Source organism: Marmota monax, unplaced genomic scaffold, assembly GCF_021218885.2.
Source record: "Marmota monax isolate L192 unplaced genomic scaffold, Marmota_monax_Labrador192_F-V1.1 WCK01_AAM20220418_F8-fsc00025, whole genome shotgun sequence".
Classification (NCBI taxonomy): domain Eukaryota; kingdom Metazoa; phylum Chordata; class Mammalia; order Rodentia; family Sciuridae; genus Marmota; species Marmota monax.
In genome coordinates this window covers 9,241,689-9,294,641 of record NW_026691950.1, presented here as the reverse complement: position 1 = coordinate 9,294,641, position 52,953 = coordinate 9,241,689, and the positions used below count along the sequence as shown (strand labels likewise).

At 41.4% G+C, this 52,953-nt stretch overlaps 2 protein-coding genes across 2 annotated transcripts; both read right to left on the bottom strand.

Annotated features, from left to right (window-relative positions):
* Positions 1–2,208: 2,208 nt before the first annotated feature.
* Positions 2,209–6,383, bottom strand: Zar1 (zygote arrest 1). The gene is made up of 4 exons (XM_046443433.2): positions 5,424–6,383; positions 3,267–3,359; positions 3,108–3,182; positions 2,209–2,518 (listed from the first exon to the last, which is right to left on the bottom strand). The coding sequence occupies exons 1-4, from the start codon at positions 6,381–6,383 to the stop codon at positions 2,375–2,377; spliced, it is 1,272 nt and encodes a 423-aa protein (XP_046299389.1). The 3' UTR covers positions 2,209–2,374.
* A 1,123-nt stretch (positions 6,384–7,506) lies between these two features.
* On the bottom strand, positions 7,507–13,159 carry Slc10a4 (solute carrier family 10 member 4). Its single transcript, XM_046443321.2, has 3 exons — positions 12,308–13,159; positions 11,284–11,494; positions 7,507–8,213 (listed from the first exon to the last, which is right to left on the bottom strand). The coding sequence occupies exons 1-3, from the start codon at positions 12,913–12,915 to the stop codon at positions 7,701–7,703; spliced, it is 1,332 nt and encodes a 443-aa protein (XP_046299277.1). The 5' UTR covers positions 12,916–13,159; the 3' UTR covers positions 7,507–7,700.
* Between the last annotated feature and the right edge of the window lie 39,794 nt (positions 13,160–52,953).

The window sequence follows — 52,953 nt, the reverse complement described above, 5'->3', positions numbered from 1 at the left end:
GAGGCTGTGGTTACTACCCACAACCTACCCTGAACTGAGGAAATCATTGCATGATTTCTTGGAAAAGACAGAGCCAGGTAAGATCCCCTCGAGGTCTATGAATGATGATTGCTCCTATACCACACCAGCAGAACCTAAATGAAAGAAAATAAAGTATTGGAATCAAAATAGCTACTTTTACTTTTTTATAATTTTCAAAGTAATCCATGGTTACCCCAGAAAAATGTAGGAAAAACAAAAACTGCAATCACTTTTCTCAATACCCAGAGATAAACATTCCTGGAGTATTTCCCTCTAACCTGTTGATCTGGATTAAAACCTATTCACATCTGGTAAGTTGGGGATGGTGTGCATAAGCTATTGGTGTGCAATGCCTTGTCATTGCTAAGTGTTGTCATCACAATGGAAGTTTGTCATTTTATTCCGCAAGCAAACGCCAGTTAACCCTAAGTAAAACAGACCAACCTTGCTTTTGACTATAAAATAAGGTTGTTACCCTGTTAGGAAAATTAGTGACAGAATTAAACAAAGAATGACTTGACTACCCCTCTAATTAGCCAGCAAATTTGTGTCTTAGGACTTGTTGCAGGTAGATTACTCCTTCATTCAGCAAAGGGTTTTTGAGCACCTATTATATATATACCTCTTGTATGCATAGGAGTCAAAGTGAATTTCCTGTCCCTGTACCTATCCCCAACCAGATCAATAGTAACAGAACAAATAAAAGCATACCACCTAACCCACACCTAGAGGGTTCTTATTCACATCTCAACCCCACCATCACTGTCTGGTTTCTTCAAGTCTCCTTGTTGACATGTATCTTCTGTGCATCTGGCATGATTTAAGTATCAGGTCCCACTATTCCTATTATATCTTAAAAACTTTATACTCGATTACTCCTAATAATTAGACAAGGACAGTCCTCTTGAACAGAGCCTGAAAAGCCCTCCTAGTCTGGTCCTGATAATTGTATTTACTATCACATCCCCTAGAATATTCTGCCACTATGGCCTCTTTTTGGTTTTCTTTGCACATGCTGCCCTAGCATGAAAGGCATCTTCTCTTCTGACCAACTCTGCTTCAGTTCAGCAGAAGCATTGATCCTTTATACAAGCCTTCCCTCACCTACATCAGATCCCTATTACAGGCACTTAACTGAAGCTTTATCATATGTCAGAACCTTCTTTTTGCATTTGTTAAAAATGGACATTTACCCCCATAGGGTAAACTCCATGAGGATGTATGCTCCATCTGGCTTGCTTTCAGTACTCAGCATAGGGCTGGCTGAAGCAGTGATACATGCTTAAATTCCATCAACACCAACCAGGAGGCTCAATGGAAACTTCATCAAGTAGTACTTTAGTAGGAACAGGCCTAGAGCTCAACTCAAGCATCTATATGGATGGATGCAGGTGGGCCTTTCCCCTTGATAAAAGGGTTCTAGGGTGACCTCAAACTAACCTTAGGCTTTTAATTCCTTTGGTTATATACCAGTGTCCAAGATAATAGATTGACTTTGACTTCCACAACCCTTCTCAGGTAATAAGGGTTAATGTAAATAGGATGTTTAGCACATTGGAAGGAGACATAATGAAGCACCTAGTTCCAATTGTGAAGTTTCTGTAATCACTAGGCCAACAGCTCCAGCTTCAGTTTCATTAGAGGAACCTCTAGCTCTAAGCTCAGTGCCATGCACAACTAGGAGAGATCTGCCAGTGGGCCTCCATGTTCTTGTACAGATCCTTTAAGAAAGCTATCAGGTGCAGTTAAGTGTTTAGATCCCCATTCTAACTAGGGGAAATTCAAAAACAACTAATGCTTGAGTCAGTCTTTAGGAAGACTGCTTTCTTAAAAAGCTTGTTACCACCTGAAGGCCACCTGCTGAATTCATTACTTAGCTCCCACCCCGCCACACACACACCATTGTTCTCACTTTGAGCTACCTCCCAGTCTCCTCAACCTCCTCTTGCCCTAAAGAATGCTTATTTTAATGGTTAGAAGGCATTGCTTTTGAAGTTCAATTAACTTTCTTAAAAGCTTCAGTCCCACACACCAAAGCAGATCTCATGTCTACAAAGCCCTCCACAGTAAGTGCCTGGGACCTAACTGCCTGCCCCACTATATGCCATCCACACGTTTTACAAAGTTAAGGTGACAAGCCCAAACTGGTAGCAAGAGACAAGCTTGCCAACTTTATTGAGACAGATTTTTATGCAATTGTTGAACTGTTTTTGCAATACCTTTATTTTGAAGGCTGCATCAAAATACACTGCCTTTCATCAAGTATTTTGAGGAGGGAGAGGTAGAAAGGAGCCTGAGAAAAGCTCACATGCCAACTCCATTAGCACACATTCAGAAGAACTTTTTTCATTCACTAAATGATATATTTGAAGCTGAAAGTGCTGTCGCAGGACAGGCGTTTGCCTTTGCATCTCCCGCACAAGTCTTGACGATGGGGGCGTTTGGGGTCCACGTGGCGAAGTCTTATTGGGCAGGAACATCTAGTTTTCTTACAACTCTGAAAAACCAGAGAGAAGCACATATAGGTAAGTCCTGAAAACTCGCCAAGGGCTTGAGTTTTCTAGTCCATTCAAATACTTCCTGACCATGCTAAGCAAGGTCCCTGATAATTCTCTAGTTTTGTCCCAGTCTATACCCCTCAGCAAATGATGGGGTTAGGACACCATAGTGGTGCCATGGTACAGTGAATTTGGTTATCATGAAGTTTCTCCCTGTTTAAACTCTCAGGCAAGACAAACTGAACTCCTCTGCTTACACTAAATACCTTGGCTTGAATATGCTTACTAAGAATTAGCATCTGGGTAGAACAGTAATTTACTACCTCTAGTAGAAAGTTGTTCTGTTTTCCAGTTTGCCTTCTCTTACCGAGTAGAACTTAAGGCAAGTATTCTTCCATACTGCAAGTAAGGTAACAGGTTCAAAAGAGTCTACCATTACTGTTTTGCAAGGACAGAAGAAAGCTAAAGCCCAGGCCCTGCAAAACCTAAAATCACTGGGAGCCTAGTTTCACTAGGAAACACATTCAAGAAGGTATATTAACAAGCCTCTAACACTACCTAGTTCAGACACAAAGTGCAAACACTTACTTGGCAGGTGATATCTTCCACTCGGTAAGGGTTGTAAGACTTCTGACAAGTTCTGCAAAACTGTTTGAAGTAAACCTGTGATAAGATGGAGGATAAATTTGAAGGAAAAGCCTTTCAACACTTCCGGGAGAAGGTGCCACTTACAATGATGTCCCTTACCTTGTTGGTGCCCTGTACACACCACACATACGCACTCTCCCATCGGATGTTGCAGTCCTTGCAATGATAATAGCCATATTTCTGTTCTAAGAACTAAACAGAATATCAGAGTTTAACCAACATGACATCTGAATTACCTTATTTCTGAAACTGAGAAAGATCTATTTGGTACTAAAAACTGGCAATTTTATTCCAGATCACAGAGGAAAGTAGAATGGGGTTTGGCTAAGCCTCCACAATACAGTAAGTGAGCTAACAGCTTAGTCAAACGAATAATGAATGGGCCCCAAACAGCTTATACACCAGATTAGTTTGGCTCACAAGGTTGTTTAACAAATAAGGTATCTTTCTTCCAACAGGCAAGGGAAAAGTCAATTGTCTGAAGCTTGTAATTTTATATATATATTATATATAATATATATTATATATAAATTTTATATATATTATGTAATTTGTATATTATATATAATATATACATTTTTATTGTTGTTTTAGGTGGACACAATATCTTTATTTTTACGTAGTGCTGAGGATCGAACCCAGTGCCTCGAGCATGCCAGGCCAGCGCGCTACTACTTGAGCCACATCCCCAGCCCCTGCAATTAAGTAGGCTTTTTCCTCTATAAAGTCTGATCTTGGAACACACACAGTTGAGTCAGGCATAATGGCACACGCCTGTAGTCCCTACAGACTCAAGGAGGCCGAGGAAGGACTGCAATTTTAAAAATTTGAGCCCAGCCTTAGCAACTTAGGCCTTAAACAAACTTAATGAGACTGTCTCAGGGTATGTAGTTCAGTGTTAAAATGACCCTTGGTTCAATCCTCAATACAAAAAAAAATTTTTTTTGAAAGTTAAAGATTGAAAATAAGAAAGCGTTCACCCCAGATGAAGTTGTTTCCTTCATAGAGCAGTGCTATTCCTCTGTAAGCACACAGTTCACTTTGTATTGTCCTATTCTTAAGCTTTCCTTCTCCCCTCCCAATGAGAAACCAGTTATGACCAAGTTTTAAAGGCCTTTAAACCTAGTAGGCACTTTGGAGTGTTTAATGCAGTTTCACCTACAACCCACTTGATTCCCTCCTCCAGGTAGCTCACCCCCTAAAATCTACAGTCCTGAGATGACTGTGGACAAGGCTAAAGAACTCCTTAGGGCCCCTTGCCCTCTCCTGCTTTTATACTTACCCTGGGTTATAAATGCCTTCCAGGCGCCCAGCCCTTTAGGGCTCAGGTTAAGGATCTCTCAGGCATTAACAAGGGACAGCAAGAGGTCTCAGCAAAGCTAGATTTCATAATGGGGTGGAGTTTGGTTTTGTTTTTTTTGTGTGTGTGTGTTTGGGGGGGGGGGGTACTGCAGTACTGGGATTTGAACCCATGACCTTAAGCATGCTAGGCAAGCAAGAGCCAGACTTGGTGCAGCCTGTAATTCCAGTGATTCGGGAGGCTGAGGTGTGAGGATGGAAAGTTCAAGGCCAGTCTCAGTAATTTAGCAAAGATTTGTTTCAATAAAAATTTGAAAGGGCTGGGGACCCTAGTTCTGTGGCAAAGTGCCCCTGGGTTCCATTCCCAGTACCAAACAAAAATGAAAGCAAGGCAAGTTCCTACAAGAGGCACTTTAGAAATTCCAGTTTCCAGCAGACTGTTAGTTTGGGAAATGGAGGTAAGAATCAGGGGATAGGAGATTAGGACCCCAGTCGTGGCCTGTTAAGGGTTTTGCCACGTGTAGTGGATAAATAGAAGGATGCTAGGGAATCTTGCCAGCAAGTTTGCCTTCGGATTTCTGCAGTTTATGTGCCTATTTTCAGTCATCCGGAAACATGGTGCAGAGTGCACAACGTGCCCACCATCAGATGTTTATAATGCAAATGTGATCAGAGTTAAGAATGTCAAGAAGGCGTCTCCCTGGCCAACTTGGTGGAGCCGGTGTCTTTCAGTCACCGCGGAATAAATCGGGCTCCACTCTGTTTGATCCTACTGTTGAGAGAACACATCTCAGAGGCTACGAAATGCACAATGATGTGGCCTGGTACTTAAGAAAGTGTGGCATCTCCACGTGTCCCGAGCAGCCCCGGCCAGGTACCAGGAAAAGACGCCCCACGCCGCCCACCAGGCTCCCCTTGGCTCTAGCCCGCTTTCCCGCCCCCACCCCCAGGCCTTACCTGGAAGCGTAGGCGCACCTTGCCAGGCTCAGCGCTCTGCAGCGACGACCTCTCGCGCGCGGCGGTGGTCTCCCCGCCATCCTGAGCCTTCCCCGCCGCCGGGGTCAGCTCCGGACTCTTTGGCGAGGGCTGCGGGGCCGCCTTGCGGTCACCAGCTTCCCGCGGCGGCAGCCTGGGCCGGTTGATCAGCTGCTCCCAGGACGCCCCCGCCGTGGCCTGGGCCTCGTCGTCGTCGTCGTCCTCGGATCGCCGGCGTTGGGACGCCTTCCTCGCCGACACCTCTCCCTCCTCCCGGCCTTGGGGCTTCGCGGATGATGGCTCTCGCTCTTCCTCGGTTGCCTCGGGGCTCTGCTCGCCCACCGCGGCTTCAGCCCCCTCCAGGAAAGCGGTGAGGCGGCGGGAGACCACCGGCGAGTACACCGCGACGGTGCGCGGAAAGCGCACGGGCCGCAAGGCGCCGCTCTGGGGGCTGCCCTGCTCCGGGACCCGGCGGGTAGGCTGAGGGGAAGATGGGTCGCCGCCCGCCGGGCCCTCGGAGCCGGGGCTGGCCGCAGGGCCGGGGTCCCGGGGCCTGCGCAGCAGCGTGCGCCGCCCCAGCGAGCACTGCACCGAGGCGTCGCAGCGCGGATTCACCTGCACCGCCACGTCGCGGCTGGTGGTTCTGCGCGGGCGCATGCTCTGGCTCACCTGCGACAGGAGGGCCATGAGCTGCGCCCGCTGGTAGCTGTCGAAATACTCGGCGGCCGTCAGCTGCCCGTAGCCGGGAAAGGACGACGAGGCCGCCCCTGCCGCGAAAGAGGTTGAGGCGGCGGCGACGGGAGGGCAGCCTCCGCCGCGGAGCCGCCAGCCATCCCCGCCCGCCGCGCCCTTGCCCTTGGAAGCCGCCGGGTAAGGGTACGAGTAGGGGGCGCACGCCGGGTACATGTAAGCATCCAGCACCTCATCCCCCAAGGCAGCCATAAACGCGGCCCAGCTGCTCCCGCCTGCAGCCGCGCCCTAAATAGGCGGCTCGCCGGGGCGGCCGGGCGGAGGTGGGAGAGGCCCCCAGCCTCTCGCGGCGTTGCGCCGCCCTCCCTGCCCTTCCAGCCGCAGCGTCCAGTCCCCACGTTCCCGCGGGATGGGGCCCCTCCCCGACTTGCTCCACACGCCGAGGTCTACACCTTTGGATGATCCCGAAAGAGGGCTTTCTTTGCGATCAAAGTGCTGATTTGTAAGTGAACACGCCAAGGCGAGAATTCCAACAAGAGAAAACTATCACTGGGATTAGCTGAACCAGGTGGTCCTCATACCCTGATGATTTCAGGTGACGGTGCCGCCCAGGGAGACGAGGCCAAGCGGTGCCTCTATGATAGCAAAATGCCCAGGTTTGAAAACTGCTTTGGGTCTATTATCTCGGATTACAGTTTAATTTTCATAGAGCTTCCCGGAGACATCTACCCACTGAGCCCTTTGGGTGCACGTACGAGGAAGTACTCTAGGACATCTGTATCTAGTTTAATTGTCTTCTCCCCTGGAGCACGTGCCCTCACCCCCATCCATGGTCACCAGGAGGTACCAGTTTGCTCTTCTCCAGGGTAGATAGGAAACTTGTTAGGTTTTGCAGAACTACTAACAAAACCATCCCTCCAAAGGTAAATTGATCTGGAATATGTTTACATAAATGCAGAAGACCAATTGGAAAGAAAAAGCCTTATTGGCATAAAAATGTTGGTGCTTCATTACCAATAGATATCAGATCAAGTAATCAAATACATGAATGTAGTTTTCTCTGAGTTGATACTGGTTTGACATTAAAATACTATATTTCACTGTTTCATTAACCTGGTTTGCACTTTTCTGAGTACAGGTCAAAATTCAACATTGTCAGGTATTTATAAGTTGAGCAAAACACTTTTTTGTCTTAGTTACATTAAACTTAATTATACTTTACAGATAGCTTGTTTTTTACTCATGTAAAATAGTGCACCAAAATTCTACATTTACAAACCTTGTTTTCTGTGAAGCAGTATAGAAATTGGTAACGGTGAAACCCAAAAAACACGTTTAACCAAATAAGATGTCACTTTAGCTGACCAGGTGCAAGTTATATTACAACACTGATTTGTAATTTACTAAAACACTTGGTTAATACACCAATGCAGCTTTACAATGTTTTAAAACTGTTACATGTAGTGTGAACCAATTGTTATCCTTTATATAAACCATATGTACTACACCACAGGCCATAAATATGAAGTAATATTTCAGCAAAACTGAAGCTCCTGTGTATCTTCACATTTAGAGAGAAGTCTGGGTAGGTTCCATCATTATTATATTATCAGCTTTCACTGTGCCATAGGAGGTGTCTGCCATTTCCTCTTCTTTCAGTTTCTTATAAGAAATATCTGTGTCCTCATCTTCATCTAGAGGATCTCGCTTGTGCAATATTTCACTTCCATACATTTTATATATTAAAACAAAAATCCCTGCTTCTGCAGACTGGAAGAGGGCATAAAGCAAGGGAAACATGTACATGCTTCCTATGAAGCGTGGTGGAAAGGCCAGCTTTAGAATGGCAGTACAGAGCTGCACATTCTGACTGCCTGTTTCCAGACACACAGTCCTTTTGCAGTTGGGTGGAAGATGGAAGAGAGTAGCTAAGCCATAGCCTGAGGCGTACCCGGCCAAAGGCATAAAAATGGCTATGACGTAAACAGCTGCAGGGATACTTGCCAGCAGTTCGGGTCCTAACATAGTGCCAGTCATTATGAAAAGGACCACCAGAGTCACTAGCAGAGACCACAGGGAAACCTAGTAATAGAAAACGGATACACAATCAGCAATAAGATTTTTGAAGAGGAATTCAGGCCAGAAGTTCTTAGAAAAAGACATGCAACTAGTCCCACCTCCCCCACAAAATAAGATCTGAAGATGGATACCTCACCTCTTCCGGAGGCCTCAGATCCATGTTGGATAGCTCTAATTATTTGGAGGCCTGTCATGTTGAGTGACAATTTGACTTCTGTATCCTCTGGTCATTGCTTTGGACAGGCTTGCAGGAGCAACCTAACACCAGTCTACTCTGTCTCAAAAATAGTGCTTCCGAAGTTTTTAAACCAGTTTTCAGGGAAGGCTAACTCTTCTCCCAGCGGAATGTCCCTGCTCCCCAGCCTCTATCACATAACTTTGTTTTGTTGTCCTTTCTAACTGCTCTGAATGTGCATTTATGTATGTGGCTCTTGAAGACATTTGTTAACATTGAGGCTTATACCCCACCACTGACGAGGGGTATATAGTGGACAAGTGATGTTTACTCCATGTTTCCCATATGAAATTAATTCTCATTCACACATGAGATAAAAGGCTATTAATATTCACAACAAAAATTCACTTTGTGATATTTTAAATCTTTAAAATATATCACAGAGGATTATTAACAATATTGAAACTGCGATCAACTCTTAGATCATGTAAGACAAAATGTAAATATAAGATGCCAGGAATCCTTTGCAATTTTGTAACTCCCTTCTCATTTGTTCATGAGAAACATCCCATCTGTAAGTCTAATGATCTTTATAATTATTATAGATGCCTATAATTATTGTAATAGATATGTTTTAGATATAGTACTACTGACTGTATAAAACATGCCATCTGAATGTTCTGACTGTACATTTCACTCATTCAAGTGAAACAGGCTGTGTAAATAGTATGGTAAAAACCTAAAATTCCTCCTTTAGTTACCCTTCAGACTCTAGTTAATTTGTTTTCTCTTATGGAGGCAGAAATAACCATCTAGGGAGAGAAGCTAACTGTTAACCTCTGCTCTCTGGATATCTAGAAGGAAGCCCTTTTGATATTTTGGGATTGCCATATACTTTATGTTCTTTAAATTTTTATTTAAAATCTATCTAGGTTGTTTAAAAATTCTACCTTAAAATTCTACAGAAGGCTGAAATAACTAGTGTACAAGGTGTGCATATTACACATGTACAATTAGCAGAAACCAAACTTCACAAATCAAAACTTGTATTAGTTTTCAAAGTGTGTCACAGTAAGAGCATTGACAGGAGATCTGATTCTTCGTTTTGAAAATATTGGCCCCCAAATTCCCTTAAACTATTTTAAATCATTGGGTAAGCATTGAGATTGAGATCCCATGCTCATTTTAAAATGTTTGCAAACATGTAACAAGTATATAAACCATGTCTTAATAGTATGCTAATTAAATAGGGAAGTCAGCCAATCTTACTGGATTATTTAAATATATTTTTCCTGTTTTTAATGTATAAATGGTTCGCTTGTACTTTCTCTTAGAACTCCTAAAGTTTTGTTGTTGTTTTGTTCTTTATTTGCAGGAGTGCTTTTCCCCTGTCTACATCTCCAGCCCTTTTTTTGTCCCTTATTTTGAGACAGGGCTTCTCTAAACTTGCCCAGGCTGGCCTTGACTGTGTGATCCTCCTGCTTCAGCCTCCTGAATAGCCAAGATTTCAGGAATGCACCACACTGCACAGGGCAGAATTCCTAAAGTTTATACTAAATGCCACTGTATTGATAACATTAGCGTACTGATTAAGCCTAATAAGTTCTTAATGCATCTCTAGATCACCTATGAATATGTAATATCAAATATGTATAAATATATATACACAAATTCACACATATGTATTATATTCACATATGCATGTTTATTATGGAGAAGGATTTCTTTTACTTAAGGATAGATTTATATACAGAAAAGAACCATCTATTTTTCATATTAATAAAACGTTGGACTGTATAATCAGATTAGAAAACAATGAGTAAAATAAAAAAGGTTACATCTTCTTAAATGTACATAATTGAAACACTGAAATGGCTCTTTTCATTTGAAGGAATTTGTCTCCGTATTTTATAGTAATAATACATTTTGTCTTACTAACTTCCAACAATGAACATCCTATTCATGGTTTACTTGTTTTTTTACTACTTTTGAGTATTCAAAAAAAGTTTAATTTACAAATATTTAATTTTTCTCCAATGATCAGAAATGCTGTGAATAAAACCATGTTTTTAAAAAATAAAGCATCATTGGCAATATTGCACAAAATACTAGCAATCCCCCAATCATTTCGCTAGCTTTAGAAACCATATAAAATAATGCAATGGGGACAAAAAACACCCAAATTTAGTAACGGCAACATAGTCTATATTTTCCAGGACCCAAATTCATTTTGTTCTTTAAGGCCAATATTTTTACGTATTGTATTATATTGCCACAATATAATTTTTCAATTTTAGTCTTGTGTCAACTTTTTAAAAATTTTAAGTTGTACATGGAAACAATACCTTTATTTTATTGATTTTTATGTGGTACTGAGGATTGAACCCAGTGCCTCATGTGTGCTAGGCAAGCACTCTACCACTGAGCCACAACCTCAGCCCACATCAACTTATTTTTAACTTAATATTTTAAAGCAGCCTACAACAGGGTTTCTCAGAATTAAAGTTCCACTTTGAAAATATAGCAATTTTAAAAAATACTGCACAAATTATATTAAAGTAATTTCATTTAACCTGTTTTGAAGTTTAGTAGTGTATGATTAGTGGAAAATGTTGCTATTTAATTACACTGTCATCTCCCACCCCTGACTCCCCCCACCATGAGTACTGCTAGATCTCGTATACTATTTTTTATGTCTTAATTTGAGCTATATCATTCCAAGAACTCCAAAAGGTGGAGATAATCTTTGGGCATAAACTTTTCTTTAAAAGTTTATCCATGCAAATCCCACCAAGTCCTTTTCTTCCTTTCCCTTCTTTCCCAAGCTTCCTATCATTTCAGTCACCCATCAAGACCAAGAACTCTCCAGGTGAGTACAGCAGGGAAGAGGGATCTTACCTTCACAATATAGTCAGCCACACGGTTATATTTGTAGCGAATGAAGACTCCCAGCCCAATAGGAATGAGTGTGCTGCAAAGAGTGAGGGTCACCGCCCCTAGGGGTAGTAACTGCACCAGAGGAGTGTTGATCCAAGCCCTGCTATAGATCCACAGGCAGAGGGGCATCAAGACCAGGGCCAGAAGTGTAGAGGAGATGGTCATGATGATGCTGCAGAAAAGGGAATGAACAGAAGTCAAAATTGGCTTAGACACACACACACACACACACACACACACACACACACACAGAGAGCAGAGCAGTTTCTTACATGTTGGGTAGAGGGGAAAGAGTAGGACAGCAAGTTCTCTAGGTTGAGGTCTGGATAGAACCCACTGCATGGGAGAATAGTGCCAAAAGAATGTAGCATGTCTAAGCCCAAAGGAATCATGAACAAGAGGTAGAAACCACAACAAAAAGTCAGGACTGTTGCTCTGGGCTTTATAAGCCAGTTGAATATGGATGCTTTTGAGGACAAAGAGCATTTTTTTTCCTTTTAACCCTCCCAAGTACCCTGCACTATTAGCCATGGTAAAGCAGCTGGATGCTACTTGTTGGATTAAACTCAATTAGGTTGCACTGTATATGAGATTACTTTCTTTATTGGGCCAATAGCCCTAATTTGCTTTTACATTTCCGGCGAGTCCTAGCTTCAGACTTCCCCCTTCTCTTTGTCTTCCAGTGGCTAAAGACCTGTGCTGGCAGCCCCACATTTAGGGAGGGTGGTCAGAGTGCTGAAGGGCCTGCGCTGTAGGTGGAAGGTGAAATCCCAGGTCTAGACCCTAAAACGTCCCCATTGCCACATAACAGCTTCGCGTCCACCCCGACTGCTAAACCCCGGGGGTCCACATCTTCTTCCCTTTTTGCCTTCCTTCTCCAAGCCTGTTTCCAGCCGCCTCCACTTCCTCTCTCCATCGTTTTGAACCCTTGGCTGTGAACGCGGCCGCCTGGGATGAGAAAGATGCCTAAGGAGCAGAACCCTACCTGAGGTTCATGTCGCCGTCAACCAGCAGGGACATGAGATTGGAGAGATTTCCGCCGGGACAGCATCCACACAGAAGCACCGCCACGGCAGCCACCTCGTCCAGCTTGAAGACGAGGGCCAGCAGAAAGGCCAGCAACGGCAAGAAGCCGAACTGGCAGAGCGCGGCCAGCAGCGCGCCCACGGGCCGGCGGACGTGCGCCCCGAAGTGGTTCACGTCCACGGTGCAGCCCAGGCCCAGCATGGTGATGCACAGGGCGGCGCCCACGAACACATTCAGCCCGTGGTTCAGCGGCGTGTCCCAGAACGGGGGCTCGTGGGGGACCCAAGGCCGGGGAAACGGGGAAGGGCCCTGGCTCTCCGCGCCGCCCGCGAAGCTGCCGGTCGTGGGCTCCGGGCTTGGGGTAGGGCCGGGGCTGAAGCTAACGCTCGGACCTGGCCCCAGACTGAGCCCGGGGCTGGGGCTGGGGCTGGGGCCGGGGCTTGAGGCGGGAGCGAAGGGGAAGTCCGTGCCGGGGCTCGGGCTGCTGGCATTAGGCGACAGAGTGTAGTTGTCCGGCAGCAGAGAGGACGGGGCGAAGAGCAGGGTTGCGTTGTCGGAGCCGTCCATGGCGCTGTCGGCGGGAGGCCGCAGGTCTGCGGAGGTCTGTCCCCTCCCGTCGCGCGCGCCTCCCTCTGTCCTTCGGTCGCCGACGCCGTCCGTGGGTCTGTCGGTGGTCCGCAGCTGCCCAGCTAGGCTCGGTGCCAAGCCTCAGCCGCGCGCCGCTGACGTCCTGGGCGGCGTCGGTGCGGCTGTCCGGCTCTCCGCTCCCGGGCGTGCCGCCGCCCCCGGCTGCCACTTAAGACAGCGTAGCCCGCGAGGTGGACCCGAGAGAGCGCGGCGCGCGGCTGCCAGCGCCCAGCGCCCCGAGGCCCCGCCCCGCCGCCCAGTCCCCTCCTTTTAATCACCACTAAGTGGTTCTGTGAGAGTGTAGCCAGGGGCGGAACAAAGACCTGACAAAGGACAAGAAGAGAAAAAACCGGGCCTGGCAGGCGATCAAGTTCTCTGATGGGCTCTGCCTCTTTTCGTTTAAAAAAAAAATTTTAAATTGCTTTTTCTGATCTATAAAAACATGAAAGTTGTACATATTAATGTTTGATACATGTACACATCGAGGAAGGTTTAAATCATGTTAAACGTTCATCTCATTTATTAGTTCTTTATGATGAAAACATTCAGAATAATATCTTCTAGCGTTTTAAATACCCAGTACATAATTGCTATCTACAATCACCCTACTGTGCAATAACACATCCAAAACTGCCTCTTTGACAATGGAATCAGGAGAGCCAGACGCTTAAAGTGGAAATAAAAAGAAAGAGGGAAAGAAAGCTTTTCTATGCACACGCATAAACCGAGCTCGTAAACTATTTAAACAGCCTACAGCCTTAAGCATCAAGAGAGGCGCCTGACTTAGTTTAGAGTGATTCTCTGGCAGCATAACAAGAGATCCAACTTGATTTTACAAACAATTTTTAAAATGATTTTTATGTTCAGTCTTAAAGTAGGAAGTAAGAAGAATGCTAGTGTTTTTTTGTTTTTGGGTTTTTTGGTTTTTTGTTTTGTTTTGTTTTGTTTTTGAGCCAGGCACTGTGAAAGCACGTTTGCATTATTTTATCTGATTCTCACAGCAAACCATGAGATAGATACCTTTTCTACAAGCTTGATTTGTTAAAAACATTTTTTAATTCTCAATTGACACATAAGTTGTACATATTTATGGGGTACAGTGTGACATTTGAATACATGTGTAAAATGGTAATGATCACATCAGGGCAGGAGGATCACCTCAGGCATTTATCATTTTTTTGTACTGGAAGCCTTCAAAGTCCTCTCTACTAGTATTTTGAGATACTCAATCATGGGTTGTCAACCATAGTTATTCTGCTGTGACAAGCTTAACTTTTCCAATGGAGAAATCTCAGGGTCAGAGACATCTCAGCCTCATCAACCACACCTGTAAGTTACCTGGGCAAATCTGTATTGTGATGTATCCTTTAAAAAAAAAAAAGGCAAAAGAGTTCAGCTTAAAAAAAAAAGTCCCCATGAAAAATGTGTGTTTAGGGAGTTATTGGCAGGTGGGGAGAAGATATTCCAGTGACTACAGATTTATGAAGTATTAGGAGTAAAGTCCTGGCATTGGGATTAAAGGACTGAGAAGAAATGAAGTGCTGAGATTTCCTGCTTCAGGCAGGTTTATCCCAAAACAAATCAAATTCAGAGTTCTTAGGAATGGAGACTCAAACAGCCCTTGGTCAGTTACCCCATGCATATAGAAGGAAAAGAACGTCTCTGCATGCTATGGAGGTGGTGTCTCTTGAGGAGGCATTGAGCTCTCTGGAGTGACCATAACCATTGCAGCCAGTTGAGTTGTGAAAACCAACAGAAGAATGTCTAGGCTGAACTCACCCCTCAGGCTTAGACCTGAATGGAGCCAAGAGAGAGTGAATTCTTCTTCCTAAAGACTGTTCTCTTCCTTAGTGCAGAAGTCACTGGGTGACTTTCATTTCCCAATGATGGAGAGAGCCCAGGTGCTTGCATTTCCTCTCAAATCTCATGAAATGGCAGAGAATATAAAAAATTAGATTAAATTCACACCATATGGCACTCTTAATCACACATAATTCATTTCTTCCTCATTAGACTATAAATTCCATGAGGGCAGGACTTATACAAGCATGTAGAAAAACAATGTATCCTTACACTTTTACAAAATACTAAATCCCAGGAAATAATGCAGTAACATCTTAGAGTTTTGAAGGAAATGGATCATGACAAAAAAAAAAATCCTAAGTTTTCATTTAGGCTTTTGTAGGTAAAGGAGAGATATTCAGATATACAAGAAACATGCTACCCACATGTTGGGACAGCAGAGAACCCACCTGGAGAAAGACAAGGAGGAGGTACTTCAGGGCTTTGCTATAGTTTGGATCTTGAATGTTCCCCAAAGGCACATATGTTAAAGGCTTGATCCTCAAGGTAGCACCATCTTTTTTTTTTTTCAGTACTGAGAATAAAACCCCAGGGTGCTCTTGAACTTAGTTTCACCCCCAGATCTTTTTTTATATGATTTTGAGACAGGGTCTCATAATTCATCTGCTCAGGCTGGCCCTGAATTTGCAATTGTCCTGTTTCACACACCAGAGTAGCTGGGATTTTAGGTACGAACCATTGAGCCTGGTCAGGGTAGCGCTACCGGGAGGTTGTGGAATATTTAAGAGGTGGGGTTCAGTGGGAAGTCTTAGGTCATTTGGGTTGTGCCCTCAAAAGGGATTGTGGGACCCCCAGTTTCCTCTTCACTCCCTTTTGTTTCCTGGCCACGAGGTACAATTTTTGCTCTTCTAAGTGCTCTTTTCATGATGTGCTGCCACACCACAGTCCCAAAAGCAATGGTGCCAATCAGTCATGGGCTGCAACCTCCAAAACTATGAAACAAAATAACATTTTCTCTTTGTAAGTTGATTATCTCAGGTACTTTGCTATAGTGTTAGAAAGCTGACTAACACGAGTTTCTCTCTCTCTCTCTTTCTTTCTTTCTTTCTTTCTTTCTTTCTTTCTTTCTTTCTTTCTACCAGGGATTGAACTCAAGGATACTCAACCACTGAGCCACATCCCCAGCCCTATTTTGTATTTTATTAGAGACAGGGTCTCATTGAGTTACTTAGCTCTTCACAGTTGCTGAGGCTGGCTTTGAAATCACAATTCTCCCGTCTCAACCTCCCAAGCCTCTGGGATTACAGGCTTGAAATCACAGAATGAGATACACCAAAAAAACACAAATGGCAGAGTATCTATCTGAAGCCCAGTTGTACAGGCACAAAACCTATTTGCCTCAGAATGCCTCCTTGTGTTAAGAATATTAAATCCATGATGAAATTAAATAAGCAGTAATTACAGGCAGACCAACTCATCCAATCATCTTCTCTCAGGGTTTGGGAAGGGAGTAGGGAGGCAATTTGTGCCATGGGTGAAAATTGAAAACAGAAGGGGATGGGCTGGCAGTATAAATCTTCAGATAATAACCAAATAACTAAACCTGTTCTTTGGGGGCTTCTTGGGACCTGTTGTCACTTCTATAGACATGGCTATGGTCATTGTAAACAAAACAGAGGTGCTCTTACCTCCTTTTTTCCTCTCCTCACTATAGAGAAAATCCGAGGAGCATATGATGACATTGGTGGTCTAACTTGGGTCATTTTGCTTCCAGCTACTGCCTTCATTTACATTTGCTGCCACCAGGGATGATCTGGGCCACCCAGAGAGGAAAGAGCCCTTAGAAAGTGGAGACAATGACATGGTACTTGGAAAATATGCTGGGTATTTGGGGGAAATACGTTTAGAGTTTTATCTCACAGCACATAGCAAAATTCCAGACAGATTAAAGAGTTAACTCTAATGATATTATCAATGCAACAAAATACTGGAAAAAAATATTGGCAAGTATTCATCTCATGTTTGGGTAGAGTTCAGAAAGCAAAGTAGTAATAGAAAAAATCACTGTAGGAGACTTGGTAGATTTAGCTACATAAAGATTTTAAACTTTGCTACAGTAAAAACATGCTTTTAAATATTAAAAACAAAATACAAAATGAGAAAACTACTTACAGCGTATACAAATCTAAGAATGACTATCATAAATTTATACAATGGTCTTACATATTAACAAGCGCAAGCAGCACAATAGTCAAAAAGGCAAATGATTACAAATAAACATAAGATCACAAGAAGGAATGCCAATAGCCCAAACTTACAAAATAAAAATATTGGCATTCACTAGTAACCAAATAAGTTAAGTTGGAGTCATTCTTTCAGGACTAGAGAAGATCTGAATAATCAGTGTTGTGTTGTGGTGGCAAAGATGGGCTGTAATCAGCTCCACACTCTCTCATCCTGCCAATTTCACCTTCTAGAAGAAAACTTGGTGGCGGATGACAACAGCCCCAAGAATGTGCAAATGAGCACCACTTTGACTCTATAATACATTGTTTTTCTACATACTTGTATAAGTCCTGCCCTCATGGAATTTATAATCTAATGAAGAAGAAACAAATTATGTGTGACTATATTTCCAGGTGTTCCAGGTGTTTATCCTAAGAGAATTAAATAAAAATTACATGGGCATGGTGCATGCATATATAATCACAAATACTTGGGAAGCTGAGCAGGAGGAGTGCCAGTTCAAGGACAGTCTGGGTATTTAGAAAGACCCTGTCTCAAAAAAAAAAAAGCATGTGTGGGGCTAGCAGTGGTGGTGGAAGGATGAAGCTGGTGATGTAGTTCAATGAGAGAGCATTTCTAGTATGTATGAAGCCCTGCGTTCAATCCCCAGTACTGGAGGAAAAAAAAAAAAAAAAAAGGTGCTACGTTGAGCACTTACTATGCCCTGGACAAATTTCTAAGCCTTTGCATGGGTCATTTTGCTTACTTCTTGTATTAGGTTTAACAAGATTAGAAGTTTGCCAGGTTCCCTCATGTAGGGCTGAAGACATGTGAACATAAGGTTTTTGAATTTGGAAGTATGTCCTCCAAAAGCTAATGTTACATAGTTATTTAACTATGTAACTATTTAAAGTGATTTCTATTTTCTTCTTTTACTTTTTACTACATTTTCCAAATATCTCCCACAAACATAATAATCATAATTATAAACAATACAATTTAATTGTAAAATCTAGATGCAAAATTAGAACGTATTAACATAGGAGACTGCCACACAGACATTAAATATCTTGTTTTACAGTAGGAGTTCTTAATCTGGAGCCCACTGATGAACTGAAGAATCTTCCGAAATGATGTATCAACTTTTCTATATATGTGTTTCCCAACACCCAAGAGGGTCCAAGACACTTTTAGGAAAATATTTAATGAGAAGGAGGAAATTCCTGTGATATAATCTCAAGTGATAAAATAAGTTTAAAATCTGTAAAATCACATACACTTATATTCTAGTAAACAAAAATATATAAATATAGAGGAAATATCCCCAATGAACCAGTGATAATATTTAAAGTGATTTCTTTTTTCTTCTTTTATTGTTTACTAGATTTTCCAAATATCTCCCACAAACATAATAATTATAATTATAAACAATACATTTTAATTGTAAAATCTAGATGCAAAATATACTTCACCAGTGTCAAAGGGTGAATCTCTATACTCAATCCATAAGGCCAAGGGCTGATAGAGAAAAGGTATGCCAAAGACACAGATGATTTCTAGTAGGCAGAGTATTTTTTATTATTTAATCGAAAAAGTTCTAATTCATTAGGGGCTAAATAAACACAAAATATGAAATAAAAAAAATCAAATTGACTAGATTCTCAAAACAGTAACCCTTAGTCCTGGGAACACAATGGAAGAAACACTTGAACATCTTTGATGGTAGGATACTCAGTACCACTTCTGGGGGAAGCAATTTGATAATACATTTCTGTTTCTGGACATTTGTTGAAACTTAGGATTATTTCCAGTGAAGTGCCAGAAACTCTGACTCAAACTGATTAAAGCCCAAACAGGAACATATTGAATTGTAGAAATGAGAAATCTGCGTCCCTGGCTGGATTCCAAGGTTAAAATGAGGATCCTGTCGCTCTCCCTCCCTCATTATCACTGTCTTTCTGCAGCCTTCCTTCTCAAGTTCACTTTCTCCACAGGGGGTCCCCGCAATTCCAGATGTACCCTTCCAGTGTAGAAAGAGACCCTACTCTCCACTAGTTCCCACAGAGTTCCTGAGATTAAAGTGGGCAGGGCGCGGCAGTTGTGTCCACACTTGGTGGCCAGGGAGAGATGCCCTCACTCAGACTTGGGGGTGGCCTCAGCTCCACTTGAGACACATGGGCTCAGATTTGGTCAAAGGATTCCCCAAAGGAATATGTTGGAATATTGTGTGCCATCGTCACAAGGAGGACAAAGGGATGTTTGTCAGAGAGACACTCCCAGTGTTCACAGAAGTATCCTAAGTCAGACACTCCTCCCAAAGTATCCAATGTTTCTCCATTGCATTTCCACCATCAAGAGTTGCTACCCTGAGAATCTTTCTCAATTTGATTTTTAAGTTTTATATTTTGAGTTTGTTTAACTACTAGTGAAGTTAAATCTCTATTCTATTTAATAATAGAAAATACTATCATAAATTATCTGTCTTTTGCCTATTTACAGATATGATCTTTCGGACAATTTATGCACAAAGATAAAGACCATGATAACAGAAAAAAAATACAAGCAACCTAAATATTCAATAATATGCAATTAATTGAGTAAATTTTACCTTATTCATATAATGGAACACTAAGCATCTATTAAAAAGTTTCATAATATACTAAGGGAAAATAGCAAATCATGTTCAGTTTGACCCCAATTTCTTTAAAAGTACTTACATATTTAAATTTAAAAAAAAGATTGATCCAAATATATCAAAATACATTGGATGATAGATGATTTATATGTTTCTCTCTCTCTCTCTCTCTGTCTCTCATTGAACCCAGGGCCTTGTGCATTCGACACAAGCACTCTACCAATTGAGCTATACCCCCAGCCCACATTTCTATATTCTTTTTATCTCTCTCCATACCACAATGTACTTCAGGAAATAAGTTAGTACATTGAGTATATACAGGGTTTTAAATAGTGAAACAAGTAAGTTTTATTTTGTATGTTCACTGAAATGGCATGAATCACTGTTTGACCACTTTTGTTGAGAGGAAGCTAGAAGGCTGTCTTTTACTTTGTGTGTGTGTGTGTGTGTATGTGTGTGTGTGGTGCTGGGGATTGAACCCAAGGCCTCACACAAGCTAGGCAAGCACTATACCACCGAGCTACACCCCTAGCATCTGGGAGACTTTTGAAAATAGAGATCTATCAACTGGGAGAATTGACTGGAATGTTACTCTTATCTGGTTTGGATCTGAAAGCATTATGGTCTGGTAATTACACTTGATGTCTGTAATTTAAGATGATTTTACAGAATAATTGTCAGTTTCTAATACATTAATTATACTTTAATAATTAGCTAATGATAGAAGCTTGTGCACCTCTTTCTTGCACTTCTAGTAAATTTCCTGCTATTTATACTTTGAGTTTGTTTAACTGTTGAGAGCCACAGCCAAAGGGGCCCCAGCAAACTTCCAGCTGCCAGGAAACTTCCAGCTGCTGGCTGATGATTGGCTCACAGCGGCCCCAGCAACATCTAGCTGATTGGCTCCTCTGCGGTGATGCTCATTGGGCTGTTTCCCTGCCCTTTCAGACCACGGAGCTGCTCATTGGGGGACTTTTTTGGCTCCGCCCACGTGACCCAGCCAATCGGCCTCAAGAGCAGGAGGATTGTGGGAGGTGGGGAGAAGCTTGTGGGGGAGAGAGAGGCTTGTGGAAAGCCGGTGGTGGCAGTTGAGGCTCTGAGGGTTTTTCCTGAGAGGCTGTTTTGTTTGGCGTGTGTGGTTCTAAAAATAAAGTTAGTTTCTTTTGACAAGTGGCTCCTGATTGTGCCCAGCCAGACTGCGGCATTTGGTGGCCCGTACGGGGGGCGACTGAGGGTAAGTGAAACTGCTCGCCCCTGAGGGCAGGGCGAGAGGATGGGTAGCCATTTTAAGATTCCTCTTTTATTTTGCTTCACTTTTGTTTTAAGTTGCCTGTCCCTGGAGATGAGTGAGACGGAAGAAAAACCGCTCACATCTGAGGAAAAACTATTTACGTCTGAGGAACAGATAGGGAGAAAGGACGGATGCCCATGTCAGGAGGATAGAAAGGCTATAATGACTTTTTGTTCCCTTTTTATTTCATTCTGTCTCGGTTTTGTTTGGCGTCATCTTGTTGGGTTGTATTATAGTAGAAATATGGGATCAGAAATTAGTAAAAAACAAACTGAAAGAGTGTTAAGTAAATTGTTAGAGGAAGGAGGCATCCCAGTAAAATCAAGAGCAGTCAGGGCATACGTTGATACAATACAGAAATGTAGCCCATGGCTTTTTAAGGAGGAGTTGTTAAATATATCACAATGGAACCATCATGGTGAAGATTTAAAAAGAATAGAAAAGAAAAGCCCAGGGACTCTGCCAGTTGGCACATTGCCATTGTGGACGTTCATATCTTGTTTGCTTAGTCCAAAGCCTTCAGTTCAGACAATGGTAGAGGAAGGAGAAGACATAATGATTCAAGTAAAAGAGAAGGTCTCTCAAGTTAGTCAGACAGAGGAAAAGATTCAAGTAAAAGAGAAGGCCTCTCAAGCTAGTCAGACAGAGAAAGAAAGTGTAAAACAGAAAAAGCCATCAGGGGGAAAGTTACAACAGGAGACTGCTACTAACACCTTTCTATCACCAGAGGGTGTAAGTGTCCAACCAACAGCACCACCTCTACAGGAGACTGCTACTAACACCTTTCTATCACCAGAGGGCGTAAGTGTCCAACCAACAGCGCCACCTCCATATGCTGGGAGGCCCCCAACCCCCGCAGTTGATAGTTGGGATCCTGAGACAAGATCTCAAATATTAACATGCCCTGTATTTGAGGCAGGAGGGCAGCGATTTTACCAAGTTTTAAATTTCAAAACAGTGAAGCAGCTAAAAGAGGCTGTAACAACCTATGGTCCTCAAGCACCCTTCACTGTAAGCATGGTCGAATCCATTAACAACTTGAACATGACGCCAGCAGATTGGGCTAATATGTGTAAAGCTGTGCTAAATGGAGGACAATACCTGTTATGGAAGGTTGCCAATGAGGAATTTTGCAAGGAGACAGCTAGGCGAAATGCAGCAGCTGGTTATCCTCAGAGAAATCTAGATATGTTGTTAGGAAAGGGACCTTATGAGGATCAGCAGCAACAAATTGCATATGATCCTGGCGTATACGCACAAATTGCTGCAGATGCAATTAAGGCATGGAAGACTTTACAAGGACATGGAGGTTTACAAGGTCAATTATCTAAGGTAATACAAGGAGCTAATGAACCTTATGCTGAATTTGTAGATAGGCTTATTCAAACAGCTACCAGAGTTTTTGGGAATACAGAACAAGCAATGCCATTACTAAAACACCTGGCTTATGAGCAAGCGAATCGTTGGTGCAGAGATATCATTAGACCATGGAAACATGAAGATTTAAACACATATATTAAATTATGTAGAGACATTAATGAACAAGAGCAAGTCGTGGCAGCTGCAGTAAAACAGGCTTTAGATGCCAGAGACATTAATGAACAAGGGCAAATTGTGGCAGCTGCAGTAAAACAGGCTTTAGATGCCAGGCCAAGAACATGCTACAATTGTGAACAAACAGGACATTTTAAAAGGAATTGTCCCATTGGAGGAGGGTTTAACAAAACTAGGTATCAAAGGAGTAGAATACCAGGTATTTGCCCACGATGCCGTAGAGGGAGACATTGGGCTAATGAATGCCGTTCTCAAACCACCATAGAGGGTACTCCATTATCAAAAAACAAACAAGGACCAGGTGTTTATCCACGATATCGTGGAGAAAGGCATCGGGCTCCATTGCCAAAAAATGGACAGGGGGGCCCAATGCTCCGGGGCCCAAAACCACAAATATACGGAGCACTGGAGGAACCCAGCAACCCCATCAGGGTAGTGCCCAGGACACATTGTCCATCAGATCCCTCATCAGACAAACCAGAGGGAGCGCAGGGTTGGACATCTGCACCTCCGCCAGAGCAGTACTAACTCCAGAGATGGGAGTTCAAATCATTCCCACAGGGGTGAAAGGACCTCTTCCCAAAGGAACAGTAGGCTTATTATTGGGACGCAGCTCTTCTACTCTAAAAGGACTTATGATAAGTCCTGGGGTAATTGATCCCGATTATGAAGGTGAAATAAAAATTATAGCCAGTTCTCCAAAGGGTATATCAGTAATTTCACCAGGAGATAGAATAGCACAGTTACTAATAATACCCAGCCTACATGATAAATTTTCCAGTCGTACTGTAGAAAGAGGTTCCAAGGGATTAGGCTCCACAGGTGTAGATTGGGCTATGCTTTCTTTAAATTTAGATTCTTGCCCCATGCTAAAACTAAATATTCAAGGACATGAATTTAATGGGCTACTGGATACAGGTGCAGACCTTAGCATCATCTCTCGTCAAGAATGGCCAAAACATTGGCCATTACAACAAGCCACTCAAACGCTTCGAGGCCTAGGAGTGGCAACTAATCCCCATAGAAGTGCAATGGTATTAGATTGGAAGGATCCTGAAGGATGTGAAGGAACTATACAGCCATATGTATTGGATCATCTTCCTATAAATTTATGGGGACGAGATGTCCTAGATCAATTAGGTTTGACATTAACAAATAACATCAACCAAAATGCACCCACTATTATGACTAGACAAGGTTTTAGGAAAGGAAAAAGATTAGAAAAACAAGAACAAGGTATAGCAGCACCAATACAAATAGATCAAGGAACAGACAGACATGGGTTGGATTTTCAGAAAGGGCCACTGAGACAATAAAAATTACTTGGAAATCAGAAAGACCAGTATGGGTTCCTCAGTGGCCCCTGACTAAAGAAAAGATACAAGCAGCCCATGACCTGGTCAAACAACAATTAGCAGAAGGACATATACAACCTTCTGTATCTCCCCATAATACTCCCATTTTTGTCATCAAAAAGATATCTGGTAAATGGAGATTATTGCAAGATTTAAGAGCCATTAATAATGAGATGGTTATTATGGGACCTGCTCAATCAGGGATTCCTCAGTTGTCTGCTTTGCCAAAAACCTGGTATGTTTTCGTTATAGATATTAAAGATTGTTTTATTTCAATTCCAATTCATCCTGAGGATAATCCACGTTTTGCATTTACTATCCCTGCACTGAATCATGAAGGTCCTGATCAGAGATATGAATGGAAAATACTCCCTCAAGGGATGGCTAACAGCCCAACTATGTGTCAAATTTATGTTAACAAAGTAATCCAGCCACTTAGAAATCAAAATCCTGAAGTACAAATATTTCACTATATGGATGATGTATTATTAGCACACAAAGATAAAAACACATTGCTAGAATGTTATGCCACACTTACAAACTTATTAAAAAATTATAATCTAGAGATAGCAATAAAGTACAATTAAATTTTCCAATTAATTATTTAGGAGTTCTATTATCCTCAACCACGGTCCGTCCACCAAAAATTCAAATACGAGTAGATCAACTCAAATCACTTAATGACTTTCAAAAGTTATTAGGAGACATAAATTGGATAAGGCCTTATTTAGGTATACCAACAGGAGAGTTGGGACCTTTATTTGATATCCTAAAAGGTCCATCAGATCCAAATTCACCCCGAATGTTAACGCCTGAAGCAAGAAAGGCATTAAAAATCATTGAAACATATATGGAAAATATGCATTTGGATAGAATTGATATAAGTTTGCCTTTATTATTTATTGTACTACCAACAAAAAATATTCCTACAGGAGTATTTTGGCAAGAAGGTCCATTATTATGGATACATTTATCTTATTCTCCTAACACTATTCTTACTAGGTATCCTGAGGCTGTAGGACAATTAATACTCAAAGGAATAAAAGCAGAAAAGGGAGTTTTTGGAATTTCTCCCAATAAAATTATTACTCCATATACTATGAATCAAATTGATGAGTTAGCTAATGAGTTAAATACTTGGGCAATAATCATGTGCAAATCTAATGTTTCATTTGATAACCACTTACCATCTAATCCTTTATTGTCTTTTTGGTCATTGCATCCTGTAATTTTTCCAAAAATGACAAGAAAAACACCTATCATGAATGCTCCAAATATATTCACTGATGGGTCAAATAATGGTACAGCAGCAGTAGTTACCCCTGATCAAACTTTTACATTTTTAGTACCCAAACAATCAGCTCAAAAGGTAGAGCTTAATGCAGTTTTACAAGCTTTTGTGATGTTTAAAGATTCTGTATTTAATTTATTTTCTGATAGTCAGTATGTAGTTAATGCTATAGTAACTCTTGAAGATGCTGGTAGGATTTCCCCTTCTTCTACTGTTTTCTCTTTGCTTTCCACTATACAAAGTCTAATCTGGGACAGAAAAGATCCATTCTTTATAGGACATATCAGGGCACATACAGGATTGCCTGGAGCCCTTAGTTTGGGCAATGATTTAGCAGATAAAACTACACATGACATACATATTTTCTCTACACTAGAAGAAGCTATAAATTTTCATAAAAAGTTCCATGTCAATGCTAATACTTTACAAAAGCGTTTTAAAATAACTAAGGAACAAGCTAGACAAATAATAAAACAATGTCAAAATTGTGTGACCTTTTTACCACAAGTTAATCTTGGAGTCAATCCTAGAGGATTGATACCTAACCATATTTGGCAGATGGACGTCACACAATTGCCAGAATTTGGAAAATTAAAATATTTGTATGTTATGGTTGATACTTCTTCTGGATTTTTGATGGGCTCCCTTCATGCCGGAGAAAAAACTAAAGATGTTATAGCTCATTGCTTACAAAATTTTGCCACTGTGGGTGTTCCAAAACAGTTAAAAACAGATAATGCCCCTGGTTATACTTCTACCTCTTTTAAACAATTTTGCTCAACATTTGGCATTACTCATATAACAGGAATCCCATACAATCCACAGGGACAAGGCATAGTTGAAAGAGCTCATCAAACTATTAAAATGTACTTATTAAAGCAAAAAGAAGGAATTGGGAAGGGGTATATATTCCCCAAAGATAAACTTAAAATAACCCTTTTTACTCTAAACTTTTTAAATTTGGATTCATCAGGACTTAGTGCTGCGGAAAGGCATATGTGTCCAAAAAATGTGCATAAGCCCAAGGTACTTTGGAAGGATCTTCTAACATGACAATGGAAAGGTCCTGACCCAGTAATTGTCTGGAGTCGGGGGTCTGTTTGTGTGTTTCCACAGGGAGAACAGCAGCCGATTTGGATTCCAGAGAGATTAACCAAGGTCCTGACCCAGTGATTGTCTGGAGTCGGGGGTCTGTTTATGTGTTTCCACAGGGAGAACAGCAGCCGATTTGGATTCCAGAAAGATTAACTAAAGCGATTTCTACAGACCAAAAAGAAGATGATTTGGCTCAAATCCATAACAACTGATATCCAAAACTCCAGTTTGGCTATTCTTACATCTGCAACAGAACCAGGATGCTTTTTTCAATATCTATTTTATTATTGCCCTTTGCCATATCATGAAGTTCTATTTTGTTTTTTGAGCTCATACAGACCTAGGTTAATGTTTTGCTGATCAGTTCTATTTTTTGACTATAGAGTTTTTAAACATTGCAATGGAGATTTCACCTGTAAAAAGTTATAAGGCCTTTACTATAATGTTATGTGTTGTATGTATTATATTATGTGTGCACACTTGTGTTTTGTGTTATATGTTTGAATGTATGTATGTCCATATATCATATATGATGAGCGCTCATGATAAAATGGATCCAAATATTTTTTTTTCACATGATTTATATGGTTTAATTTAAATTGGGTAAACAACTGTTGAGGATTGTTTTAATATGTAAACAAAAAAGAAGGTTAACAGATCTGTTTGTTTACTTTCACCTTTCCTTTTCATTATATTTAATAATTCTCTTAAAGATAATGTAAATTGTTAAGAAAATTGTTTTCTTTTAGTGCCTTCTGTAATGTTACATAATTTTTTCTTTAGCCATTATTGCCAGAATTCCTATCTTCATCCCAGTGCCGGTGAAGACAATGTAAATTGTTAAGAAAATTGTTTTCTTTTAGTGCCTTCTGGAATGTTACATAATTTTTTTCTTTAGCCATTATTGCCAGAATTCCTATCTTCATCCCAGTGCTGGTGAAGTCAAAGATAAAACCAATCTACAGCTTCTACAATAGCCATCACTGAACTGCTTGCAGAACTTGCCTGGACACATTGTGAGCTCACCTGTATGCATTGTGAACTATCTGTTGGTACAGCGAATTGTGGTAGTGCTGGAGTATTTTTGCTGATGGTGTCACCGGTGGTACAATTTTTCAAAGGAGCCCTCAATTGGCTTAATGTCATGGCATTTTGCATCCTCCTCTACTAGTGATGGTCTAAAATTTGGGGGCCAACAGAGATGAGGCAAAGAACCTCACCCCCCCACAGGTGCAAAGGCCTATCCACAAGTATGGCTATATGCTGGACCGGTAGTCAGTGACGGGTATGATCCAATTGCAGTGGTACCAACCTAAGACAGGAGGCTGACGCCTAGAGGTCAGTTCATCCGATGACGGGTAAGGACCATATGTTGAATTGGACTGCCTAACAGGCACGGTCCCTAAGCCACATGCTTGTTGTTTAAACAGAGAGGGGGAGATGTTGAGAGCCACAGCCAAAGGGGCCCCAGCAAACTTCCAGCTGCCAGCAAACTTCCAGCTGCTGGCTGATGATTGGCTCACAGCGGCCCCAGCAACATCTAGCTGATTGGCTCCTCTGCGGTGATGCTCATTGGGCTGTTTCCCTGCCCTTTCAGACCACGGAGCTGCTCATTGGAGGACTTTTTTGGCTCCGCCCACGTGACCCAGCCAATCGGCCTCAAGAGCAGGAGGATTGTGGGAGGTGGGGAGAAGCTTGTGGGGGAGAGAGAGGCTTGTGGAAAGCCGGTGGTGGCAGTTGAGGCTCTGAGGGTTTTTCCTGAGAGGCTGTTTTGTTTGGCGTGTGTGGTTCTAAAAATAAAGTTAGTTTCTTTTGACAAGTGGCTCCTGATTGTGCCCAGCCAGACTGCGGCATTTAACTACTAGTGAAATCCAATCTTTTCTATTTAATAATAGGAAAAATCTTATTTTTCTATTTAATGATAAAAAAATAAAAAACTTCCCTGTTTTACTATTTAAAACCATGGGTATTGGTGAAGGTAGCATAGGACAATATATGAAAGATCATTTCTGTAAATAGGCAAAAGACAGAAGGTAGCATAGGCCTTACCTCTTCCCCTGTGGAACCTCGGCCTAGTTCTGTGTAGAGGAGGGCTATAGGGTCAGAGTTGCATGTATTTTATGATTGAGGAAGCAGTTCAATATGAGTGGGAGGAAAATGTTGAGACACACAAATACTGGAGCAGGCAGTAGTTTGAGAATGGAGTGAATGTAAATTGGAAAATAACAGAAGTGACCATGGCTCTAAAGGGGACCCGGAAGTCTTGAGTGAGTGAGCTGTAGGAGTGAACAGAGAAGGGAAGTGGACCCCAAGAATACCAAAATGGGGGAGGGCATTCATAGACACTCAAATATTTTACAGAACACCCCAGGTCCTGTATTCAGTCCAGGGTAGCTGATCCCAGCTGTTTTCTTCCCAGCCCTTCTCCCTTATTCTCCTGGGAAACGGGCCCTCCTTTTGGAAGGGAATCACATCGCCAGCAGCTTTTAACAGGAAGTCTAAAGGCCCTTCCTAGCGAATCTCGCCTCTGCTGAGTTAAAAGTGATGGGTTGAGGAATGGCCTCCCAGACCCACCCAGAGCCCATGGCCCTAGGATTCGGGGTAATCCTAAATAGACTTAGATTTTAATGTCAGCTTGGGGGGATAAATTCATTTATAGCTTAGATTGCCCTTGAAACACCCATAACAATAATCTTTTTTTTTTATAAAAGTCACAGTGTCATTCTTCCCCCCAGTAGGGGAACAGGTAAAGTGGCCAGCTTGCATTTAGGGCTGAATTATATACGATGCTTCTCTGGATCTTTGTTGCAGATGCGCAGACCACGGCAAGCGCCAGGAGCCCAGACAGAGAAGGCAATGCCAAGACCCTGATTTGGTCCTTCCAACAACACCCCTCACCTTTCGGGTTATGTAGCTATTACATCTCCCCCTTTTAGCCAAGCTAGTTCAGGTTGGAATCAAAGAGTATATAAGAATCATAAATAGTACCATCATTTTCACTAAGTGGTTAAAAAAAATGGGAATTGGGCATCCAGCAACTTTACAAGTAGCATTTGGGAGTCAAGGGCTATTGTTGGTTTCAGGGTAACCCATATTTGTGGAATATAGCCCCAAACTCACAAGCCCAAAGGAAAAATGGGCTATATTACATTATTTCATGAAATAAATAGTTGCTAACAGCTTCACCTATCATCAAGCATAATCAGCTTCCCATTCCTGGCAATGATCTTCCCCTTACTGAACACAGATGGAGCTAACAGAGAGCTGCACATAACTCTCTGTGCCTTATAATTAATCTTGATCTTATGTTGAGATTATCTGGGTATCTCAAAGTGGGTTTGTGTGTAGCTATTACCTCCAAACCTTCTGCTACATTTTTTGAGGCTGTAATTCCTAGTGTCTTCTCCTGATTTTGCTCTGCCTATCCCGTTTGCTCTGATAACATGTCGGATCTCATTCAGCAGTCAGCTTTGTAAAAAGCATCATTCAGCTCTTGAGTCATGTGATTCGATTGTACACATCCTAGTCCTCACTTAACAGGCACCAGTTGAGAGCTGATTTAACCCAGGCCCTCCTTTCCTGTTATCTCCTCACCTGTATCAGGGAAGACTTGGGCTTTCTATAGACCTTTTTGATGATGTAAAAGCAAGTATTGTCTAACATAGAAAGGTTGTTTTTGCTCTCTTTTCTATTTTTTGGAGACAGAATCTTACTACCATGCCCAGGGTAGTCTCCAGCTTGTGAGCTCAAGTGATCCTCCCCTCTCGGTTTCCTGAGTAGCACGTGCCACCCACCTGGCTCCTTTACCTTTTCTTTACCCTAATATTTCAACTTGTTTTTGAAGACTTTCATAAATATTGCATAATTATCTTCATATGGCAGAAGATCTTATTTCAAGAGGCATTTGTCATCTGATAAACTGAAAAGAAAACGAAAACGATATTTTCAAGGTTCTAGCAGGATATTAAATCAAGAATTTATTTGACCTAAACATTAAAAAGAAAAAAAAGAACATCAGTTTATTTTTCAAGGCCCACTACTAAAAATAACCTCTTACTGAGTAACTAGACAATGCAATAAGTAGTAAAAATGAGAAAAAAAAATTTTAAGAAATTAGACTCCACTAATTAGTTCAGATTTGGATCATTTTATATTGTACTGCTCCACACAAAGTAGAAAAAGTATTAATGTTTTTGAACTTTGGAAATGTTATTTTGAAACACTCAGCCAAAGTAGATTTCTCTTGGAATAACTAAGAACTTCTTGTCCATTTTTACAAGAAGTGAATCATAAAAACAACCTCTTGCTTGTTTGTTTTGGGAGAATTGTAAAGGATGCTGGTTTCCTATGATTCTAAGAAAAACTGTGGTCTTTTAATAATTTTATGTTTTATGCATTTTTAAAATATTTATTCTTAAGTTTTAGGTGGACATAATATCCTTATTTTACATTTATATGGTGCTGAGGATCGAACCCAGTGCCTCCTGTGTGCTAGGCAAGCCCACTACCCACTTAGCCACAACCCCAGCCCCTCATGCATCTTAATTTTGATATTGAATTGGTCTTACTATTCAGTAGATCTGAGAGTTATTGCTGCTGCTATTTACCAAAACTTATCATTGCTATTCCTTCATCTAAAATATTGATTAGGGGAAAATAACAAAGGTCGCTGATTTCTTCCCACCATTTTTGTGAAATTGTGCTTACTGGTTTAAAGGGGAGAATTTGTGGAGGTAAGGTATGAGGAGGGGTAAAAATTGGTCCTAACATTTTTATTATACTTGTTCAGATGCTGTCTTAACAATTGCCAAATATACGTGATTAAAAAAAAAAACAATATTTTGGAACACTTTGGAATTACATATGTATGTGAATATAATATATGTGCATATATAATATATAGTCATGCATAATTTAACAATGGGATATATTCTGAGAAATGCATCAAAAGGCAGTTTCATCACTGTGATCATAGAGTATATTTACACAAACTAAGATGGCTACAACGTCACTAGGCAATATAATCTTAAGGGACAGCATTTGAATATGATGTTCATTATCAAACAAAACATCAATTGTTATGTGGCAGATAAATATATTTTTCTCCTACTACTCTAGATCCTTCAGAGTTTTCTGTAATTAGTAGACATAGACTCCTGTAATTTCAAAGTGCATATATGATACCATATTATAATAACTAATTTAACCATTCTTTATTCATCTCCCAGTGCTTTGATGAAAGGTGGAATGGGAGAGACAGTGGAACGGAGAACCTAAAGTGGCAAGGGCAGGAAACAAGCTGTGGAGAAGTGGCAGTGGGGGAAATTACTGAGGATGTTTCCTGCCATGTAAAGAGCCTGGACTTTGATTTTGCTGACAGCAGGACGTTGGTTTCCTACGTAAGAAAGTGACATCCAGATTCAAGGCTCACAAGCACAGGTCAAGAAGGTCCGGGTAAGTGGATAGGATCAGAGAAAAAGAACAGCCAGAGAGTCAAGCTAGGAAGTTGATGTGATAAGGCTCGACTTCTTCCAGAGAAGATACTTTTGTGGTAGAGGTGAACCGTGGCTCAAAGCAAAATCAATCTTCAATTTGGAAAATTAGTTGGATGTCCCAACATTACCTGAGATAGAGAACAAGGGCAAAGTAACAAGTTTGAGGCTCCAGCTTTAGATGTGTTGAGTGCAGGATGTTTGGAATGTCCCATCTGTCAGTCTAATGTGCAAGTGAACAATGGTTATGAAGCATGGAGGAAAGAAGTGGAACTGACATAAAAGCTTATGGCGGCTGTTCCTCTTCTAATATCTGATAAACATGGCAGAACTAGCAGTAACCCGAGAAACCCTTTTTTAAAGTTTTTTTTTTATTTTAATTTTTTTTTCTTTTAGTTGTCAATGGACCTTTATTTTAATTTTTTTTTGTACCTTCATTTTTTTATATGTGGTGCTGACGATCGAACCCAGTGCCTCACACATGCTAGGAAAGCACTCTACCACTGAACCACGACCCCAGTACCCCCCCCCCGCTTTTTATTTTATTTTATTTTTTTGAAGCACCAGTCTTCTTTTTTTTATATTTATTTTTTGAGTTTTTTCGGCGGACACAACATCTTTGTTTGTACGTGGTGCTGAGGATCGAACCCGGGGCTCACGCATGCCAGGCGAGCGCGCTACTGCTTGAGCCACATCCCCAGTCCCACCAGTCTTCTTAAGGATGCTTGGATGTGATCATTGTCAGCGTTGTACCATTACATTGATCAGATGCACACTTTTCCAAACAATTGAGACAGAGGGGTTTATTTAACTGCAGAGGTATGTAATATTTTGAGGTAGGATTTGAACAAAAGCCACATAACCACAGCCTCTGCTTATGAGTACCCCCCCTTTTTAAACACAAAACACCAAAGTATGTTGCATAAAATTCTGCACTTTTAGCATAGAATAATAGAGATCTCCAGAAATCAAAACAGGAAATTTAAGATTAAAAAGAAAAAGCAAGTGGTTTTCTGGACTCTGTTTCCAAAGAGCTTACCTTTTTTGATTTTTTGGGAGGGTTTGGGGGGTACTGACGATTGAACTCAGGGTCACTCAGCCATTGAGCCACATCCCAACCCTATTTTGTATTTTATTTGGAGACAAGGTCTCACTGAGTTGCTTAGTGCCTCACTTTTGCTGAGGCTGGCTTTGAACTCACTATTCTCCTGCCTCAGCCTCCTGAACTGCTGGGATTACAGGCATGCGCTACTACGCCTGGCAAGAGCTTACCCTTTAATGGCATATGGAGACATGGGTGTGTAAGGTCCTTGCTTAGCATCTGGACAGCCATCTTAAGTGACAGCTGCCATTTTAAGAAAAATTTCACTTTTCCACCCAAGGGCGTTTCTGAGAAAGGCTCACCACTCCCTCAGACCAATCCTATCCTTAACCACCCACATTAGGACCACCAGGCTCTGATCCCTGAGCCTGCCCCATAAAAGTCCTGAACCCCAAGCCTGTTTTGCCTCTCTCCGTCTATGGAGAGATGGCTTTTATTTATCAGCTCTGACAAATAAACTCTCGTGTGTATCTCTGCCTGGTCTCTGACTTTCATTTCTCGCTCTCCTATCTCCCAGTTCCTCGCTTTCCTTTCAAGGTGAAACCCTGAGTTTATGTCAGGTGAAGAGTTGGCACGGATTCCCACATAAATCTAGAACTCAAAAGTTTACTCCTTTCAGTAAAGATTGTACTAGGAAAAAAAAAAATCTACCCTTTAGCACAAAGAGGTGATGATTTTGTTGTTTATCATTTCTGTTTTGGCCCTGTGCTATGGTCTGTATGTGTCCCCCCAAAATCTACATGTTGGAAATGGAATTCCCCAAGTTCATATGTTAATGGTGTTTGGAAGTAGTGCCTTTGGGAGTAATTGGGATGAGATATAGTTAGTGCTTTGTGGCATTAGTGCTTCATGAAGACAGGAAGGAGACTAGAGTTGGCACACTTGCTCTAACTCACCACGTGATACCCTCTGCTGTTATGATGCAGCCAAAATTTCCCACCACATGCCCAGTAGGTGCTGGTGTCTGGCCCTTCAACTTCTCAGCCACTAGAACTATGTGCTGAATAAATTTTTATTCTTTATAAATGGTCCAGTCTCAAATGTTTATAGCAATAGAAAATAGTATTGGATACTCAGGTTTCTGGATTGGGGACGGGGGATGATTTTCCTGAGAATTTTTCAGTATAATCCTACAGAGCGAGGTAGCTGGTTTACAGTAGCCTGCAAGAGCCAAAGGTGCACATGTCTTCCCACGACTGCTTTTCAGTAGCTTCATGTTGGCAGCTGGAAACCAGCAAGCAGGTGCATATTTATGCCACGGAAATTGACAAGTGCTACTAGTCAGGGCTTTTTCTTCAAGATCTATTTGTTGAACATTTCCCAGTGCACCACGGACAGGCCTGTCTTGATATGGCTTAAAGGCTGGAATTTACAATACTTGTGTTTATATTACTAGTGTGGCCTAGGAGCCGCCACCCTGAGACATTAATACAGCATGTGATCTCAGCACGGGAAAACCTTCGAGTACCTGGCAGAGATAAAGGACCTGACTTTAACGCCAGGCTTTACAGTTCCCCATAAGCAATTACAAACATGGGAAGATAAGTCACCTTGAGCAAATGACAGCAGACATGCCACGAGCAGAGTTAGATTGTAAAGAGCCTCACTACCTAGAGGATTTGGCCAGAGACCAAAATAAAGAAAACAAATACATAATTGAAGTCATAAGAGAAAATTAGAAACAAAGTAAAAGAATATAGCCTCCATAGGACCAAACTGATTGGGAAAAGAATTAGTTCTTTAAGGAAGTAAAAGAAGTGAAACCTGTAGAAATGAAAACATTGAAATTGACATCTCAGTTCCAGTTAAACTGCAGGTTAGACATGAGCAAGGCCAAATGAACCAAAAACATGAACTAAAAAACGTATTTGAGGGCTGGGGTGGTGGCTCAGTGGTAGAACACTTGCCTAGCATGTGTGAGGCCCTGGGTTCGATTCTCAGCACCACATATAAATAAATAAAATAAAGGTCCATTGACAACTAAAAATATATATATATATATATATATATATATATATATATATATATATATATATATATCAACATGTTTGAGGAATTACCAGAAGGAAGCACAGAGAGATGAGGAGAATGAAAATATTATAAATTCTGAGACATGGAAGATAGAATGAGAGACCCCCACATACATCTTAAAAGGCATTCCAGGAGGAAATAAGGTGAAAAACAAAGAATTTTCCAGGCTCAAAGACAGATATGAATCCACATTAAGCGAACATGAGTTCTAAGAAGGATAAACAAAAACAAGTCCAGGGCTGGGGATGTAGCTCAGTTGGTAGAGTGCTTGCCTTGCCTGCACAAGGCCCTGGGTTCCATCCCCAGCACCACAAAAAGTAAATAAATCCATACCTAGGCCCTAGTGAAAGCAAAAAAAAAAAAAAAAAAAAAAAGGAGATAAAGAGAATATCTTGATTAAATAAATTGCACAATTTTTAGCTTTATTTTTCTCATTTCTAGGATAAAAATGAACTGAGTAATAGCTAAAATCATTTCACAGCTGTCTGGATGAACATCAGGTATGTCAGGGAGGTGGGAAAAAAGAAGCCAGCTGTGGTAAAGACTCATGCTTTAGCTATTGACTCCCGAATGTATTTTTCTTTTCCTTTCTTACTTTCTTTTCTTTTCTTTCCTTTTTTTTTAAAGAATTTATTAGACCTTCTATACCTGATACTTTTATGTTTATTTTTTTTAAATTTATATATAACAGCAAAATGCATCACAATTCTTTTTTTATTGGTTGTTCAAAACATTACAAAGCTCTTGACATATCATATTTCATACATTAGATTCAAGTGGGTTATGAACTCCCATTTTTACCCCAAATACAGATTGCAGAATCACATGGGTTACACATCCACATTTTTACATAATGCCATACTAGTGTCTGTTGTATTCTGCTACCTTTCCTATCCTCTACTATCCCCCCTCCCCTCCCCTCCCATCTTCTCTCTCTACCCCATCTACTGTAATTCATTTCTCTCCTTGTTTTTTTTCCCATTCCCCTCACAACCTCTTATATGTAATTTTGTATAACAATGAGGGTCTCCTTCCATTTCCATGCAATTTCCCTTTTCTCTCCCTTTCCCTCCCACCTCATGTCTCTGTTTAATGTTAATCTTTTCCTCCTGCTCTTCCTCCCTGCTCTGTTCTTAGTTGCTCTCATTATATCAAAGAAGACATTTGGCATTTGTTTTTTAGGGATTGGCTAGCTTCACTTAGCATAATCTGCTCTAATGCCATCCATTTCCCTGCAAACTCCATGATTTTGTCATTTTTTAGTGCAGAGTAATACTCCATTGTGTATAAATGCCACATTTTTTTAATCCATTCATCTATTGAAGGGCATCTGGGTTGATTCCACAGTCTAGCTATTGTGAATTGTGCTGCTATGAACATCGATGTGGCAGTATCCCTGTAGTACGCTCTTTTAAGGTCTTCAGGGAATAGTCTGAGAAGGGCAATAGCTGGGTCAAATGGTGGTTACATTCCCACACAATTCTTATTACACACATAGAGCATGATTTTTCATATCTCTGGTTGTATACAAAGTAAATTCACACCAATTCGTGTCTTCATACATGTACTTTGGATAATGATGACCATCACATTCCACCATCATTTCTAATCCCATGCCCCCTCCCTTCCATATTTCTCTAGCCCCATATCTCATCTGGGCCCTAAATCCACCCTAGATTCCACAAACACCACAGAAAGAAGAATTCATGCTCTCCAGGCCAGCCCCATATCTCCTCTCTACTTTAGTTAAGGGCACTGCCATTCACAGTCTGTTCCTGTGCACCTGTATTTCCTTGATGGGAAATACATCCACTCCTTTTTTTTTTTTAATCTGGAAAAACTCAATTCATTCCTTAAAACACAAAGAAACAAACGAATAAAAAAAACTCTAAGTCTCACTTCCTCTGTGAGCCTCCTTATGCCTCCCTGTCATGTTAGGTGCCACCTTTGTTTTTCTAGAATATCTGTGCACTGGTTTTGACATTTACCTTCTCCAGCAGATCCCAGTTATGTCAGGAACAGGAGCTGTGAGAGATGTTTTGTGTCCTCATTGTTATCTCTGCAAGGTGCCTCCCCTGAAACAGCCCACTTTGAATGTGGCTGAATGAACAGTGGTGTGGATTAATGAATGGACATGTCTTACCCAACCAACGCAGAGGGTATCAGAAGTGTGGCCTCGGTGTTATTTTGTTGCCTGATGACTGCAATCACTTCTGTTAAATTGGCTTGCATTTGTGGTCTGGTATGGAAAGCAGCACTGTGGCTTCATGCACACTCGCTGTTTTTGATGCTGTTTTTTCAACAGCAGGGTGTCGCCAATCATTGTCAAATAAAGCAGTCTTAACCGCCCTGCTCCAAATGACCTGATGTGAAAACTGTCTGGGCTGTGGGTTGGAATATTAAATGACATTGTGTTTCCACAGCTAGCCGAGCTGCTTGAGTCACAGCTGCAGTAAAAACGTTTTAACAAAATTAAAATCTTGGTGGGGGAGGGGGAAGCAGAGAATAAAGAAGGTTGGACAGAGGCTGAGATGAGAGCCGGGCAAGACAGGAGACGCAGCTAGAGCTCATTTCTATGTTTAATTATAACAGGGAAATAGAGATTAAGACTGAGAGGTCTATGTTTATCATTTAAAATACTCTAAATCTTCCCAAATTTGCTTTCCACTGAATTGGAAAAAAAAAAAGAGATTAAAAATTTATGGAAAATACATACTAAATTGAAAGGGGCCGTGGGCCAAAGAAATAAAAGCTAACTCCTATGAGAACAAATTGAAATAGATCAATTACCTCTTGTCACTTCCTATTTCCAAGCTAATGAATTAGTGTTTTAAAAGCCTGGCTCTGCATGTTATTGGGTTTGGCATGAAGAAGGAAATTCCTGATGTTCATCTAATGCAAACAGAGTGTGATATTGATGATAAAACACTACTGTTTCTTTAGAGAATCAACATAAATAATTCTTGTTACTATAGAAAAACTAGAACCCATAAATCTCTATGTAAGTTAAAGCTCTGAAGAATACATTTGTATTTTATTTATACTCAAAGCAATACTTTCAAGTGTCATCTTGAGAAAAAGAAGAAAGCGGGATCTAAAAACTTCTAAAACACAAGGTAGTAATCTTTGATTTGCTCCATTAAGAAAATGAAAAAAAAAAAAAAAAACTCGTCCTGGTATCCTCAGCGCTGGAGACTCTGAGGACACAAAGATGAAGATGACAAGATCTTGGCCTCTGAGCAACTCGCAGACAGACATAAAAGCATGACACAGAACCCAATGGATGGGTGTCAAGGAGCATCCAAGAGCCCAAGAACAAGAACAGCCCTAGGCCCAGAGGGAAGTAGAGCCAGGAATGGAAGGTCAGAACCCAGATACCTCTGTTTCTCTCTTTCATTCTCTCTCCTCACTCCATCTCTCTATCTACCTGCCCATCCACTTGACCATATTCAAGAGCACTTACCTTGGAACAGGCACCATGAAAAGCAGTAGGTGAGGAGAAAAGAAAGGAAAATCAAAAGAAGTTTCTAAGCAGAGGAATAGCACCTGTGAAGACACAGGCACAAGGAAAGTATGAGGGTTCTGGGGTCCTGAAGGGCATGGGGGAGGGATAACAATAGGTGAGAGACAGAAATAGAGAGAAATAGGAGTAAGGAGATTGGTTTTGTGGGCTGTGGAGAGCTAAGTGTATATGCTGAGAGAGATGGTCTTAAGGAAGCTCTTCCGGGAAGCAACATGGAAGCCAGCCAGAGCATGGCTCTCGACCTTTTCCTAAGAAGACATCCATGTTAACAACTTCCCATGTTCCCACATGTAACTGATATGGGGTTTTCATCCTCAAGAAACCAGGCTGAAATACAACTGAAGCAGGACTTGAATCTACTCCAAGTTATTTCAAACCAAATTTATTATGAACTTTGGTCCTTCCATCATTACTGATTTATGTGGAATAAAACCACATACTTGATCATGAAAGAGTTGTGCTGGCATGTCTGAGGACAGGTAGGGCAAGCACGGTTTCCTGTGCTCCACAGATATCTGGGAGTTCCAGGGCAGTGACTTGGGGAATGCTGGTGGGGGGGTGCTGGGGGGTGGCTAAGAAGACAGAGCTCCAACCCCATCTCCTCCACCACATACACTTAAACCAGAGCAGCTGCATTCTATCTTATTGTTGTGAGCTTCTACCCAGATTTTGTTTCAATGATGTGTTCCACTGCTTTAAAAAAAAAAAATGTTTGCAATGGATTAAAATACAAAAGAGATTGGAGGTCAATAAATCAAACAGGAAATAATTGTAATGGTCTGTGTGAGAAATAATAAAATTAGTTCAGCTAAATCTAGTTGAATGGATGAATTAAATCTTATAAACCAATATGAATCACATTCAAGCTCTAAGATATTTCCATAATATATGTAATAGGAAACCACACTGATAATTCATTTTGGAATCAGATGGGGAAAAAAATGAATAAGTAAAAAATTTAAAGCAGTGCTTCTTGGGCAGAGGGTGCAGCTCAGTCATGGAGTGCTTGCCTAGCTTGGACAAGGCCCTTGGTCCATCCTCAGCACCACAAAACAACACAACACCCAAACACCCACAGGGCTTTTCAAACTTTAATTTAACATCGCTCAGGTATCATGATAAATGTAAATTCTGATTCACAGAGTTTGGGGCAAGATCTCAAAATCTTTTTTCTTTTTCTTTTTGTAGTGCTGGGGATGGAACCCAGGGCCTCACACATGTTAGGCAAGTGGTCTACCACTGAATTATAACCTCCATCCCAGAATCTATACCTCTAACAATTTCTCAGAAGATGCTGGTGCTGTCAGTCCATGGACCACAGTTTGAATAGCAAGGTATTAAAGAATCCTACAAATAATTGAAAGACTTAAAAAGTATCCCTGGCTCAATGAAAGAAGGTGGCCTTTGAAGTCACAGACCTTGGTAAGTTCAAGATTCAGTGAAAGTTCTACTGACTTATAGACCTGTTTTCTCCTCTGTAGCTAAATGAGCTGTTGTGCAGATTAAGATAACACACATAAGGGAAATGGCACAATGCCTAGCTCATAGCAAATACTTAGTGAAGTATAAAGGAGTGCCTCACAATCCCCTTTATGGAAGCCCTGTGGTATTAGTTTTAAATGAAGATACCTGGACCCAGAATCAAATTTAGTGAATCAGAACCTTCTGAGGGAGAATTGGCATTTTATATACCCCCACACCTTCCCACCCCAACCCCCACCTTACACACTAGAGCCGCAGGGCTAGTGCTGGAAGCTGTGTGGATGTGGCTAGGCATGACCAGCATCACTTTCAAAGGACACTTACTCGGCATGCAGAGCACAGCCCTGCCTTAGACCACAGATCAGGTTGTCTGTAGCAGATGAAGAGTGATAGGTGAAGGTGACAGGCAGTGTGGATGGGGAGGTTGGGGAGTCTGGAATGGAGATAGTGCATATTTCTTTTGGGCTATAGAGGTCTAAAATGACGACATTTTGGGGAGGAAGGGGTTGCCAGGAATTGAACTTGGGGGCACTCAACCGCTGAGCCACATCTCCAGCCCTGTTTTGCATTTTCTTTAGATATAGGGTCTCACTGAGTTGCTTAGCGCCTTGCTTTTGCTGAGGCTGGGTTTGAACTTGTAGTCCTCCTTGCGTCAGCATTCTGAGTTGCTGGGATTACAGGCATGCACCACTGTTCCTGGTAGAATGACTACATTTTTTTTAAACTGAAGGTGAGCTGGGCACAGTGGCACACACCTGTAATCCCAACGACTTGGCAGGCTGAGGCAGGAGGATCTCAAGTTTGAGATCAGCCTCAGCAACTTAGTGAGGCCCTAAGAAACTGTCTCAAAAGAAAACAGGTAAAAAGGGCTAGGGATGTGGTGCAGTGGTCAAGTACCCCTGGGTTCAATCCTCAGTATAGGGGTGGCGGGCAGGAGGAGAGAAAGATGGGAGAAATCTACACCTTGCTTTACTGTATTCCTTGTCAGGTAGGAGGTCCATGTCCCCAGGTCCAAAATGTACCACCTTCAGCCTTCTTCCTCCCTCCACCTTCACATTAGTTTTCTTGCCAAGGCAAATTAACAGAACTGCATCTTTTCAGTCCAATTCTAGGGAAAGCTGACCCTGGACTCAATGTCAAAGGAGATCCAAATCCAAGGTCTTTTAGAAGCCCTTCCACTTTTTTTTTTTTAATTTCTTTATCGCATTTCTTAAGCCTAGTTTCTCTTCTAAGCCCTGATGCCTGTGCCATTTCATTTTTCTAAGTCCCAACTATACTATGTTCTCCCTTGTCTACAATCTCATGTCCCCTTTGTATTACAAACCTCCTTCAGTAGAAGTGTGTGATGGTTTGGATGTGAGGTGTCCCCCAAAAGCTCACGGGTGAGACAGTGCAAGAAGGTTCAGAGGAGGAATGACTGGGTTGTGGGAGTCTTAACCCAATCAATCAGGGATTTAATCCCTTGATAGGGATTAACCGAGTAGTAACTGAAGTGGTAGGGTGTGGCTGGAGGAGTGGGAATTGGGGGCGTGGCTTTGGGGTATATATTTGTATCTGGCAAGTGGAGTCTCTCTGCTTTCTAATCATCATGTGAGCTATTTCTCTCTGCCACACTCTTCCACCATGATGGCCTGCCTCACCTTGACCGCCAAGGAATGGAGCCTGCTGTCTATGGACTGAACCTCTGAAACCGTGAGCCCCTAAATAAAATTTTCCTCCTCTGCAGTTGTTCTGGTTGGGTCCCTTTAGTCACAGAGGGAAAAAGCTGACTAAAACAAGGTGTAGGCACAAGCAGGTGGAGAGGTGGGCATCCTCTAGGGGAAACTGCTGGGCCAAGCCAAAATCCCACCTGGAAGGAATCTGACTCAAGTCTGTGACAAGGTACCACAGCTGGTACCACCTCGAGGTGTGACCAGGAGCTTACTTAGGAAGCAGGATGAATCTGCTCACATTCAGCATTCAATGGCCAGCGAAGGTCCTCAGGATTCCAGAATGTGACTTCAGCCTGGAAAAAAGCAGATGTTACTGGTTGTCTACCTCAGTCATAGAAAAATGTCAAATATGGTCTGGAAAAATAGCTGATTTCAGGGGCTGGGGTTGTGGCTCAGTGGTAGAGTGCTCGCCTAGTACTGAGTTCGATCCTCAGCACCACATAAAAATAAAGTAAAGGTATTGTGTCCAACTATAACTAAAAACAATATTTAAAAAACTGGCTGATTTTTGCAACTGTCAATGAATGTGTCAGGGCCTAAAATTTATTTTTTAAGACACTTTGCAATTCAACAGATTAGAAAGTCAACAGACTATTTATTCAATATTTGTCATGTGGCATCATTCTAGGCTCTGGGAATGTGATCACATAGATTGTGTATTTTATAAAAACACAAATAAGTTAATTTCAGATGATTATTTAATAATATCCTATAAAGAAGAGAATAAAGGATAATATGACTGGCCATGGGATAGGGTTGATTAGGAGATCTCACTCTCTGAAGATAGCATTGAAATTCACACCTACACAAAAGAAAGGTGCTAGCCATGAGAACATCCAGAAGGAGAGCATTTCAAACAGAAAGACAATAAGTGCAAAGATCTTGAGATAGGAACAATCTTGTCATGTTTTGGAGACACAGTGACAGGATGTGACATGTTTATATTGAATGTCTCATAACTGTGTTAATTTGTTTTCCATCACTATAGCAAATACCTGGGATAATCAAATTATGAAGAAAAAAATGTTCATTTTGGCCCACAGTCTTAGAGGTTTCAGCCCATGATCAGTTGGCCATGTTGCTTTGGGCCTATGATAGAATATCATGGTGAGAGTGTAGTGGAGCAAAACCATTCATCTAATGTCTAGGCAATGAAAGACACAGAAAAAGAGGAAGAGATTGGGGTCCCACAATCCCAATCACCTGAATACTTCCCACTGGGCCCCAGCTCTGAAAGTTTCCACAGTGGTGGAATGGTGTCACACTGGGTACCAAGCCTTTGACACTCAGACTTTGAGAGACACTTAAGTTCCAAATATAGCAACAACTGACATAACTGGAGCAAGACTCTGTAGAATTTGGTTATGGCATCAACATATTATCAATTAGTTACTTATCAGCAATTAATTTAATTTTTATCAAGTAGTTTCCCCATGGTGGGCACTTTACCAGAAGCAGAAGTTGAGAGAGGCATCCCAGAGTACCTGCCTGGAGTAGCTCCTAGCTGGTGGTAGAGACAAATCATAGGAACACAGCTAAAGCAGCCTTCTGAGTGAGTGACAGCATGTGAGCAGAGTGTCACAAGGGGCTGCCAAAGGTTTCATTAGCAGAGGAAAGTCTAACTCTTCCAGGAGAATGACAGAAAGCTTTTACATAAGAGACAACCTTTGAATTGAGCCTTTAAAGATGAAGAGGATTTAACAATATGAATTGTTCCTGGCAAGACTGCAGACAAGACATTCTGGAAAATCCTCCAGCTACAAAACATCAAAACTGCTGAATTAAACATAATAAATATCCTCTGGAAGCCAGGATATAGAATTGTATCTGCTGACATGTACTAGGTCCTCAGAGCCCTGTGGTGAGGCTGGGAGGGGTATGTAGGGGGCTGGAGACAAAGAGGCAGAGCCCTGGGGCTACATGGTGGTAGTAGGAAGTGAGATGCCACATAAAGCCAAGATCTGGAAGGGCCCTTCTCAAAAAGGAGAGAAGGAAACTACATGCCCCTCAGCAAAGGTAAAGCACAGGAAGATATAACTTGCTCATCTCAGTCTAGGTGTTGGAGGGGGGAAAAAAGGAAATAAAAATGTGTCCTGAGAGAATTAGTAACCAGAGCCAGACCATCTGTGAGTGGAGTTTGACTACAACAGTGACTCAGTTTGCACCACAGAATCCCCGAAATTGCAAAGATGGGAAGCAAGATGAGGCCAAGCACAGGCTCAACTGGGGAAGATTATTTAAGATGTGGTTTGTTAGGTTCACTCTTAAGATCTGTGCATTTTTCAATATGTAAGCTTTATCTCAATAAAAATTATTATTAAAAGGAGGAGAGGTGGTAAGAAAGGAAGAGGAAGAGGGGAAGAGGAAGAGGAGAGAGGAGAAGTAGATGTTGATAAATATCCAGATCTATGCCCACACTCTCCGTATCTGAACATTTACCTGTTATGGACTAAATACTTGTGCCATCCCCACCCAATTAATATGCTGAAATTCTAACTTCCCAGGAGATAGAGTCGTAATAGTTCTGCAGATTGAAAGGCCCACAGAGAACCCAACACAGTGGATAAAACAGATCACATCAAACCACATCACTATGAAATTTCACAACACTAGTATAAAGTTCACTGACCTCCAAAGCAAGAGAAAGTAAAAACAATCAACAAGAACAACAACAACAACACAGCCTGTCGCTGGACTCTTTCACAGGAATATTGGAAGCAAGAAATTAGCAGAATGTTTCAGTTTCCAGAAGTGTCCAGCTAGGAAACTCAATCGCCCTGCTGAAAGCAGTGAAAAATACTGGATTAAATAATTTTGAAAAGAAAAATACTTTAAAAACACTAAAGACAGTCGGAAACTCTTAGGTCATTTCTCAGGTTGTAGCTTGTTAGCCAAGAGACCAGGAGATGTCAGAGCAGTAAGGTCTGACCTGAGTTAGACCCACCTCCTTTCCTTTCAACTGCCAGGAACCATGCAGGAGATGGCTTGGTGCGGCCTTGGGGACTAGGGAGGAAAAGCAGAAGGGAAAAGCCAGAGAAGCTGTGTTGGGAAGTCGTGCCATGAACTGGTCATTTAGAATATACACAACCTGAGAGGGCCAGGAACTCAAACCTTAATATAGTCCCTCCTGATAGTGCCCTTAGGTATGTGACAGAAACAAATGCAAAGCTCTGAAGGGAGGTGCCACCTAATTTTTCTAGGGTAATATCCAGAAAATAACAAGATTATGCAGCATGACAGTAAGGAAAATATGTACCTGATTGAAAACAGATCACTGGAGTCATCAGTCATGAACTTTAAACAACCATGTCTACCAAGCTTAAAGAACTGAATAATTTTACTTCCAAATACCTGTAAGAAACAAGGAATTGTGAAGATGACAAATATTCTGAGAAAAAATAAGTAAAAAGAATTTCCAGAAATGAAAAATACATTGAATTAAAATAAAATAAAAGACATTAGGGCAATGCCTTCACAATTCTGAAGGAAAATGATTGCTGATCTAAAATTCTATACCCAGCTAAACTGTTGAACACATTGTCATGCTAGGATTAGGATAAAGAGATTTTTCAATAGAGAATGTTTAAAAACATTTATTCCCTATGCACCCTTTCTAATGAAGCTACTACAGGATATAGTCCATCAAAATCAAACAGTAAACCAAGAAGATATGGGAATCAGATAACAGGAGGTTCAACATAGGAGAGGCAAAGAACAGAATGGAGGATGCCATTCTGTTGAAACAAGGTACCAGGATGAAAACTGTGTGCCAGATACAGAGGAAACCTGTGCGTATTGAGACAGTGTGACTCGAGGCACAACGCACCTATATCTGTCATCACAAGATCTTACTGCACTCAATTTTTAAAACCTGCCTGACCTATTCTTTTGTGTACTTGACTTTTCAGGGTCATTGCCATCAAAGTTCCTGTTTCCCCTCCATATCTTATTGCTCAGATCAACTAAGGATCTCATTCACCCCAACCTGAGAACTGAAGGTAAGTCATGATATTAGAAGCAGGAAATACATGGCACCCCAGCCCCTTTGAGCAAAAAAAAAAAAAAAATACACACACACACACACACACACACTTTTTTTTGGGAGGATTGAATTTCTGGGCGCTAGACCACTAAGCCACCTCTCCAGCCCTATTTTGTATTTTATTTAGAGACAGGGTCTCACTGAGTTGCTTGGTGCCTCACCATTGCTGAGGCTGACTTTGAACTTGCAGTTCTCCTGTCTCAGCCTCCTAAGACGCTGGGTTACAGGCGTGTGCCACTGCACCCAGCTTGAGCTTATAGTTCTAACAATCTGTATTGTCTACCCTGTAGCCCTGCCAGATTCCCTGTGATTAGCTATTTCTCAATTTCCTAACATCAAACTTAGTAAAACACCTCCATATGTGGGTGTAAGTTACAAATCCCTATATTGCAATGTATACTGGATAAGATACCACTTACTGGTACCTTACGATTCACAAGACTGTTATTAACAGTTGACTTGAGTGCAGTGACATGGCCCCTGCTGAGACCCAACAACATCCACACCTATACACTTTATGCTGTTTTCAAACCATCCTCACGTCATCCCAATGTCTCCCAATTGTTTCTGGGAGTTATTTGGAATTTTATCTATGATTTGGGGGCTATAAATATTTTTTTCCTCTATAAACTTCAACTGAAAAATGTATTGAGTGGCTACACTCAATAAAGTTGGGAATAGTAAATTCCAAGGGATCTTCTTCAGAACACCACCAGAAAAATGCTTCGTCAGTCCCTTCCTTCAGTGACTTCATCCCAGAGTTGAATGCCAAAGGAACCTCTGAAAGAGGGGACACTTATAGTCAGGTTTGTCCCTGGGAATTTCCACTTTTCCAATAAGAGCTGCCTCGGGGCAGAGACGGATGGCCTAGTGAGAACGCCAGGATACCCAGCAGGTGTTGAAAATCTATGCTGAACAGCTGTCTTCTTCTGCTTGTCTGATTGGTCAGTTAGAATATGATGGTTCCGGGAAAGAATTCATGATTGCAATCTGCACTGTCATTTGTGTCAGCCGCTGGATTTCATCCCCAAGACTGCACTTGGCAGTGGGCAAAGCCAGCTGCTCCTAATCACATAAACGTCACTACATGTGTGCCATTTGAAAGCCTCTGACATTAGAAGAAATTCTTACAGAATATTTCTTACAGCCATAGTCTCAAGTGAATTAATATTCCCCCAGCACACACAATTTATTAATCATTGTTCTGTTTCAGGTTGGAAGTTTGCCAAGAAAACAAAGTCTTAGTTGCTCTGTTTATATCTGTACTCTCAAGGGTTAAAGTGGTTATTTAATCCAATTGAATCATGACTTGTCAATTGATACCAAGCTCTTTCAAAATAATTGAGTTATTTTTAAGACTTTTAAATTTGAAACTCAGTAAAGTGTCTCTCATTGATGTTTTCCTTCAAGTCTTTTATAAAAATTATAAAACATTCACTTTGTTAATTTAATGAATGCTTCATGTTGATAATGTCTGATTTTAAAATCAAGGTATTTTTTAAAAGCATAATTTGCATTTGTCAGATATATAATTTAAATTAATATATGATTGGTCAAAATTTGAGCTGAAGGAAGAATTAATCAAATATTTTTTAGTGTAGCTGCAGTTTCTTTGAAGGCAACTGAAGGCAGTTGCTTGTGGGAGAGGCTAACTGCTCTAACAAATAGCCCCCAGTCTCTGAAGTTCAAGACAGTAGAAATGTATTCACTCACATGGCACATCTCACAGTGCAGATGTTTCTAAGCAATTTGTTGAATAGTTCTTAAGGAAGAGACTTAAGAATTTAGCCTCCTTCCACCTCGTATCCTTGTAGCTCCACTGTTTTCCTCTCAAGGCCATCAAATTCCGAAGGAGTAGAAGATATTGTGTGGAGGCCAGCTGAGCATAATTCCTTGCCCAAGTGGCAGACCACTTCTTGCCAAATCCCTTTGGTAAGAACTAGTCAGTCTCAGTGGTGTGCTGGGACCATCTGGTCCCAACTTCTGAGAGATAATTCTGTGTATTTCTTCACAACTCTACGTTCAATGACATCATGCTGGCTGGAACTAGGCCTGTGTGGGAATATTTACACCACAGAAATAGGCAGGCATTCCTAATGAGGCCTGTCTTTACCTGGAGAGCCAGGTGTTAAGCATTTACCAACACACCACAGAGTCACAGGGCTCCACCTAGAAGCAAGAGGCTTTAGTTGTGTGTCCACTAACTAAACACAGTGGATGTTTTCCTTCAAGTCTTTTATGAAAATTATGAAACATTCACTGCCTGGTACCTTATGATTAAGAAGATTGTTATAAACAGTTGACTTGTGTGCAGTGACATGGCCTCTGTTGAAGTCCAACAACATCCACACCTGTATACTTTATGCTGTTTCCAAACCATCCTCACATGATCCTAATGTCTCCCATTTGTTCTCTACCTTTGCCTCCAGGGAGATTATATCACAACCAGGGCTGCAAAGAGTGGGTTCTGTATGTCCCCCAAGGGTACGGAAACTGTGGAACTATGTTTAGTCCACAATGTGGATTGTCTTTGAGAGAAGTTCTACTCTCTTTCATTGGAGTTTTCTGGTTTTCTCTTTCCTACTCAAAATATCACATCCTTAATACAATTCCTTAAAATATTTATGGACATTTCCTTCTGCTATTTTTAATATGTTGAAATGTGCAATTAAAGTTTGGTAGGTAATAAATGGTCAATACCAGCAATTTTCACATGGCTCAACCTCTATTAAGCATTGTTTTTGTAAGTCTCAGTAGGGAATTACTTTCATCTTTTGTCTTATAGGATAAAGTTTATTGGATTACTTTACAAGGCCACTGTTTCTCAATGTAAATGACCAGAAATTAAAGCTGTGTAATTGCTCCCCTTCAGTACAAGCCTCTATTAATTTTTTTAATCCTCTGAATAGATTGACCTTACAGTCTCCCCAAATTTCAATGTCCTTGTTCATTCCCCTCTGTGGTGCTAGGGTGCAATGCAGGACCTTACCTATGCTGGGCAGCACCCTGCCACTGAGCTAGCCCAGCCCCACTGCTCCTTGTTGAGAGGGAGCCCAGGCTTGGGTTGCTGTCTCCTGCCTCGTGTAACCCTGCTCCCTCCTTGACTCTGCGAGTGCTTTTCTGTGGTGTTCTCTACCTTTACCACTGTGACAAAGGGAACCTGTAGAATTTTTGAAAACCATGCTGGGACTTTGAACAATACAATAAATGATGCATGAAGAGTATTACCGATTGAATAGTTGGCTGTAAGGAGTGGGTTCTGTGTGTCCCCAAAGGGTACAGAACCTGCTGGGAAGTTCCAAACAACCTAGGCTGTTGGCACCCATTCTGAGCCTCCCTCCATCTCTCTCCTCCTTTGGTTTCAGGAAGGTCCCTAGGGTTTTGTGATACAAGATAATCCTATGCCATGACTAACCTTATCCTACCCCCTGCCAGAGAGGTAGCAAGAAAAGATGACTAAGTGTTCTATTTGCTTTCCCAGGGTGGTGGTGCTGGGACCAGGACGAAGGTGGATGGGATGCCATTGGGACATTTCAAACCCCTTTAAGAAGGGTGACTTATGACCTTCTTACAGTGTGCTGAAATGGGCAGTTAGAAAATTTGAACCTTTTTCGGTCCCCAGAGCTAATTATGGCTGATGAATCCTGGCTAGGGGACAGGAAGAAAAAACTTGAACTTGGTATCAAGGGTTTCTAACTTCAAGCCCAGGTGCCTCCCCTTACCAGATAATGCCTTTCCAGTATAAAGACACTTTGGCAGCATGTTACCCTTTGTTTCAGTTTGTCAGTTCGATACATTTAGTTCTCTTTCTCCAAAAAGCATCCAGACAAAACACGTTCAAAAGATGTATGATGTCTCAGGGCTTTTCTAAGTTGCTGAGGCTGGCCTTGAACTTGTGATCCTCCTGCCTCATCCTCCTGAGTGCTGGGATCAGAGGCATGCGCCCCTGAGCCCAGCCATAATGGGTTAGTTTTGAGTAAGAAAGAGTATTCTAGATAATCTGGATCAACCAGATCCAGTAAGTGGAAAGACATTAGCAGTACAGAGGATTTCCAGAATGAAGGAGAAATTGTGCCTGTGACTGAGAGCCCAGCCTATCCTCCTGCTGGCCTGACACGTGGACTTGACACTTGCCACATAAGTGGATTCCTTACCACGGGTCTTTTAACATAACCGCCCCCCTGGTTCTGCATCTCTGGTTGAACTTTGACACAGCGGGAATTTTTATTTTTGTTTTTTTAGTTCATTTAAGCTATCATGACATCATTGTCAACTTTTTTGATTTCTGAAGGGAGCTCCACCATCTGTCTTAATGCTATTACCGTCAACACACCCTCTTTTCTCTCCCCTCTGGCACTTTTAAAACTTTTTTGTTTTGTTTTTGAAATCTCACTGTGATGTATTCAGGTGGGAAAATTCCAAGTATCAAATAAAAAGATATTCTGAGCCTTTGGAATCTTGGGTTGTTTTCTCTTTCTCTCTTCCCCTTCCTTCCTTCCTTCCTTCCTTCCTTCCTTCCTTCCTTCCTTCCTTCTTTCTTTCTTTCTTTCTTTCTTTCTTTCTTTCTTTCTTTCTTTCTTTCTTTCTTTCTTTCTTTCTTTCTTCCCCTAAAAATGCTCTGCTTCATTCTCTCGTTTCCTTTTGGGATTCCAGTCACAAATGGGGAAGAGGTTCTCACCCGTCTCTCCTGTCTATTCTGTATTCCCATTCTCTCACTTGTTACACATTCTGAGTAGTTTCTTTTGATCTGGCTTCTGGTTCACTCATTCTTCTGTTACCAAACATGTCTTTAGAAATTCTATTTTGGGGGCTGGGATTGTAGCTCAGTGGTAGAGCGCTCACCTAGCATGAATGAGGCACTGAGTTTGATCCTCAGCACCAGATAAAATATAAAATAAAGATATTGTGTCTCCCTAAAGCTAAAAAATAAATATTTTAAAAAATAAACAAAAAAATTCTATTTTGGTTATTATGGTCATTTCTAGAATTTCTATTTTGCTTTTTCAAGTTTGTCATTTATATAATTTGTGCCTGATAGTCCTAATATCTGAAATTAGGGTGGTCTTTTTCCCCTCCTGGTTTTTATTCACATTGTCTTCCTTTCTTGTATTCTGAGTATTTTTCCTTGTTGATCATTGCTCTTAAGAAAAAGCTGGGTTGCCTGGTGCCTAGGATGAATGAGATGTTTCCTTTGTTCTTGCCAAGTGCAGGGACACACCCTCTGAAAATGGCTTTGACTCGAGGTTCTCTGGTTCACCAGGTTATGCACATCTAGGGTTCAAATCCTTACTAGGACCAATGTGTGACCACATTTCTTAGGGAATTTTATGCCTTCCTTTTTTCTTTCCTTACTTCCTCCCGTGACATGGCAGTTTCCACCATCTTTTCAATTCTTCCTTGCTTTTAATGTGACTTTGGGTGTATTTTATTCAGCGTTTTTCATTCTAGAACAAAGGTCCATTTTTATTATCTAGGTTCCCATTAATGAAACTGGACTCCTGTTTGTATAGGAGGTTACAAGATACAGACCATTTTCCCCTTCCTTTAGCATGCTAATCTGCTTGCCTTGTAGCAGAGGATCTCAGAATCACATGTCAGATCTGGACTTCATCAACATTTCATTCATGGCCAATACATTTTCTAAAATTGGTTCCTGGGTGCTCAAACCCCAACCATTAGGACACACAAATTCAATTGTGAGCTTATGTGCAAGCTTGTTCTGGCAGGAGGACACCATGCAGGGCGTTTCCCTGAGAGCTTTGTTCTGACTTGGTGTAGGGTTTGCAGAGAAAGATGAAGGTGGGTGGTGAAATGCAGTCAATTCCCAGAAGGTGATATTGCCAATGACGGAGGCAGTTGGGGGGGCCCCACCCCAAGATCCAGCAGTTAGATCAAGTTAGCAAATGACAGATAGAAATGGAGAAATTTGTTTCAGTTCAAGCTAGCTGAACAAGTGGGGGGCTTGAGAATTTTTATGGGGGACATGAGACTTCTTGGAGAGATGGAGTAGTCTAAGACCTGGTGGAGAATCTGGTGTGGGCATGGTTAAGAGAAGAGAGGAGGGCAAGAGCTACTTATGCCAGGTGGCGTCTGAGGGGTGTTTGGCAGTAAGGCTTTTAGGAGCAGAGGATCTAGGCTGGGTCTGAATAGCTCTGAATACAGTGAGGGCTTAGTGGGCCAGAGATGTTGATTTCTTTTCTGGAATTTTTTTCTCATCTGCTTTTCCTTTTTGTTGTTTCTGTTACCTACCAATGTATGTCACCTTCTCTCTGCTTATTCAGACTGTGGATATAGAAAGGGTGAGTCTTGATGGTGGCATTTAATAATCACTGTGCTCTGGCACTACGTTTCTTATAGAACATGCCAAAATCTGCAGGGAGACTCAGAAAGTCAAGAAATAATGGAAAATTTGGGCAATAAATTCTTTTCTTTATTCAAAGGAATCATCTACAGCCCACTTTCTTAAACTCATCCAGGGAGATTATATCATGACCAGGGCATAACATACATAACGTATGTAGTTAACTCTCTAATATAATTTATATGGCTGACAAATTCTTAGGCCCCAGGATCTTACAGCTTATACCTTAAACTTGACATGGCTAAACATTCAGCTCATTATCTTTGTCCCAAAGCATCTATGTTCTTCTGCATCGCTCATTCACCTGCTCACCCTCCCTAGGCCCCATAAATGAATCACGAGCAAGACAAATGCGCTCCCTGCCTCCACACAGCTTATAGCCGAGTGAGGTCCATTCAGAAGTCAAGAAGAAAATTTCCAGAATGGAATAATATGAATCTCTAAGTTAAAAAGGCCAATGGGGAGTTCAAGACAACACGTATTAAAGAAGATCTAATTCCTCTCCCTAAAACCATATAATACAAAATACTTGAGACAAAGAAAATATCTCACCCTTTTGGTGGGCAGGAGGGTGTGGATACTGGGGATTGAACCCAGAGGTACTTTACCACTGATTTATATCCTCAATCTTTTTTATTTTTTACTTTTAAGACAGGATTTCACTAAGTTGCTTAGGATCTCTCTAGGTTGCTGAGGCTGACCTCAAACTTGAGCCGCTGGGATTACTAACTTGGCTACTGTGCCTGGCTACCCTCCACCCCACCTGGTGTCTTTTTTTTTTTTTTTTTTGAGTGTAGGAAACCACATTCAAAGCAAGGGTAATAGAATGAAAATAAGACTTTCAGTGCCAACCTAAATATTTGAAGACCATGGAGAAATATCTTTAATATTCTAAGAAACTCATTTTCAAGTGAGAAAACTATTAATTATATATGAATTATATATGAATTATAATTAGTACTAGTCAGTTTCTACCCAGAAAA

Coding starts and splice junctions, on each gene's coding strand:
- Zar1 (XM_046443433.2), bottom strand. CDS start 6,383: ATGGCTGCCTTGGGGGATGAGGTGCTGGATGCTTACATGTACCCGGCG. Junction 3,360..5,423: donor AGGTGCGCCTACGCTTCCAG/GTAAGGCCTGGG, acceptor TATTCTGTTTAG/TTCTTAGAACAGAAATATGG. Junction 2,519..3,107: donor TGGAAGATATCACCTGCCAA/GTAAGTGTTTGC, acceptor CTGGTTTTTCAG/AGTTGTAAGAAAACTAGATG.
- Slc10a4 (XM_046443321.2), bottom strand. CDS start 12,915: ATGGACGGCTCCGACAACGCAACCCTGCTCTTCGCCCCGTCCTCTCTG. Junction 11,495..12,307: donor GACGGCGACATGAACCTCAG/GTAGGGTTCTGC, acceptor CCTTTTCTGCAG/CATCATCATGACCATCTCCT. Junction 8,214..11,283: donor TGGCTGACTATATTGTGAAG/GTAAGATCCCTC, acceptor TTCTATTACTAG/GTTTCCCTGTGGTCTCTGCT.